The sequence below is a fragment of the Lissotriton vulgaris genome, chromosome 4_1 (assembly GCF_964263255.1).
Source record: "Lissotriton vulgaris chromosome 4_1, aLisVul1.2, whole genome shotgun sequence".
Taxonomy (NCBI): Eukaryota; Metazoa; Chordata; class Amphibia; order Caudata; family Salamandridae; genus Lissotriton; species Lissotriton vulgaris.
The window spans coordinates 2,134,179,276-2,134,251,364 of NC_141691.1; the positions used below are offsets into that span (position 1 = coordinate 2,134,179,276).

The 72,089-nt window shown below is 44.4% G+C and overlaps 1 protein-coding gene across 1 annotated transcript; it reads right to left on the bottom strand.

Annotated features, from left to right (window-relative positions):
- Window positions 1-9,647: 9,647 nt before the first annotated feature.
- Window positions 9,648-59,850, bottom strand: LOC147725221 (vomeronasal type-2 receptor 26-like). Its single transcript, XM_086918210.1, has 3 exons — window positions 59,629-59,850; window positions 56,159-56,282; window positions 9,648-10,549 (listed from the first exon to the last, which is right to left on the bottom strand). Exons 1-3 carry the CDS (start codon window positions 59,848-59,850, stop codon window positions 9,648-9,650), a joined length of 1,248 nt encoding a protein of 415 aa, XP_086774336.1.
- Window positions 59,851-72,089: the final 12,239 nt, after the last annotated feature.

Here is a 72,089-nt window from a genome sequence, read left to right on the forward strand (position 1 = left end):
TGCCCTTAGTAATTTGACTGCTGAGCTTCAATCGGATCGTCTTATGACATTACAAAATCGTATGGCTTTCGATGTCATACTTGCAGATCGAGGTGGAGTATGTAAACTGATCCAATCGAGCTGCTGCGTTTTCATACCAGACAATGCTCCTACAGTATACCAAGCCATTTCTAAGTTACATAATGTTAAAATCTAGTTTGCAGCGTGAACATTATCGGCGCCATCTTGTCCCTTTTCTAGGCCCATACGTGTGCGTAAGCGACAGCCATTTTGCGAACCATGGCCTCTCTACCCATTGCCGATCACCAGCGCATCTCTCTGACTTCGCAAGCATCCCCCGCGCACAGAGCGGTAGCCTAACACTACTAAGGTTATCAGGAGAGAAACTAGATGAAGTTTGTGGTCTTGCCCGTCACCGAGACTCTTGAAGGTGATGAAAGCTCCCAACAAGAAGATGATGGAAGCGCCTGACATGAAGGTGATGGAAGCAACCGGACGTCCGAAGACCCACTACAAAGACCCAAAGACTGACAAAATGCATAGATCAAAGACAATTGCCCTTTTCATCGCTCTTCTCTTTTGCCTCCTCCTCATGGCCACCTTCTAGATCGTGGAAGAAAGTGCACCCACCCATGAGACTTTGATACCCACTGTGCAACCCACCACCAAGAGAGAACACTATCTCATTTCATTTTCACCCCAGCTCTGAGAAAGACGCAAAGGAGTTCTGGAACAATTCATTCATGCAGTTGCTACACCAACACAACCTTGCTACCAATGCCACAAACTGCTAGATCTGTGGGCTGCTACCACATGCAACTGAACACTCTATCCCTTTCATCCCCTCACCTTTTTCCATTCATGGGTCCTGTGTTGCCTGGCAGATACTCTTGCAAGAGAGTTACAAGGACAACGCAACATCTGGCGAAACCATTTCACACTTTGACAATGAGTTCTGGCTGAACAAGACTGGAAAAACTTCTGCTCCCTTTTGCCCTTTGACATCCAACACCACCTTTCAAATTAACATCCCTGCAAAGGAACAAATTGAAATGCAGGTGTCCAACAATCCAGCCAGACCCACCTTCTCTTATCTCTGGAAGCGAACTGCTGCCACACTGACTGTGGCCCTATCTGTGGTGAACGTTTCAGGCCTTGTCTGCATTGAAGGTCATGGAACAAAACCAGTGGGTCACAGATCCGGCCAAATCACAAAGACCTTGCACACGCCTGATCCACCCTCCTTTGTTGCCTCCCCGAATATGTACTTTGTCTGTGGAACCAAAGCCTACACCTGGCTCCCAAACGGCTGGGAAGGCACCTGCTACATCGCTTTTGTCCTTCCTCCGACATATGTGGCACCAGCAAATCATCACTGACAAAAGCAAGCAAAGGACATTGAACAAGCAGACTCAACTGGAGCGCAGTTCCTAGATGCAGTAAAGGGACTCGTTCCATTCTGGGGCCAGATGGCAAACAGCCGTGCCATCCGACATTTGACCCAGGCAGTTGAAACGACTATGAACATCACAGCTGGCATCCTCACGAACAACACAGCTGAGCTTCAGGCGGTCCGCCGGGTGGCTCTTCAGAACCGCCTTGTCCTAGATGTGGTTCTAGCCGATCGTGGAGGAGCATGCCGCATCATCGGATCTAGCTGCTGCACCTACGTGCTAGACAACTCGCCCTCAGTCTATAAGGCAATTGAACATCTCCACAGACTCTCCTCAGAGATTCACCAAGAACAAGAAGGATGGTCGTTTGGGAGCTGGTTCTGGAGTACTGTAAAAGACTGGGGGTGGAGGTTGTTTATGATCATATTGATACCAATTGTAATAATATGTGGATTCTGCCTGGGTATTCAATGCATGCCATCTCTGTGCTCACTTTTTGCGAACTGTATCTGCCCTAAGACTCTGGATTTTGAAGCAGAATGAATGAAAGCTTTATACGAAGTGGAAGTCCGTAACATAATGGGGATAAATACAGACTGACAAGCTGGCTAGATATGATAAAAGGGAGGACTGATAAAATCTAGTTTGCAGTGTGAACATTATCAGCGCCATCTTGTCCCTTTTCTATGCCCATACATGTGCGTAAGCGACAGCCATTTTGCGTACCATGGCCTCTCTACCCATTGCCGATCACCAGCGCGTCTCTCTGACTTTGCAAGCATCCCCCGCGCACTGAAAGCCCCTGCACTCTCATGCCCGGGCCATAAACCACCCCTTCAGCGCAGCCCTACCTCGGAACCACATCCCGTACCAAACCGACACCTCCCTCCATCTCTTTCATGACCACAAATCCTTTGATAACCCCCTTCCCCCGTGCCCGATTGTCCGAACTGGTCATCACCATACTCTGCGGATGTAGTTTATTGCTCCTACTGTAAAACTCACCCCTCTTCAAAGGAGCTAAGATTAATCAATGCTTCCACCCCATGAGATCCGATCGATCGCACACTTTCCGGGAACCGGCGGAATGTCCAGCTGTGCGATAGTCATCACCTACTGAGATTGGGGTGGAGACTTCTACTGTAGATATGTGTGGGAACGGGCCTGAAGCGGGGATTCCGAGGATGTCCCTACCTTACATTAAAGCATTTGCAAGAATGTGCCCTATGTAATAAACTACACTAAAGTCATAAACCTGTGTATATGAGGCCAGGCCTCGGAGATGCAGTTAGAGCACCTCGAGACGATACCCTGTTTGTCTGATCTGACGTGTTCTGTTCCGACGGAATAAACCTTGTTTTCCTGCTTTCCAGTTTCCCGCGCTCGCCTCTTTATTTGGTAATCTTCTAATGGTATGAGAGGCGACTAATGCTAAATCAGTGTCAGAAGGTTGTCTACAGGTTACGCTTTTTCCACAATAAGATCTCCGAGTCTGTACATGTGGACGAAGGAGATTGGTCGTTGACTGGATGGTTTTGGGGATTGTTATCTACTTGGGGATGGAAGATTCTGATGATCATTGGGATGGCTTTAGCTATTCTTTTCTTGTTTTGTCTTTGTGTACAGTGTGCTCCTGCTATATGTAGCCTTTGTGCTACTACGTGTGTAATGAGACCTGTCTCGAGAGAAGTACTGAGTAATAGGATGATGCTCCAGCAACATCTTGATGATCTGATGAAGATTGATATAGACCGAGAATCAGATTGACGTGAGTTTAGGTTATTGCCTATGTAAGGGCAAAAGGAGGGTCTGAGGTTCCTTGAATTCTGAACCCGTTTTATAAATGTCATGTTTTTGTTACGAATTTGATTGTAGCGAACCGTAACTAGCGAGTACGGCAAGTACGGGTGATTTTGTCATGTTTGACCGATGGATTCACTGTGTATTTAGGGATTTTGTTCCGAGCCCTGGGTTCCATTTTGTGTATGGCAGCCATTTTGTGTTTGCCCTCACATAGGCCGATGACTGCGGCCGAACGAGTCCTCAGTACACGTACACGTTAGCTGACTTCTGGATGACCCGAGTGAACTGACCTCGTTGCCTGAAGCTTACCTGATTGAGGATCAAAGCACAGAACATTGTAGAGTTTATTGCACACACACACACACCCCTTATCCTGCTCCTTATCTGTTTCTGTTCCTTCTTTTATGGTCTATTTATGACATGGGTTGTGTTCTTTTATTATAGGTTTGTCATACTATTGACTAGCTTGGGATTCTGCCAATGGAGTTCATATTCAAGACTAGTCTTCTGGGTAGTACAGGTTTATAATCATCAAGCCTTGGGTCTGTGTTGTATGGCGCAGCGCTGTGGGGTCATAATGATATGAAAGCTCCTGAGGTTGCAAAAAATTGGTCCCTAAGACAATTGCTGAGTTTCCCTGTCAGTACCTCACTGCTGCCCCCATGGCTGGATATGGGGCTCTGATCAATCACTGAAGGGGTGGGCATTGGACCGATCTTATACTTAAGAAGGATCTGGGCCATCCCAGAATTGGAGTCCTATTGATTATGGTTGGAGGAAAAACTCAATCAATCCAGGTCAAGAAATCTACCCGGGAAAAAGTTTTTGGGTGAAACCATGAGAGCAATGAGTACTGTCTTTCGGGGGCCCCTTGGGAGGTTTCTGTGCCTATCCCTAAAAAGGTCCTTGAGAGACATTATTAGCAGCTTAAACTGAACTCCTTGTTATCTAGGACAGCCCAGGGATCCCTGACTGACATTTTTTTCCAATTGAAGGATGGGCAAAAAAGCAGAGGCGTGTCTTGAGGGAGTTTCACTCTGCACAGGTGTGGATGCTGTGTAACTTATCTCAGTTTGGGACTTTGCAGCCATATTCATTCACTGCTGGCTGGGCTGGCACCACAAGAGGAACACGGCTGCCTTCCCGTCTTGTGGAAGGTCTTCAGAGGCAGTGGTCCATGTTGCATATAAGTCGGCGAGGGACAAATGGTTGGTTCCTTTATGCCATAATTTAGGAATCCGGAGGCACGTGAAGGCATTAGGATTTTGCAGTCTGTTACAAGCCGAACCCCAGTCTACCTCATGTCAAGATTATTATTTTGGCTGTAGAAAATTAGTAGCAATCATTTAATCCTACTGAGTAGTAACACATGCGTCTCCAGAGGTGTCATCTCCTTTCTCCACTTAGTAAATGTAAATATGTTTGTATTTATATAGCGCACTTCTACCCTGAGGTCTCGTAGCGCTGTATTTATACCGCTGTGGAACCCTTCCTGGCTTTCCTGTGAGATGTCCACTCCTGGGCACCCCTAAGGTGAAGCCAGGCATCCAAGCACTGCTAAGGCCGTTGTGGAGATTTAGCAAGCTATTGCCCAGAGTGGGACCCATGATTAGACTAGGCACCGAGGCGAGAATTATCAGGTCCGGGGAGATTGAGTCCAAGAGCCGTTGAGGTGGGAATTGAACCCAGGTCCCGGGCCAGACCCCTGCATCAGGGTCTGCAGCTCAAACCATTGAGCCACGCTTTTCCACTTAGTCCCTTGACTAAACTTGCGCAGTTTTGTAAATTTACCGGGACTGTCACTTATAGTTGGTACTTTTTAGTCACAGCCTAGCTTCACTTTTTGGCACTGATTTTAGTATCTTATCACTGTTTTATTGATTTGTTTATGTTTTTAATTGTATAACAAAGTTGTATCAAAGTTGAATATTTTAAATTGGTCTTTTATTGATGATATGCTGAAATAAAGATCATCTTGCACACTCAATACACCCAAAGGGTTTTTAAACAAAACTGGAATCCTTGAGCACACGTCATACAGGAAGTCCCTAGAAAGCATAAGTCCAATTACCAGTTGTCACACTTTCATATCTTTATTACTTCTCTACCAGTTAACACAGCGTGTATTCTCCAAACTGCAGACTACACAAAGGTTTTGATATTCTCTTTATTTTTGTGATAATGACGTGTGTGAAGGATTATTACCTAATAGTTTATAGCAAGCACAGACTGATACTAATCCCTGATGAAGTCTTGGGCGATACGCCTTTGTGACGAAACGGTAAATCCAACCACTACCCAACTAGTGCTGTAAACCTGTGTGAACAGTAGGTTTGTAGTTAGGAATACGTTTTCTGTAAAGGAGAGGTGTGACAGGCCCTTTGCTGAAATACTGAAATACTGAAATATGTCTACTCTAGATGAATATTTAAATGCCCTTCATCAGGCAGGAACCCATCCGTTCAGCTTCACCCACCTGTAGCTCTTAAAGGAAAAAATCTGAGAATCTGAAGGCTGATGCCAGGGACACACGTATGTGAATCTCCACTGTCCCTTCACAGCTAACTACAGAATCAGTGTATGATCAAACACACCTGGACACAGGCATTCATTTGTACATTGATAAATAGACATTCAGGCCCACATTTCTAAAATGATCTACTGGGGAACCTTAAACTGATATTTTGGACTTCTGTACATACATGAACAAACATTCCTGTATTTAAAATTCTGCTCTCCAATGCAGCCTGAAGACAGTGTCCCTTAGCCAATGCAATTTAGCAACATAGGAATCAAGAGATGTCCACATGTTAAAAGAAAGAATGTGTGCGTTTTTAGGGCTACAAAGTGAGTATAATTAGTGACTGTTAGGATAAATTACCCTATGAGCAGACAACAATTTGTTTTAATAAAGTAAGTTCTGTTAGAAGCCATTCTGGAGGAGCAGACAGGTTATTCTTGTGAAAGCAAAATGAACTCTGTGCAGCGAGGAAGCAAGAGTGATATTTTTTAAGTTAGGGAGATTATTACCACCATCTGTTTTAGTGAATTCCCAAAAAATCTATAATGAATACAAGGAGCTTTCTTATTCCAAATAAACTAGACAATCAATTTATTCAGATTATTATTCAAGGTAAATGGTAAACTTAAACGTAGTATCAATAATGTTAAAAAAATTATTAGATTGCTAACTGTTGGAAATGGCTCTCTTTGCTGGGTCACCCCCAAACCTTTTGCCTTTTCCCTATGCATTTTGCTAAAGTGCATGTGCTGTCTCTCTAAAACATGGTCTGATTGGTACATACCTAATCGGCATATTTAATATACTTATAAGTGCCTTGTAAAGTACACTACACGTGCCCAGGACCTGTAGATTAAGTGCTACTGGTGGTACTGCAGCATTACTTGTTCCATCCACTTAAGCAGCACTTTAAAACAGGTACCGGACCTGCCTGTGCAGCCTGAAGACAGTGTCCCTTAGGAAAGGGTGCTGTGTAATTAAGAAGTAGGACATGCACACTTACATTTTACATGTTCTGGAACTGAAAATCTCATACATTTTTATTTCAGTTCTGTGAAGTCTACCCCTTCCATAGGATAACGCTGGAGATTCTGCATCACATTTATCATACTGCAATTCCTAAACCAGAGGAGGTAGCTTCATATGGTTTGGTACCTCTAATTTTGTACTTTATTGGTAAAGTCAAATTTATCATTACAAGTATCAAAATGAAGCCAACCTTAGGTCACATGACTGGGTGTACCTGACGGTTGAGACTTTGTGAATTCATCCCAGACATTCACACAGTAGAAGGATTAGAATAGCCTAAACGGCCTTCCTACTGCCAGGATGGGTTGTGGAGCTAAATATAGGCTAGGCTCTGCAACCACATAGGCCTAAGAACCCTGTAATTTCTCTGCAGCCAGCTAGGAAGCAAGGCACTCCTGGAATGCCAAAGAACATTTTGGAAATGTCTCCAACCGTCTAAGAGCAGGTCATCAGGGTCTAAAAAAGGGCTCTCAGGCCAACTCTTCAGTTCACCACTGGACCTGCGGAAGGACTCTGAGAGGACTGCCTGCTGTTGTGATCTGCTGTGCTTTTTGCGAGATTGCCACTGTACCTGGAAGGACTGCTTTGCTGCCTGAAGCCTGCATTGAACCCTCCGAGGCCAGCACTGCTCTTGAGCCTCGCATCTGTACATGCATGCAGGTCTATAAGAAGTGACTCCAAGGGCTAGTTTGGTGGCCTATTGGTCAGACCCACAGAGACATAACAGGCTCTATGATGTGGAGCCTGCATTGAACCCTCCGAGGCCAGCACTGCTCTTGAGCCTCGCATCTGTACATGCATCCAGAACTATAAGAAGTGACTCCAAGGGCTAGTTTCGTGGCCTATTGTTCAGAGCCAGAGAGACATAACAGGCTCCTATGATTTGGAGCCTGCAGCTGGGCCCAGCCTGAGTGAGTCCTGAATGCCCAAGAGGTCTCCGTTCACTCCTGGACCCTTGATTGTGGTGCTAAAGGTGCCCATGTGGCCATTCCCTAACACTGAACCGTAAGCTAGACACACATCATAATTCCTGTTCTACGGATTGGATGTTTGTCATTTTAGTGTTAAATCATGTATTAAAATGGACAATATTTTATAAATTGGTTTGGGATTTTGCTTGCTTTGTATTATCACGTTATTACTGTTTGTGTGTTTTATAAATACTTTACACAGTGCCTCTAAGTTAAGCCTGAAATTTGGTGCCACGGTACCCACGGTTTAGCAGAGGTAATTTAGTGACCTTTTGTGGTTCACCCTGCAAGGGATTGCAGCTGTTGCTTGTGCAGGGCTCACACCACAGTCAACCAACAACCCAATTTCTAACCATTTTGACCACTTCAATTTTACTTCACCAATTTAATGAAGTAGGAACTGCCTGATCAATAGAGGAGCAACAAGCAATATCAAGATATCTGAGTTGAAGCAGGTTCCATATCATTATCCTCCCTTCTAGCATGTCAGGAGTTCAAGAAACATTCAAGGGATACATTCATTTTTTGATCTATCCACTGTGCATCCAAAGGCGAAGCATTTTGTTTGATAATATAAGATAATTGGAATCAAGGTAGAAGACTCGCTAACATAAAAAAATATAATCCACCGACAACTAGAACAATATCCTTTATTAAAAACAAGTATTGTCTATACTATTTCTGATGTAAAATAATAAATGTTATATGGTAATAAGAAATAAAAGGGAGAGAGAAGACATTGTTGACTAGTACGTTTATGTAAAGTAATAAATGCAGAAAAAAGCCCATTAATATAGATTTTTGCTGATCAGCTATTATATAGGGCCATGTTAAACACAATTAGGACCCAAAAGAAAAAACATCCAACATTACAAATTCAAATTGCCATTTCAACTTGTTGAAGGCTAGCTCAGCATTGGAAGCTCATAGGCTGTCAGGAATTAAAATGTTGGCAATAAAGGATAGAACAGGACATAAGTTGTGTGTTATGTGCAGAAAGCTTCCTTTCCATTAAACTTGTTTGGACAGATTGAAATATGGAGGCGAATATTAAGACTAACCTGTTAGCTAATATTTTATCATACATTTTACAGTCTTGATTTTATAAGCCATATTGTTCGATATTTAGCCACTACAGTATGATTGTTATCTTGTTTGGGAATAACAGCAATAATCACTTCTTTGAACAAGCCCTTAATAGCAGTACTAGCTTAAATAAAGAAAGAATGGAAGATAATTGTTTTAAAAAATTTCATGGAAATCAGCAGAAATACCATCTGGACCAGCTTTTTTTATTGAGTTTAGGGATTTAATTGCAAAAGAGATTTACTGCAGGCTAAAAGGGTTTCCTAACTTAAGTCTTTCTTCTGTAGTAATTGGAGTCAATTTACACTATGATAAAAATGTGTTAACAACATCCTCTTGTACTATTGGTCTCTCATGAAGGTTGGACTAAATTGATAAAAATTAATTTGCAATCTATTTGACGGTTAGTAGTAATTTACCATCATGTCTTGTGTGGCATGGTTTTGATTTTGAACTCTTTTGATACCTAAGTAATTGACAAAAATTCCTGATGAATTGGAGTTAAAATAGTATATGGCTTTTCCCTTCCTTTTCTTGTTTACTTACAAGTTGGTTATATTCATACCTAACAATTTGCAGTTGAAATTTGCACATATTACTCCGGGAGGATATGAAGAGTCTTTCATTACTTTAACCTTTGGGCCTGATTTAGGGTTTGACATAGGGGGTTACTCCGACACAAACATGATAGATATCCTGCCCTCCGAATTACGATCCATCATAGCCTGTGGAGATCATGATACAGCGGACCGGATATCAGATACGTTTGTGACAGAGTACCCCGACCCCCAAATTCTATGCACTAGTGGCTAGCAGCACCACTCCACAATGTTTCTTCAGTGACTACAAATTACATTTAATATCTAAATGTTCTATCCTATTTCTATCCATCCTAAAAATAGTAAAACATTTAGGAAAGAATATACAGCCTAACAGTCCAGCGCTGGAAGCCAAGATGGCAAAGATCTCCACGGCCACCATGTTGCGGCCCTTAGTGCTGAGGTAGGCAGGAATGAAGGAGACCCAGACGCTGCAGAACACCAGCATGCTGAATGTGATGAGTTTGGCCTCATTGAATCGGTCAGGGAGGTTCCTGGCGAGAAAAGCCACCATGAAGCTGGCAAAGGCCAAGAGGGCCATGTATCCAATCACACAGTAGAAGGCAGTGACAGAGCCCTGGTCACACTGCAAGATTATCTTCCCAGTATCAGACTGTGTGTCAGTGCCAGGATGAGGTGGGGAGGTGAGCAGCCAAGACAGACAGATTGTCACTTCTCCTAGTGTGGACAAGAGGACAATAGAGCCGGACACCCGTGATCCCAGCCATCTGCTTAATCTGCTCCCAGGCCTGGTGGCATTAAAGGCAATGACAACAGTGATGGTTTTTGCTAAAACGCTAGACACAGCAACAGTAAAAATGATCCCAAATGCAGCTTGTTGGATCAGACAGGTCCATGCCCCAGGTCGTCCAATAAATAGGAGGGAGCAGAGAAAGGCCAGCATTAGGGCGGCGAGGAGTGTGTAGCTGAGCTCTCGGTTATTGGCCCTCACTATCGGTGTGTCTCGGTGTCTAATAAAGATTCCCAGCACTGCAGCTGTGGCTATAGAGAAGGATACAGCCGAGAAGACCAAAGTCTCACCAAGGACATCACTGTATGAGAGGAAAGCAATGGTTTTGGGGATGCAGCCGTCCTTCCTGTCATTGGGCCACTTGTCCTCAGGGCACTTCTGGCAGTTTTCCACATCTAAAATGAAGCAGATATTTTATAGGTAAAAATAGAAGCCATAAATGTTCCATCAATGCTAAATTTAGCAGTATGTTTACAACATTGTTAGTTAAATTTTGATATTTAGAGAATAATTATATTGAAGGGGGTTGTTCTTTTTGTGATTTATTTACATACTAGTATGCTTTTCTGATGTCTCGTAGCTTTTGAGACCCAACTCCAGATACTGAGTGACATAAATCCATTGGCCTTCTCTGTTTCGTATTATTTAAACAGAAATCTATTCATATATGATAAACAGCCTAAAGCATGCTAATTCTACTCCAATCCCACTCAGATATATTGCCAACAAGGAGTTAAAAACCATGAGGACAAAGGTCAGCTGGTTTATAACTGTCATCAAAACAGAGCTGCCTACTCTTTACAACACAAGTTAGGCTGAAAATATTTTTCCAGCGGATTGAAGTTGTCTGGCTGATTGGTGGAAGCTCAGGCAGTGATTGTTGTTGCCTGGTCCTAGGTTGTGAAGGGCCTTGTAGGCGTGGGTTAATTGCGTGAATTGGTATCTCTTCTGTACTGGGAACCAATGGAGTTTGAGGTGGGGGGTGATGTGGTGGCAACAGGGTTGGTGGGGTTCAAGATGAGTCTGGCTGCCGTGTTCTGGAAGGCCTATGGAGGATCATTTACGGATCCCATAGTAGATGCCTTAGTTCAATCTGCTCATGATGAAGGCTTGTGTGCCAGTGCATTTGGTGTTAGTGGGGAGCCACTTGAAGATCTTCCATAGCATGTGTGGAATGAAGTAGCTGGCTGATGAGTCTACGTTGACCTGGGATTTTAATAGACAGCTTGCAATCAAGTATGATGCAGAGGTTCCTGGCGTGAACGGACTGAAAGGGTGCTGGTCCTAATTCGACTGGCCACCACAAAGTCTTCTAGTTGGTGGAGATTTTGCAAAAGGTCAGTACTTTTGTTTTGTTCATGTTGATTTTCATGCAGATGTCTCTCAACCCGTTTGTGATGCTCATCATGCCCCTGTGGAATCTGGCTCTCGTGGTGTTGGGGTTCCCGGAGAGGCAGAGGATAAGCTGAGTATCATCTGCATTTGAGTTGATGTTGACCCTGTGGGATCTGACAATGTTGGCCGATGATGTCATGTAGGTGTTGAAGAAGGTGGGACTCAGGGGTTAACCCATCGGGACACCGCAGATGATTTCCTTGGGCTCTGAGGTAAATGGAGATAGACAGATTTTCTGGGTTCTGACGGTGAAGAACGAGGTGATCCATCTAAGGTTGCTCCTTTGATATCGATTTTGTGTATCCTAAAGCGTATATGTGCTGGAGTCTGTGTGAGAGTGTACAAGCGATATATGGCTGAGTGTATGGTGTCTCCTAGGGTATATGTGTCTGTAAGTATTTGACTTTTTAGATGAGTCTTAGTATGCACAGGTGTTAGACTGGGTGTCAGTGTACATTAATATGTGTTGCTGACTAAGTATTTTTATCAAAGTCTATGTATGTGAGTACAGGCATACATATAGGTGGTTTGGGACTGTTTATATGTCTGGAAGTAGAATGGGAATCTCTCTCTATATATACAGTATGAATGTGTTTTGTTTGTGTTTCCTAATGTGTGTCTCTCCGTTTTTGCCTGGGTAGATCTGAGTGTGTATGCGTCTGTCAGTGCCTCTCTTTTGGAAAAGAGTTAGCGTCATATCATTTACATTTTGTTATAACTTTACATATAACTAAATAAAAAACACACCAATAAATAGTACTCAAAAAGTCACTGTCAAATTATTTTAGAGCCAGGTGTTCTGCTTTTGCAGTGTATTCTTTTTCATCTTATAGACTTTTAAATATTTTTTGATTTGGAAGACATTTTTTCCTCATCTACAAGTGATAATTTAACATGTTTTAAAATGAAAGCCATAAGGTTTCCATCACTGGTTTTAAATATGTCAGTGCAGTAAAGGATCAGGGTGTGCAAAATTCTCAATTTCAGGAAATGACTTCAACACTCTCTTGTTTAGAGCCTAGGGTAAACTAATTCTTAATATTCATTTGCTTTTTCTTTATACACTAGACAATCTCAAATGTCCACAGGATTCACCACCATGGATGCATCGCATTTACAATGCGGCACACCATGGCTCAAGGATTGACAGATGCGTCATGCATCAGATGGCGTAAAGGTAACGCCTTGCTGGAGTCATTTCGCAAGCAAGAAGCAACTCTAGCAATGCTCAGGAATGCCTATTCCTATTGTGCTGCTCACTCCTTATGCCTGCTTCAGTGATGTGGAGGCAAGGATCCTGCAGCGGTGGTACTTTTCCAAATATATTGATGCCTGTGTGTGCATTTTGACTGCATATGTGTCCATGCATGATACATGTTGAAAAATGAGCAACAGCTAGTGGAGATCCACTGGTATACCAAACGCACAGCTATGATTAAAGTATAGTATTGTAGTACATAATAATTGTTCAGCATGTAATACAATTAGGACAACCAATTTATCAAGAGAATGAGGTAAGCAGTCAGTTTGTCATTTCATTGTTGAATAAAACATAATTATAGCATAGTAATGAAAATACAATCAAACCGCAGAAAAATTGTGTATTTTTCACTTTGATAGATCAGGTGAACAAAAGTAAACGCTGTGTATTTCACAAAATATAGTAATAAATCAACATCTTGGTCAAGCCCAATGCATTTCGGGATTGTATCCCTTCTTCAGGGGCACTGGTAATAAAAAGAAAAACAAGCTTTAAGTACTACATCACGAGGAAGCAATAAAGATTTGAATATAGTAGTGATACAGAGCATGTACAATGGCCAAGGATCAGCAGCAGAAAAGGTTTGAATATAAATCCTGATGTTCCTACTGGTAGTCAAACTAAAACAGTGCTCGAAAGAATGCCTTCGCCGTGAATTTACTCAATAAAGTTAGTAGAAAGTGCAAAAAAAATGTGGGTGGTGTTAATGGAAAATGTGAAAGGAGAGTATTACCAGTGATTGCAAGAATAGAGTGGAATGACATCTGAAACGTGCAGTGTATACACAAAGGCAACCTGCAATGCACTTACTGAAGTCCAATATAGAAAGGGCACCCTGCTGATATACGCTCAGCAGATGACAGTACCAAATCTGCATAAATGAGATATAGCCCAACAAAGCCTTTATGGAGAAATGGCAGGCAGTGCTTACTTGAGTTGATTTTACTTCTCATAGGAGAACTGTCCAGAACCATCAAAGAATTGGAGTAGGAAATTGACATCATCAAATCTGATTTGTCCAGTCGATGTATTGTAAGCAAACCTCAGCTATGCCTACTTAGTGCAAAGGTTCGCCCTTCTCTGCACAGAGTCCTCAGACCTTAGGAAGAAGTTGGCAATAAAACTGGAAAATACAAGAGCAAAGTTTATTAAACCTTTAAAGGTGGTACTACAGTCCACACAACACTCTTCAGTATTATATCGAGTAGCACACCGAACCTAAGCACATGGCCCCTTTTATACAAAATGAAGGGGCTCAAGAGAAGGCGGTACAGAAGATAATAGCAGTTTCATGACCATACAAGGACATATTGGAAGGCACAATCGATAGATGGGCGGAGTTAACAGTCTTCGGTAACTGGTAAACACATTCCTATCTGGAACCAATTAGTAACTGCCATTGACCCTACTGCACATGTCTGGACATGCTGGAGGCGGGGAATACTAAAAATAGCCTGTTGCCGGGCAGACTTCAAGCGCAGTTAACAAGAAGATAGGACAAAGCACATGATGAGCACATGGCAATGTATGGCATACAAAATGGCCGTTACAAATACAAAATGGGGTTGGCACATTTGTTACGATAATGGTTAAGACGGAGCATGTCTTCTGCAAATGCTTAACCTAATCGCCGCCGATTTACAACAGACGCCGCTTTCAGCATTAGTTGAACACATTCAACTTTCTGGGAAAAGCTAGATACTCATCCCTTATATCGATGATCATCATGCTAGCTATCTCCCTTTTCAAATCGTTCTGCATTTTGACTTCTGCGATATTGCTTTTGGTCGGTCTGCAAGCAGTAACATACATAGAACATATCATTGGACTGCACTGAATACATATTTCACAAGTGAAAATTATTGCAATTATTATACATAGGGCTGTTAATACTTTCCAGCCCCAGTCAGATATCAGAGTCCAAAACCGTCCTATAAAAGTCCATGTACCATTTTCTGTGTGAAGGTCTGCAGCGATTTTATGAAGTTTATTAATTGCTTTATACACTGATGGGGTGTGGTCAGGTATGAACATGCCGCAGCTACTCCCTATAACACGACATGCACCACTCCTATCTGCTAGCATAACGTCCAACACCATTCTTTTCTGCAAAGCTACAATTCTAGCAATTTTCAATTCTTCAGTGATGTTTCCTAAAGCTACAGCTGTTTGATCTGTTACAGCTTCCACTACTCTAGTCAGTCGTCGCACCTTTCTGCTGTTCAATGCAGCACCCACAAAAAAGAACAATCCTAAATTAAAATCTATATATTGTTGTAGACTAGTGTCGGTTTGATCAATGCTATCAGTAGTCAAAGTTCTTTTGTATCTATTTACAGTAATATTGTTAAACAGTTTAAGATTTTGATGAGACAATGGAGGTGCTAGAAACACCGGGGGCAATAAAAATGATACATAACAAATGCCGGTCCAGCCGGCTGGCAATCGATAATATCCACGATTTCCGCACACAAAATAAGTATTGTGTGAAGCTAGAAAGGTACTATTATTTAAGCCATCTATATTCAATACAGTAATACATTCACTGACCCCCACAGGGATATGTCCAATGCTCTGTACACATAGTTCTGCTTGTGTTTGAGTAACAGAAATAACAAAATGTTCGGCATTGGATGAGTCTCTTGTGTTGGTGAAGATATATGGCGTTGAAATATTGTCCGGTCGATATTCCTCACACTCCCATTTAGTTCCATTCGCTTGGGGATACCCATCTTTGTCTTGATGGCACTATTTATTTAACCCGAAAAGCCGTCTGCCCACTGTAGGCTTCCTAGTCGCAAAGAGCAAAGTATACCAGGCTCGACAAGAGCCATTATGTGAAAAGGGAGAGGTATGAGCGGTGTACCTCCTTTCTTTTGATGTGCAGGCATCATAACACAAATCTAACAGTTTGTAGCATTCGTAGCGATGTGGGTGTGATGCAACATTTGAATGAACGTATTATTGAGATAAGATTGTCGATGTTTCAATTCTTGATATGGGAGCGTAAAGAAATAATGCTTATCTAGTGTAGGTGTAGTAACAACAAACAACTCATGAGCAGGAGTTGTCTCCTCAGCAGACCATGTTATTGTTGCCGCAATCACCAAAGCAACAACAAACCCTACAGCACAAAAAATCTTCTTCTTCTTTTCCATTTTAGTCACAACGCAAAACAAATCTTCCTGAAACTAAAGTAGTTGTCAGAGCTCTTACCCCTGGGTAGCCGTTGATTTCTTCACCACGGGCAAAGACGGGTGTCACTACTCTAATGAAGGGCCGATCCCCCCCCCTTGCCTCATCGGCTCTCCGCTTAACTGACCCAGGGAATGCTCAGACAACTTTTACAAATGCTGCAGATTTCTCTCTCGGTCTCAAATTATATCTTGTTGCTCCATGGACTGTCTGGTCCGGGAAGAACTCCTCAGATCCGTCAGGCGTCACAGCACGGCCTCTCTCTGCAGTCAGAACCTCTCGGTGGTCGGTCAACACAGCAGGCTCCACCAAAGTCGGGAGTACTCGTCGACAATGGGTACCTTGGACCCAATTTTTCTGATTCGTGACTCGAACTGCTGTTCTCGTAGCAAATAGCACCTTGCCTCCAAACTGCTCGACCTCTCAAAGGACTTTAGAAGGACGAAGTTGCCAGGCCGGAGGTTGTGACCCTCACCTGTGGATCTGTCAGGAAGTGCTTCACGAACCAGTTGATGAATAGAAACCAAGTTATCAGTTAATTGTACCAAATAGTCATTCATTAAGACACAAGGGGCATCATACACAGAACTCGGTTTAGGAATTCCCCATATATTCATGGGCCTGCAGTACAGAACCTCATAAGGTGTGAGACCTGTTCGAGAATGAGGCACTGATCTGATTGACAACAATGCCAGTGTCAACGCATCTGGCCAATTCAGAGAAGTAGAGGCCTGTATCTTAGCTAATTTCAATTTCAGAGTAGCATTGTATCTTTCCACCAATCTTGCTGATTGTGGGTGGAACACTGCATGAAACTTCTGTTTGATCCCTAATCCTTTCAGGACATACTTTATAACATCCTCTACAAAATGAGGTCCGTTATCGCTCCACAAAAATCTACAAACACCACAGAGAGGAAAGAATTCCTTCAAAAGCACCTTTGCCGTAGTAATTGCAGTATTGTCCTTTGTAGGGTATGCCTCAATCCATTTACTGAAGGCACATACCACCACCCAGACATACTTCAGATTATTATAGCGTTCAAGCTGAATATAATCGATTTGCAAAACTTCAAAAGGTTCAGTCGGTATTGCAAATCCTCCTGCTGGAGTTCGTCTCCCTTTCCTGGATTAAATTGCAGGCAAATCATACAGGACTGTACTACTCTCTTAGCTGTGCTACCAATTTCTGGATGCTCCCAGACTTGTGTAAGCAATTTCACTATTGCTGAAGCTCCAACATGTGCTAGCCCATGTGCCATCTGAACCATAGGTTGTACAAAAGCAATAGACAACTTTCATTTATCCATCTGCTTGTTTTGCCAACAAACTTCATCATCCAACTCTCCATCCCTGGACCATTGCTCTCGTTCTTTGTAAGAAGTGGTCCTCTGTATCTCTAGTACTTCCTTCCTAGCACCGTGCCACCGCTCAGCTTGTGACTTCACTACATACATAGAGGTAGTGTCAGGCTGCATTGCAGTCTCAAGTGCCACTCGATCTACAAAAGCATTTCCTTGTCCCACCTTATCTGTCACCTTTTTATGCACACTGCATTTCACTATTGCTACTTTATTTTGATATGTTAATGCAGTCAAAAGATTATGCACTAGTTCTCCGTGCATTATGTGCATCCAGTGTGATGTCAGAAAGCCTCTTTCCTTCCAGAGCAGGCCAAAGTCATGGGCCACTCCAAAAGCATAGCGGCTATCTGTATAAATATTCACACACAATCCTGTACTAAGCTCACACACTCGTGTCAAAGCTATTAGTTCTGCTGCTTGAGCTGACTTCTGTGGTATGCAAGCTGTCTCTACTATCGTGTGAAGAATAGTAATTGCATATGTGGCTGAAGCAGTACCATCCGGTAACTTCAGACAAGACCCATCAACCCACAATTCTCCATACACATCTGGAACGGGCGTATCTTGCAAATCAATACGACCCTTTGTCTGTTCCTCAGTCAGGAAAACACAATCATGTCTTTCCTGCGCCTCAGGCTGAGTCGCCGGAAATGGCAACAACGTGGCTGAGTTTAGTGTTGCACATCTCTTCAATGTAATGTGAGGAGCTAACAATGTCAGCTCATATCCTGTCAGACGTGCGCTAGTTAAGTGCTGCGTCTTTGTTTGATTCAAAAGGGCATCAACTGCATGAGGTACCAACACCAACAGTTTATGTGATAAAACTATCCCTTCACTCTGGCGTATTGACACAGCTGTTGCTGCAACGAGCGAAAACAACCAGGCAACGCTCAAACAATAGGATCAAGTACTGCTGAAAAATATGCACAAGGGCGTTGCTTATCACCATGTGTCTGTACTAAAACTGACAATGCACATCCATCCCTCTCGTGTACGTACAATGTAAAGAGCTACGTGTAATCTGGAGTACCTAACACTGGTGCTGAATAAAGAGCTTGTCGTAACTGTCGAAAAGCACTCTCACATTCATCTGTCCAAGGAAGGGGTGTTGGAGTATCTTTTGTCAAAAGCGCTAACAAGGGTTTAGCGATATATGAAAATCCTAATATCCATTGCCTACAAAAAGAAGTAAGACCTAAAAATGCTCGAACCTCTTTCTGTGTGGAAGGTACTGGCGTGTCTAAAATTGCTTGAATGCGATCTGATGTGAGTGCACGCCCCTCCTTAGACAAAAGGTGACCTAAGTAGGTTACCTTTGGTCTACAATACTGCAGTTTCTTTCTCGATACCTTATGGTGATGTAAGGCAAGGAAAGAAAGCAAAGACAGAGTACATTTCTCACATTGTTCAGGGTATCGGCTGCTAACAAAATAACATCAACATACAGAATGAGCGCCACACTTTCGGGTAGGACAAAAGAATCAAGCTGTCTTTTCAATGCTTGGCTGTAAATACTAGGACTCTCAATATAGCCTTAAGGAACTCTACAAAATCTATACAATCGATTATTCAAAGTGAAACCGAACACATATCGGCTATCAGGATGAATAGGGATCGAAAAGAAAGCGTTCTTCAAGTCTATAACAGAATGTAGTTGCAGTAGGTGGAACTAAAGTAAGAAGTGTTGTTATATCAGAGACCACTGGATATTGCGGTACTACTATCTTATTCACCTCCCCCAAATCAATACTAAATCTGTAGATCCTAGTATCAGTGTCTTTCTTCAAAATTGGGAGTATCGGACTGTTACAAATGTTAAATGGAACTGCCTCAACAACTCCAACTTCAATAAAATCTTATACAATTTGTATGGGTGCTTCCTCACCCTCCTGTGAAATTCAATATTGAGGCAAACGTGGCAACACAGCTCCCTCCTTTACACTAATATGCACTGGTGAAATAACCATCTGACCCACATCGGTATCTGAAGTAGCCCACAGAGTGTTAGGTAGGGAGGCTAATGCAGCATCCTCTTGAACAATAAAAAACGTTTGTCTGTCACAGGATAATTGTCATTCAAAATCACTCGCACTCCTTCAGGGGAACATTTTATTATGGCTCTGAAATACTTGAGCATATAAAGACCCACAATATTATCTGGTGTATTTAGGGAAAGCAAAAACGGGCATGGAGCAGCAAACTTATCAACATGAAATGCAAGTGGTTGTGACAATGGGCTAAGGGAAGGTGTTCCATCGAATCCTATCAATGTAATCGTTAAGCCAGGCGGGGGAACCCTTGGAACCAATTGTTTAGACAAAGCGCTACGAGTAGCTTCTGTATCAACCAGAAACTGATCAGTACAACCCAAAACATGTGCTGTAACATAAGGACCCCTCTGATCAACTGGAACTTCAACTGATTCCTTACCCCATCCTATGCAATCCTATGCATAAGCAGAATCATGCAACTCAGGCTGCACATAATCAGACATCTGGTATTGGTTGCGCCTATCAAAAGTATTGAACCCATTTTGTACCCGCACATTAGAATCAAACCTAGCCCGATCATTCATCGCACCTCTGGGTCCTGAGTTCCCCGAGCGATTCCTCATTGATCCTTTGCCACGGACATAGCGCTGTGAACGCAACAATGAACTCTCATCTGCCCAATGACTAAATTTCCTACAATACGTGCATTGATCAATGGCCAAAGAGGGACGAGTATAAGAGGAATTAGAAAATCCTTGTCTGCCTCTATCGTTACCTCGAAGAGGTGGACCATAAACTTGAGATAACGTAACTTTTGTTTTTAATTCTTTAGACTTTTTATCCTCGTTGCCCTTCACTTCTAATTCCTGACGCTCCTAATATTGAACATATTTTTCAGTGGAGGGAGGCACACCTTCTAAAACCCCATTAAATTGCTCTTCATTGTTAACTGTCTTTTGTTCCAATTGCGTGCAGAACGGTTTTTTAGGCATGCCCAACTGCCATAAGTCAAAAATCATATGTGAGGTGGGACTAACAACCTTACCTTGAAGGGGGGGTTGTGGTTGTCTTCTTAACCTAGAAACATGTCTGCTCGTTTGGTGAACTAATAAAGCTGTATCTGTGACAATGGCATTTTGCTCCAACACAGCAAGAGCTGACGAGTGTATGGGCGTCAGGCCGATGCAGTGATTGAAGCGCTGCGTCAGGGAACCTCAGACCTCCAGGTGGAGGTAAACACAGAGAAACCAAGGAGGAACAGCTTCGAGGTGACCCCGGTGAAAGAAGATGGAAGCAGTAAGTAAGACCACGCCTTGGGGCAGAGGCTTTGGGACTGGTGTAACCTATTAAAATAGTCTGGCCTGTTCGAGCAGTAACGGACCCCCCTCCCCTAGCGCCTTGAGACCCTCTGGGTGAGTAGTGCGCTATATAAATGCTGTGATTGATTGATTGATTGATTGACTACATAGCCCCAAAGCCAATCGCACAACATTATGCCGCTATTTTGCGTGCACATTGATTCCATTCCTCAATCCATTTTTTACCATATTCAAATTTATAACCTTACTTTTGACTCATTATACAACTTGTTACACTCATTTTAATCCAAAATCCACCAGCGGGTTATAATTTCAATTTTCAAGTTTCTGGAATTCAAACTGTGCCAATCCTGGCCTTTTGAAGGAATACGAGTAATGCAGGAGTCCTTCGCAAGCAGTCTTTATTACATGTTAGAAACCCAATGCATTTCGGGCAGCTTTGTGCCCTTCTTCGGTGGTCACTACAAATAATCACAACACACATAAATAATTATCAGCACTTGATGTCATGAATAAATGTCTAATATAGCAGTCATTTAGTTACTTAATCACTGTGATATTGAAAACATAATCTCGTAGTATATAGTGTCATCATCATTTCTCCCCAAGTTGTTTTTAATCCTCCATACACCAACCCTACACCAACCCTTCAAACAGGAAAGCAAACCACTTTCTTCCCCTCTTCCCTGTATCCGTTCTGAACCAACTTAATGCTTCCCGTTGTTTCACCTTACTCTTCTACATATTCGTAATATTGAGCCATCATCAGGACGGATGCCGGAGAAGAGGTGGTCCAAGAGCTTTCTCTAGTTTTCAAGCGGCTAGCCACTCCTGGTAATAAATTTGTAACATACTTATCTACAAACAAGTGTCGGCCCGTAACGTCCGTTAGCGACTGGCCACTGAAATCATGAAAAGCTTCCCTCAAAACGTGTGCAGAAATCTGAAACTGATTCATCTTCTTTTTGCTTACAAGATCTTTTTTTTGCTTACAAGATGCTAGGATAGTCTAGCTAATATTGCACCGGGAAGATCTAAAATCAACTGACATGGTTTTTTCGCTGGTTCCCTGTCCTCATCTTCCCACTCTATCTCCTTCCATAATGCCCCATACGCTGTGCTATCATCTATTTTACGGCCAGATCTCCACATATCGGGTGGCAATATGAGCCCGAAAAATAAATCAATATCAGCTAATGTCATGGTACAAGAATTTAAAGCTCCCTCAACTTCCTCATAGAAAGCGGCAGGATTTTTACGCGGATTAGGCAATGCAGCTTTAAGTGCCATAACATCTGCTCTATTCCAGGGAGTATATACCCAATTATAAATAAAATACCCTTTAACATCTACAGAATATTTATCGTCACTTGTACCCGTTCCTTTAGGAGGAACATATATAGGCGCGGCCTCTTGCATAGGCTTTGCATGCACTATCGCGGTCTTATCTGTTTCAAAAATAGATGATTGTTTCCCGTCGACCAATCCCGTTCATTCATCTGTTCTAGCTTTCTGTTTCTCCTCCCATAGCCGAAGCGCCTCATTTTGAAGTTTAACCAGCCGCCTGATCGTATCAGTCACCTGGGAAAGAGTAAAAAGACCTTTATGTGATTGTTTACAATCGATTGCCACATCATCAGGTTCGAGAACATCAGATACTTTTCGAAACATATCAACAACTTCTTCTGCAAAATGTTCAGTAAAATATATCTGCTCTCTATCTTGCCATCCCTTTAAAGTCTCTAAAATATCATAAACAGCAACAATATCCTTTAGTGACTGTCGAGCAATCTTTCTAAGTTCAGCCGCACAATCGACCGGAATCATGGAGCGGGTGTCACGTTTCATTTTATCTGCCCCGGAATCCTCATCTTCGCCAGATAAAGCGGACGGAACGATTTACGAAGGCGGACGATGATCTAACAAAGAAAAATCATCTTGCGATTTATTAAGAGCAGTATAAAGAGGTTGTCGAACAGCATATTGGCCAGATATGTGTAATCTACGCTCCTTCTCCTGTCTCTCTTCTGGAAAGGGGCGACCGCTTGGTCCCCCCGAACGTATGGTTGGGGGCCCCGATCCTCCCGGGAAACCATTTTGGGCGGGGGGCGTTTCACGGCTGGTATGCCCGAAGCGGCGTAGCCGGGGCGCGCCTTTTCCCGCCCAAGAGGGGTTGTCCTAGACACCTACACCGATGGCCACGCCCAGTAGGCGTACCAGCGGAGGGTTCACGCCCTCCCGAAGAGGAATAAAGAGAGCGGGAATCCGAAGAAGCATCCTCTTGTTCCTGTGCTTGGAAGCTGCACCCACTCGTTGCACGAGAGCCCTCGACGGAACAAGGAGCAATTTTGAGAACTTGTAATTCTTGTGTTTCTCTTTCAGCGACTTCGAGGCGAAGGATCCAGGACCATGTTGATCGACTCGGAGCGAATATTGAAAAACGATGTCTGGCAAGAAGGCAGAAAAAAGTTCAGAGACAGACCAGGTGCTTCGCATGTTGGTGAGCAGAATGGCGAAGATAGAACGAAGCGTTGGTCAAGTCCCAGCGCTGGGCCGTGATATGGCGGGCATTATGAAGCAGCTGGCTGCGATGAACAAGCCTGGTAACCCGAAGAAGGTAATAGGCCCGGCATTGCCGGGAGTCGTCCCTGAGGGTAGGGGGAAACGGGTCAGGAGGAGGGCCGCGGCGGGGGAGGTTCCGGTCCCCGAGGTGCCCCCGGGCAGCCCTGCCATACCAGATGAGGCCCCAGTACCAATCCCAGACGCGGGTCAGCCGATTCCGGTTGTGATTACGCCCGCCAACGACGAGGACATGCCTCCTGAATTGGCCACCCAGTTGGCCGCATGGCTCGGCAAAAAGGCAGGGGGTGCTACGGCGCCCGGAGACACGGCCGAAGAGGCCAGGTTACTAATTCAGCAGTTGCGGCAGTCGCGAGATGCCGCAAAGGCGAATCTCCCTCTTGTCTCCCCACAGGTGACCCCGGAAGGAACAGCAGCTGGCATCGAGAAAACGGCGGAAACAACAACCGAACCGGGTAAGCTCGCTTTGCCAGTGGCGGGGGAGGGCTCATTGCCCTCACGACGGGAGAGAGTGGTTCAACATATCCCGTTGGCCACAAAAGAGTTGATATGGGCAGACAAATATGTTAATATGTTTTCTTTGTTGACTGACCATCGCGAGATGGAATATGCAAAAACGCAGAAAGATTTGTGGCATCCGAGTGTCTGGCGAGCAAAATGGCGGGATTCAGGGTGGATGAGACGATAACAAATTGGGCCAAGGCCTTTGCAATGTTTACTGCGATTATTGGGGAGCGTAAGCCCGAGGTTTTACCTGAATTGTCTTGTTATCAGGCACGTATAATGGATTTTTATGAAACATATGAGGGGAATGAATGGATGGGTTATGACATGAAGTTCCGTAAGGCAAAAGAGTATGATTCATCTCTGACGTGGGATTGTCTTGACTCGATTTCTTGGCAGAAGCAGCTCCTGCCTGGCGCGACAAAGACGTCCTCGCCAGGTAGGAACGGGTCGGGGTTTTCCCGCCAACAGCCCGCGGTGCCCTTTCGAGCGGGCGCAGGTGGCTATCACCAACCAAGAAACGGTGGGAATGGGGGAAAACGGGGGGTCTGTTGGAGCTTCAATAGAGGCAACTGCACCAGACCGCAAGGGACATGTAAGTTCAAACATGCGTGTGCGGGTTGTGGGAATTCCTCGCACCCGGAGAGTTCATGCAGGTCGAAAAGTAGCGGGTCGGGAGGTAGAGGAGGGTCCAAACAAGACTGAGGGGGACCTTTGTGTACCGCTACCTACCCCCGTTGATATCATGGTGATGATTCCCTGGCTAAACAAATACCCTGATCATGTCTCCGCTGGGGTGTTGAGGAATGGATTCTTATATGGCTTCCACATCCCGGCGGGGGATTTTCGTGGGGAACCACTTTGTAGAAACCAGCTTTCGGCTCAGCATAACCCAGGTGTGGTGGAGAGAAAGATTGCGAAAGAGGTTACCCTTGGCCGGGTCGCGGGCCCATATCAGCACCCGCCAGTAGCGAATTTCATCTGTTCCCCGTTAGGAGTGGTCCCCAAAAAAGACCCAGGGGAATTTAGGCTGATCCATAATTTGTCAGCTCCAAGGGGTTTCTCGGTGAACGATGCGATTGACCCAGGAGTTTGTTCGGTGCGCTACGCATCCTTCGATGATGCCGTCACCATGTTGAATCACCTGGGGCCCGGAGCGCTGATGGCGAAATCGGATATCGAGTCGGCGTTCCGGTTGCTCCCGGTACACCCACAGGATCAGCGTCTGCTAGGCTTTGTGTTCCAAGGACGTTACTACATTGATAGATGCATGCCAATGGGTTGCTCCATCTCTTGTGCTTATTTTGAAAAATTCAGCTGTTTTTTAGAATGGGCTTTCACCGAGGCCACCGGACATAGCCATGTTATGCATTACCTAGACGACTTTCTGTTCTTGGGGGCAGCCAGCGACACGAAATGTGCGCAGGCGCTACATGACTTTTGCATCCTCATGGGGGAATTTGGAGTGCCATTGGCACCAGGTAAGACGGTTGGACCATCTACTTCGCTCGAGTTTCTGGGAATGGAGCTCGATTCTGTGGAGGGATGTTTCCGTTTGCCAGTAGGAAAGGTAGCAAAATTTGGGGCATCCCTGGAACTGTGCCTTAGTAGGGAGAAAGTGACCCTGCATCAGCTACAACAAGCAGTAGGTCAGCTTAACTTTGCCCTGAGAGTGATACCAATGGCCCGCCCCTTTTCACGCTCTATTGCACAAGCTATGGTTGGTCTCAAGGAAGGACACCACCGCACGAGACTGTCTGCAGAGGTTCCCCAGGATATGCGCATCTGGTTGGCATTCCTGGCGGACTTCAACGGTCGAGTAGTGTGGAACAAGCCGCCAGCGTCTTCGGACGAGCTGGGTTTGTGGACTGACTCGGCGGGGAGCGTGGGATTTGGCGCCATCTTTGGTAATCGATGGTCGGCGCAAACATGGCCGACGTGGTGGCACACCAGCGGTCTCACAGGTAACATAGGGTTCCTTGAGCTTTTCCCTATTTTTGTGGCTCTGATGGCATGGCCGGACGAGTTCAGGGATCGCTCTGTGGTATTTTGGTCTGACAATATGACTGTTGTCGAATGTATTAACAATCAGGCAGCACACTGCAAGTGGATCTTGAGATTGTTGAAAGAAATTGTCCTACTTTGCATGAGACTGAATGTACAGGTCAGGGCGAAACATGTGCCGGGTGTACTGAATCATGCAGCTGATGCACTCTCTCGTTCACATATGCAGGCGTTCAGGGGTTATCTACCTACAGCGGACCTAGCGGCGGCACCGTTCCCCGAAGCACTCTGGCTACTCGGTGCCCCGGATTACAAGACCTCGTGGCAGCAAGCTTAGCCCCCAGGACGAGGAAGGCATACGAAGGAGCGTTTCGTTCCTATTGTGCATTTTTGGGTCCGACTGAGGATCAGAAATGCGGTCAAGTGGATTCCTTCCTAAGGTTCCTGGTAGCACTGCACAGAGAAGGCCGATCAGCGGCAACGGCCAATAGACACAGGGCGGCCATTTCATTCATGGCGCAGGTGCATGGCATCAAGGACCCAACAGCTTCCTTTGTGGCAAGAAAAGCCCTTCGTGGCTGGCAGCGCCTTGAGGGTCATCGGCAAGACGAGAGGCGCCCGATTGGTTTAGAAAGGTTGTCCCTACTTATGGCGAAACTACCCACGACATGCTCCTCCCAATTCGAAGCAGTTCTGTTCCGGGCCGCTTTCGCATTAGCGTTCCATGGGGCTATGCAGGTGAGCGAACTGGTCGCAAAGAATAAGAAAGATGTGGAGGGAGGCTTGTGTCGGGATCACATCCTAATTAGGGGTGATTCAATGGTAGTCACGATAGCTAAATCCAAGACTGACCTGGGAGTTATGGGAGACAGTGTTGGTGTCCAGCGCAGGCGAGGGTCCCCCACGTGCCCGATAAAGTGCATTGAGGAATACTTGGCACTGAGTGCGGATGCATGGGGTGGGAGTTTGCTGAGACACATCGATGCCACCCCACTGACGAGGTTTCAGTTTCAGAGGGTGCTAGCACTGGCAATCGCAGCGTCGGGCATGGACCCGTGCGATTTTGGGACCCACTCCTTTAGGATAGGGGCTGCTACTGAGGCTACAGCCAGGGGTCAGAGTGCTGAAGAGGTGAAACAGTTAGGACGGTGGTCCTCGAATTGTTTTAAAAGGTATGTGCGATTGCACATGTTGTGAAGTCAAGTTACATGCACTCACGCTTCTTGTCTTCTGTTTGTTTTACAGTTTCGCGAGCATGTCATGCGGGGCGGAATTTGCAGTCGACCCAACACCAGGGGACCAGCGGTCAGAGATCACCTGCTGAGGAGAGAGTGGTGTGGGTCGTGGGCCACTCATACGTGAGGCGGGCCGGGGACGTATTCAAAGCAGGTGACGTGACTCACGCAGCTGGGGTATACGGGTACAGAGTGGCCTTCCATGGAAGGGGCGGGCTCTGTATTGACCAGTTTGAATCTTTTGTTGAGGGTCTCTTAGGGCGGCAGAGGTCACCGCCATCTGTAATCATAGTACACCTGGGGGGCAATGACATGGTGACACTCGGTAGGCGAATATTACTCGAGCGAGTTTTGTCTAACGTTAGCTGGCTGGCGAAAAGAATCCCGGGGTGCACGATTGCCTGGTCCCACATGATTCCCAGGAAGGTATGGGGGGGGGGGCCTCTCGGTGTCAGCACTGAACCATTCAGTGAAGAAGGTCAACAACAAAATTGTTAGATTGTTTCGCTTGGCGCAGTTGCATAGTATTCCGCATGGGTGTATTCGGGGTGATCACATGTATCTCGATGATGGGGTTCACTTGTCCCGGGAGGGGAATGTCTTACTCATAGGAGACTTCATGGCATGGCTAAGGGGTTTGAGGAAGCATGACCTTTAGTAGGATTTTTGTGGGGGGGCGGATAGCCGGTCAACTATCCGGCCTGTGGCGGTAAGGTCATGATCGGTGAGCAGTAATTTCAAGGTCCCTAGAGGGGGGCGCCACCCACTATGGATGGGAGCGCCTGGGGGGAGGCGGCCATTGGCCCCTCCCACGGGGAGGCGGCACCCACTAAGTATGGGTCGCCTAGGGGGAGACGGCCATAGGCCCCTTCCAGGGGAGGAGGCGGCTATATGCCCCTCCTACGAATTTCCCGGGGCCCGGATATCCGCGACGGCGGATGTGATAGACAGTGTGGGGTGGGGGGGAGTCCACGCTGCCTTTCTACAGACACCTCACACGGGTCCTCGGACGACCTTTAAGATGGCGTCGAGCTGAAATAGGGGGCCCCCAACAAGACAAGGGAAATTGGAGTTGGCACAGAGGGTACAGTCCTCTGCGCGGCCGTCACTCACACCGTGAGGGCGAGAGTTCTGGTAGTAGGGATCTGACACCGGTTGCGACCTTGCCGTTGGCCCGTAATGCTAGGATGTACAATTTTAATTTAGAATGTATGCATTTGCAGGATGTTAGACTCGGCTAGGAAAACCTTTGTATTAGAGATTTGTTAAGGTTAGCCAATGAACATGTCTTCATCGAAATGTAATAAATGAAAATTGTACATAATATGAAACTTTTATTTTAATGTTTTAATTTTGTTTCATATTTTAATAAATATGGCCGGGAGGGTAACTCCCTCCCGCCTTCCAAAAGTTTAAACTGCGTCCGTCTTCCCATCCTTGGGGATCGATTGTGTTGGGAGAGGGTGACAGGCATCCCGCCCATATGGAAAGGGGCGACCGCTCGGTCCCCCCGAACGTATGGTTGGGGGCCCCGATCCTCCCGGGAAACCATTTTGGGCGGGGGGCGTGTCACGGCTGGTATGCCCGAAGCGGTGTAGCCGGGGCGTGCCTTTTCCCGCCCAAGAGGGGTTGTCCTAGACACCTACACCGATGGCCACGCCCAGTAGGCGTACCATCGGAGGGTTCATGCCCTCCCGAAGAGGAATAAAGAGAGCGGGAATCCGAAGAAGCATCCTCTTGTTCCTGTGCTTGGAAGCTGCACCCACTCGTTGCACGAGAGCCCTCGACGGAACAAGGAGCAATTTTGACCCACCCACCAGCCCCTAATGGCAATGTTAGTTCTGCAATAAAGTCTCTTTCTGTGATAACATCTTCTTCCCTCTGTTTAGTGGTATATGAAGGTATAGTTTAGGGATATGACTTCTGTCTGAAGGTACTGTTTTTCTTGTAGAGTAAACGAATGTTGCAAGTAGACACGATGATGTTTTTCCCCTTAGTAGGTAATCAAATGTCGTATTTATTTTTTGGTCGGGCGGTAAGGTCATGATCAGTGAGCAGTAATTTCAAGGTCCCTAGAGGGGGGCGCCACCCACTATGGATGGGAGCGCCCGGGGGGAGGCGGCCATTGGCCCCTCCCATGGGGAGGCAGCACCCACTAAGTATGGGTCGCCTAGGGGGAGACGGCCATAGGCCCCTTCCAGGGGAGGAGGCGGCTATATGCCCCTCCTACGAATTTCCCGGGGCCCGGATATCCACGACGGCGGATGTGATAGACAGTGTGGGGTGGGGGGGAGTCCACGCTGCCTTTCTACAGACACCTCACACGGGTCCTCGGACGACCTTTAAGATGGCGTCGAGCTGAAATAGGGGGCCCCCAACAAGACAAGGGAAATTGGAGTTGGCACAGAGGGTACAGTCCTCTGCGCGGCCACCACTCACAACATGAGGGCGAGAGTTCTGGTAGTAGGGATCTGACACCGGTTGCGACCTTGCCGTTGGCCCGTAATGCTAGGATGTACAATTTTAATTTAGAATGTATGCATTTGCAGGATGTTAGACTCGGCTAGGAAAACCTTTGTATTAGAGATTTGTTAAGGTTAGCCAATGAACATGTCTTCATCGAAATGTAATAAATGAAAATTGTACATAATATGAAACTTTTATTTTAATGTTTTAATTTTGTTTCATATTTTAATAAATACGGCCGGGAGGGTAACTCCCTCCCGCCTTCCAAAAGTTTAAACTGCGTCCGTCTTCCCATCCTTGGGGATCGATTGTGTTGGGAGGGGGTGACACGCATCCCGGCCATACTGCTCTTTCGCCTCCTTCTTTCTTAGTTCTGGCGCTTTTTCATACACATTCTTCCATTGCTCTTTCTCAATCAGTGCTTGCTCACGTTTCTCATGCTCACGTACTTCTTTCACCCACATTCGCACACTCTCAAACATATCTTGTCTAGATTTTTGCTTAAACATACACTGTTCCACTTGTGGGACACCCCCGCGCCGCACGGCCACCAGCTGCTGCGTGTGCCCCCAGTGCCTGCCTCTGCCTCAGCGCTGGCCTCGCTGCCGCCTTGAGCGATCCCCGTTGGTTTTCACCCGTTTTTGCCCGACATTTGTGCTTGTTTCTTTGTGTGCCGTAAGATTGTCAGCTTAACTGTTTTTCCCCCGTTTTGACCTGAATTGTTCCCTGTATTTTTCTGTGCCATTTCCTCTTAGTGTTTTGACCCCCATTGTGCATTGTGCCTGTCTCCTTCCTGTTTGCCCGCCTACCTCGCTGCCCTCCGCTCTCCCTCCCCGCTCCCGCTTCCCGCCACCGCCATTAGCCGCTCCCCTTTCTCTTCTGTTCCCTCCCCGCTCCCGCCTCCCAGCTGCTCCGCCCACCCGCGCACTTGGCCTTAAATGGCGACCGTGCGACGCAGGTGAGTGTGACCCACTTGTGGGACACCCCCGCGCCGCACGGCCACCAGCTGCTGCGTGTGCCCCCAGTGCCTGCCTCTGCCTCAGCGCCGGCCTCGCTGCCGCCTTGAGCGATCCCCGTTAGTTTTCACCCGTTTTTGCCCGACATTTGTGCTTGTTTCTTTGTGTGCCGTAAGATCGTCAGCTTAACTGTTTTTCCCCCGTTTTGACCTGAATTGTTCCCTGTATTTTTCTGTGCCATTTCCTCTTAGTGTTTTGACCCCCATTGTGCATTGTGCCTGTCTCCTTCCTGTTTGCCCGCCTACCTCGCCGCCCTCCGCTCTCCCTCCCCGCTCCCGCTTCCCGCCACCGCCATTAGCCCCGCCCCTTTCTCTTCTGTTCCCTCTCCGCTCCCGCCTCCCAGCTGCTCCGCCCACCCGCGCACTTCGCCTTAAATGGCGACCGTGCGAACGCGCAGCGGTCACGCGCAGCGGGCGCGCCGATTGTGCGCCGAAGGCGCGCCAAAGGTAAGCCCGTCTACGCCCGTCCGCGCCTGGACCGCGCCCAGTGCCAGGACCCCTGGCCCCCGAAGAGCCCGACCAACCCGCCTGACGTACTCCGCCGCCACCCTCACCGCACTCAACACCGGCCGACTCCCAGAATGCCACCAAGCCACACCACGACGCACCCACGGACCTTTCAGCTGCCACGCCTGCAAGTTCTCCTGCATCCGGACCAGCCTCGCACCAGCACCCGCCAAGTCGAACACCAGCAGCACCCACCTCAAGTGCATCCTGCTCAACACCCGCTCCGTCCACAGACACGCCATCGAACTCTGGAACCTTCTAGACGCCACAGCCCCTGACGTTGCCTTCCTCACGGAGACCTGGATGAACGCCTCTTCAGCTCCCGACATCGCCATCGCTATCCCAGAGGGCTACAAGATCGTCCGGAGGGACCGAAACGCCAACCAGATGGGAGGAGGCATCGCCATCATCCACAGGAACATCATCCGTCTCACGACCAGCACCGACAACACCCTGACCAGCGCCGAACACCTGCATTTCCAGATCCACACCAACCCGAACACCACCCTCAGAGGCACCCTGATCTATCGACCCCCTGGACCACGCACACAATTCAGCGAGGACATCGCCGACTTCGTCAGCCCGCATGCCCTCCCCTCCGCTGACTACATCCTCCTGGGAGACCTCAACTTCCATCTGGAGAACAACAACGACCACAACACCGGCACCCTGCTCGACAACCTCCCCAACCTGGGACTGAAGCAACTGGTGTCCACCCCCACCCACCTCGCCGGACACACACTCGACGCAGTCTTCTCTTCCAGCACAGACATCGACTTCAGCCACGCCACAGAGCTTCAATGGACGGACCACAGCTGCGTCCACTTCACCTTCAAGAGAACGACGACCCACCACCACCAACAACAGGCCGCCCGCAGAAGCTGGAACAAGATCACAGCAGACCAGCTCGCCACCTCCCTGAGCCAGCACCCTCCTGCCAGCTCAGCAGACCCCAGCCAGGCCGCCAACAACCTCACAAAGTGGATCAGCAACTGCGCGGACGAACTCGCCCCACTGAGGACCCCGCCTAGCAGACCCGGCAGCAAGAAGGCTCCATGGTTCACCGACGAACTCAAGAGCTCCAAGAAGAACTGCCGAGCCCTCGAGAAAGTCTGGAGAAGGGAACCGACACCGGACAACAGGACCTCCTTCAAGCTGGCCACCCGGAAACACCACCAGCTGATCCGTGCCGCCAAGAAAACAGCATTCAAGGACAGGTTGGACAACAACGCACACAACTGCAAGGAACTCTTCAACATCGTGAAAGAGCTTTCCAACCCCAGCGCAGGAAACAACGACATCACCCCATCGCAAGACCTCTGCAACTCCCTGGCTTCATACTTCCACAACAAGATCGCGGACATACACAACAGCTTCAACAACCAACCAACGCACACCATGACCGAACAACCACCCCCCACCGCCACCATCCATGCCTGGACCCCGATCAGCACCGAAGACACCATCCGCACGATGAACTCCATCCACTCCGGATCACCGACCGACCCCTGCCCTCACCACGTCTTCAACAAGGCCGACGCTGTCATCGCACCCCACCTGCGAGACATCATCAACACATCCTTCGACACCACCATCTTCCCTGAGAGCTGGAAACACGCCGAACTCAGCGCTCTACTCAAGAAACCAACAGCGGACCCCACCGACCTCAAGAACTACCGCCCCATCTCACTCCTCCCGTTTCCAGCCAAAGTCATCGAGAAGACCGTCAACAAGCAGATGGCCGCCTTCCTCGAGACGAACGGATCCCTCGACCCCTCACAGTCCGGCTTCCGAGCCAATCACAGCACCGAGACCGCCCTCATCGCCGCCACCGATGACATCCGAGCCCTAATGGACAATGGAGAAACAGCGGCCCTCATCCTCCTAGACCTCTCCGCGGCATTCGACACGGTCTGCCACCGCACCCTAGTACGGCGCCTCAGCAACATCGGACTCCAGGACAAGGCGCTGGAATGGATCATCTCCTTCCTCGACAGAAGAACACAGAGAGTCCGCCTACCACCGTACAAGTCAGAGGCCTCCGAAGTCATCTGTGGCGTCCCTCAAGGATCATCTCTGAGCCCCACCCTCTTCAACGTCTACATGAGCCCCCTCGCGGCCATCGTACGCAAACACAACCTCAGCATAATCTCCTACGCCGACGACACCCAGCTGATCCTCTCCCTGACCAACGACCCCACCGCCGCCAGAGCCAACCTGCACGAAGGGATGAAAGAGGTAGCCGAGTGGATGACGACCAGCCGCCTGAAACTGAACTCGGACAAGACGGAGGTCCTCATCCTGGGCCCCTCACCCTCCGCCTGGGACGACTCCTGGTGGCCTCCCGCCCTGGGCACCGCACCCAAACCAACAGACCATGCACGCAACCTGGGCTTCATCCTGGACTCCTCCCTCTCCATGACCAGGCAAGTCAACAACGTCTCCTCGGCGTGCTTCAACATCCTACGCATGCTACGGAAGATCTTCTGGTGGATCCCCACCGAGACCAGGAAGATCGTCACCCAGGCCCTCGTCACCAGCCGACTGGACTACGGCAACGCCCTCTACGCCGGTACCACCGCCAAGCTCCAGAAGAGACTCCAGCGGATCCAGAACGCCTCAGCCAGGCTCATCCTCGACATCCCACGAACCAGTCACATCTCCGGACATCTGAGAGACCTTCACTGGCTCCCCGTCAACAAAAGAATCACCTTCCGCCTCCTCACCCACGCACACAAAGCCCTACACGACCAAGGCCCGAGCTACCTCAACAGCCGAGTCAACTTCTACGCTCCCAAACGCCACCTCCGATCAGCCAACCACGCCCTCGCCGCCGTCCCCCGCATCCGAAGAGCGACTACAGGAGGAAGGTCCTTCTCCTACCTGGCTGCCAAGACCTGGAACTCCCTCCCGACCGACCTGCGCCTGACCCAAGACCACCTCTCCTTCAGGAAGAAGCTGAAGACCTGGCTGTTCGAGCAGTAGCGGCACCCCCTCTCCCCCCCCCAGCGCCTTGAGACCCTACGGGTATGTAGCGCGCTTTACAAGTGTCATTGATTGATTGATTGATTCCACATACTCAATTTTCCGCATATCAAATGACCCATACTTCGGCCAACATAACTCAGGATCCTTTCGCGTGTATTTGCTCCACAATGTGCTGTACATTATAGAAGAAAGACCATATTTTAGATACATGTCTCTATGAAGCATCCCGTTTGGGGGAGCCGGCTGCGATTCCTCAAGACTTAACTGGTTATTTCCACAAAAGCAGCACATCCTACGGAGTGCGTTAAAAGCAGGCATGCCAAAAATAGTGCAAAATATGCAGTATTATAATAAAAGTAACACTTAAGGTATCCGTAATACGTTGTGCCGTTCAGATCAAAATTGCATTGCAGAGAAAAATCTCCTCATTACCTGCCTATATATGTTGCAACACATATATTACACATACACATCATTGACTAGTCATTGCAAAATTGCCACAGCAAGCGTGTCCTAAAACTGCTCTGCCACTTCCAGGCTTCCCCAACCCACCACAAGTACCGTACAACGGTTCTTACAATCACAGGGCATCCAGATTCCAACTGCCAAGTTCTAAATTCGACCAAACGGCCACTGCACGGCAAGCCAACAGAAGAGATCTCAGTCGAGGACCGGCAACACCTGGATGGTCAGATCGGAAAGAAAGGAAAAAAAAATTGGATGCCAAGACTCAGGTCTCTTCTGGCATGCGATCACATCCGTAGTGAGATTCCAATCCTTCGTCATGACCACTCGTTCGAGCATCCGAGTCGCCGATGAGCCCCACGTGTCGGGCGCCAATTTATTGTAAGCAAACCTCAGCTAGACCTACTTAGTGCAAGGGTTCGCCCTTCTCTGCACAGAGTCCTCAGACCTTAGGAAGAAGTTGGCAATGAAACTGGAAAATACAAAAGCAAAGTTTATTAAACCTTTACAGGTGGTACTACAGTCCACACAACACTCTTCAGTATTGTATGGAGTAGCACAAAGAACCTAAGCACATGGCCCCTTTTATACACAATGAAGGGGCTCAAGAGAAGGCGGTACAGAAGACAAGAGCAGTTTCATGACCTTACAAGGACATATTGGAAGGCACAATCGATAGATGGGCGGAGTTAACAGTCTTCAGTAACTGGTAAACACATTCCTATCTGGAACCAATTAGTAACTGTCATTGACCCTACTGCGCATGTCTATACATGCTGGAAGCGGCGAATACTAAAAATAGCCTGTTGCCGGGCAGACTTCAAGCGCAGTTAACAAGAAGATAGGACAAAGCACATGACGAGCACATGGCAATGTATGGCATACAAAATGGCCGTTACAAATACAAAATGGAGTCGGCACATTAGTTACGATAATGGTTAAAACGGAGCATGTCTTCTGCTAATGCTTAACCTAATTGCCGCTGATTTACAACAGATGTGAGGCAGAGTATTGGCGAATCAAATTAGAGGATTTAAACAGTAAACTTGATGCCTATGGTAAAGATATCAAAATAGAAAATCGCGGAAATTCTGCAGAGATACCATAGACTACAAACTGAATGAGGTGTACGCCCGGAGACGCCCATATCAGAAACCAAATACATCTTCTCAAGAGTCTGTTGTATCAGACAATGAGTTAAATCCTTCCAGGCCACCAGCCGCAGTTCAACTTGAGTCAGTGGTGTCTAGCGCTAAGAATGGAGCAGGGGTGACCTCTCATCCAACATCATCTACAGTTCCTACGCTTTCTTTTTTAAAGAAGGGTCCAACCAGTGGCAGACCTCCAGCCACAAAAAAACAAGGAGAAGCAAAAGACAGCAGAGACAAAGACATGAAGGACAAAGAAGCAGAAGCACGGAGCATGAGGAGCAGAGGCAAACCCTTGTCATAAACATTTCCTCAAAACAACTGACAGACGCCCAAGAAGCAGTTCTCAATAAAGGCACATCTTTTGTGCCCATTTACCACACAAATCAATTGGAATTGGAAGTTTCTGCTTTCAGATTCATGTGCAATATAAGATTAAAACACTTTTTAAATAATGTGGTACCTACTCTTGACACAGCTTCTAAACCCTCGCAGCAAGCAACGGATTCTGAACTCAGCCCATTTAAACCTAAGAATACATTCATGCCACCAGTGTCTCATAAATTACTAGACACCTTTGAATCACTTGTACGTCACGATCTAGCGAAACTCAACCTGCAACCACAAGTTAAAGCCAATTTGAAAAAGAATGAAATGAACATGCTTCGACAACTCAGGTCTGATGAAAACATCACCTTTCAAATGGCTGACAAAGGCGAAGCTCTTGTCCTTATGGACACCAGTTTTTATGTAGAGAAGGTGACACAACATCTGTCTTTAATGTGAGTTATTTCATTGACTTTGTTCATTTTGATACTATGACCAGGATATGAGCATCTTGGCATTTAGAAGCAGGGTCTTTTCTCGCACATGCGACCTGTCTTTAAACGTGGAGGTTAAGATACCGATTTCTCTTATAATAGGAAATTCGCATATATTGGAAGGCAATGCCTCACAATCGACCGGAAAGAGACAGAAGTTTTGGACGGAAAAGAACGATGCGTCTGCATTACTAAATAAAAAGGTGGGTTTAATCTATCGTATACAGTCAGAGATGCGAGACACCTTTGGAGATATGGATAGACCTCATCTCCCTATAGTTATTATTATTTTTTACCAGCTGAGGGGAATACCATGATCTGAACCGGCGAGGATATTTGATATGATCCTTTAGTAAAAATCATACCAGCGAAAACAAAATCTTAATTTTTTGGGGGGTAAGAGAAGCCTTAATACCTTGATCATATTTCTGACTGCACAAACAATATGGAGATCATGGTATTTACACTTTGATCTCTTGACTTTTAGGGAGCCACAGTGGAATCCTTCTGATCTAGGATATTCAGAATCATACACGGTCTATTTACTGAAACCCTCCCTAAAGGGCAAAGATTAGTAATCTGTTGTTTTTAACGTAAGTACCCTAGTGCTAATTAACTATGCGGAGCAAGTTCACTATGTGAGATCTTTGGGAATAAATGGCGATATCAGGAAGATGAACTATGAATCCCTATTGCTATGATATTGTCATACCTTCTGTTATTGATCTATTTCTTCCCTCATTCTGGGTGAATGCCTACCTCTTGAGGATCTTATTGTTGGTTTGTCACGTGGGGTTGTGTTGTGTTATTTCCTAGTAATGATATGAATTGGTGCACACATTGTTTCTCTTTTTTTAGGATTATATATGGTGACTGTATTTATTGTATATATATTAGGTCCCCTGGATATATGGGTTTGGTTATCTGGAAGAGGTCCTGAGGAAGGCTGCCTTGCGCCGCCGAATTGCGTCGACCAAGTGCGGGGTCTCATACTGTGACCTGAGGCCTGCAGATTGGCAGGGTGTCTCTGCCAATTGGGATTTAGTTTCCTTTTTTCAGATGTTTTGGCTATGAATGTAGTGATGGTATGATTGTGTGTGAATGTTGTGACAGACTGTTAGCTACCAGGGGCAAAATTATTTGGGTGAGTTGATTTTTTTTTATTTAGCTATGTATTGTGCTTACCTTATTGTGTGTTTTTTTTTCTATTTTTTGTATGAACCATAAAATTGTCTATGAATTTAATACTGATAAAATGTCTTGTCTGAAAAAAGTTTTTCCACTTCTGAATAACTATGAAAAAAGATTAAAATAAAAAAGAAATGATAAATTGGAAATAAAACTTTATACTTTTTGAAGAAAATGAATAAGATTGTTGGGTATCTGTCACCAATATTATCTTAAGAATTGGATACATGTTTGTATTGAAATATTGTGGCTGTGAGGGAAAACTGTTCTCCTTGCTGTGTCACAACATCTGTCTGATACCTCTTCTTACATTAATTCGGATCAGGATCCTACAACTAAGATTATGGATACACTCAACCAGATATTGGACAAAGCGGAACAAATGGCTTGGATAACTACATCCCTACGCAGTTTTCTGACAGTGCAGTATCCTAGAAGACCACAATTGTATATGCTTCCTAAGGTGCACAAAAGATTAACTGATCCTCCATTTCATCCGATAGTCTCTGGCTGCGAATCCATCTTTGCGCCAGCGGCACAACTGGTTGATCACTTTCTGCAAAAATGTGTGCAATCTTGGAGCAGTTATGGGGGAACTTGCTCAACAATCTGTTATTTGAGCTGGATTTGAGCTTCGTAAGTAAGCTCTGTATTCCCCAGGAAAAGTTTCAACCAGCTTTTAATGGTATGGGAATTAAGTCAGTAATTGGCTATACCCTGATCACTACAAGTTATCATTGCAATGTCATTACGATTAAAACTGAGGACATTGCTCTTAGTGACCATTTCCCTATTAGTTCAAAGTTCAGTTGTGGGGAATATTGTGACCAACCACTTAATGTAATAGAAAACCTGTATAGGCATGGTATCTCTTTGAACAGAACTAATGGGTACTCTGTAAAGTGGAGTAAGGTGGATCAAATAGGGTTTGTTCAAAGCCTGGTAGCGGACCGTCTAACAGATTTTATGATTTGTCTTGGGGAGAATATAATTCCCCAAGATGTTAGCGCAGCATTTCAAAACATCACTCTCCAGATCAGTAGTATGTTAACAAGGAACATACGGGGAGGGGGTAATTCTAAGGCTGAGGGGTGGTTTAATTCCTACTGCAGTAAGGCACACTCTCATTTAAAGAACATCTTAAAGAGCGCTCCTAGAAACCCCACAGATATCAAGTGTGCCTGAGCAACTTATAAATCAGCGCAGCAGAAACAAAAAAAGGAATTAAAAGAGACAGCCTGGGGAGCCTTGCTGAAGGCATGCTCCTTAAGGGATAACACTGCCTTTTGGAGCGCGATAAATGTCCCCTTTTTCGCCGAAAGGAAATGTGATACAATGGAGATTGCCATTGAGGAAACTGTCTGGGTCAATCATTTTGCCGAGCTTTACAAGAAAGATGACTTGGCGGGGGAAACATGGCGGCGGCAGGTTGAGCCGCGGCAGCACTCCACCTATGGACTCCTGCAATATCGTAGGAAAGGAGATCTAGACTGTGCCTCGGCAGCACATTGCCCACTACGCTATCTTTGAAAATCAGCCTTGGGGCTTCACTGCTGATTTGCGTTCGGTTCAGTTACCGATTGTTTGAATCCCCGCAGCTTACCTCTAACAAACAGTGGCGTCTCTCCGCCATACCGCTGCCTCCTATGTGTTTGGGGGAGGAGATTATAGCAGCGCCTCTAGCTGCAACGGATTATGCGGATATCACTGAGCACACAGGACCCTCTGCAGTGTTCCTTTTACCAGCGAGTGAGGCTCCCGGAGATAGTGAACAGCCGGTGCCGGTGCAGGTGAAAGAACCCCCACGTTGGCCCGCGGGGGGGTTGATTTGGTCCCGAGCCGCCCTGGAGCTCAGGAGGGGCCGCCGAATCCGCGATGTTATCCCAAGGCAGTTGGGGGTCAATTTAGAGTCTCAAGTGCAGGCTGACTGCTGCGGGGAGGAGATACTGGAGGAAAAGCTGCCCCAAGCCAAACAGCGACGTCAGCATAGACGCCGGCAGAGTAAGAATCGTCCCACCAGTAACAGTGGGGAAGGGAGCAGTGGTGGTGAGTCAGAGGGCTTGTTTTCTGAGGGGGGATTGGCCTGTACTGTGGAACCCACTAAAGGAGGTAAAGCTAAGGTGATAAGGCGCTTAAGAAAGAAATATGATTCTAAAGTAAGAAAAGAACTAAAAACACTAAAAGAATCAAACAAAGTACCTTTTTCTCAAAAGCCGGATTTAAAAAGTAATCCCTCCGCTTTTAAAGCAGACACAGCTGTGGTTATTTTCCTCCTGTGCTATGGTTTCATGACGAGCTCAGCTCGTCATCAGCACAGCTCAACTGTGCCTCATGACGAGCTGAGCTCGTCATGAGCATGGAAGGGGTTAAGTAATGGAGACTGTGATGCAGATGCAGACTTAAAGGGGCTAAAACTTCAAACCAGCGCCATTAATAGCACCTTTGCTGATACTGCTGTCAGAACTGACAATAAAAAACTGTCGTCATACCTAACTGGCCAGGTTAAGGCGAAACGTACTCCCAAGTCAGCAAAAAATAAACCAAAGAATCTGGTCACAACCTCCAAAATAACTCCCTCATTGCGTGCCTACTTTAAAGTGGTCCCTCAAGTGGTATTGCTAGCTAATAGCCCCCCCGTCCCCTGCTGGGGCAGCAAGAAAGTGATACTGTTTCTGAAAAACGGAAAGCTCCTGAAGAGGCTTCTAAAAAGGTGGTAGGATCTTCTACCGATGACATGGAGACTATGGCAGGCGCAAGTGTCCCCACTCCTGATCTCTTTCCAGAACCTAATCTTGAAGGTCCGGAACGGCAAAATGAATTGCAAAATGATACTGATACATCTGCAACTGCAACTGCAACTGCCAACCCCATCGAAGTCAGTAAGCTGACAACACACAACAACAGTGACAAGGGCAAGTGTAACAGAGCTAACGGAGCAAAGATGACAATTTAGACCAACTGTTCTCCTCTGCATCAGGAGAAATTGGTCGAGGAGACATAGCGGTCTGTCAGGTCCCCATTAATTTGGAACAGTCTGCACATTTTGCACATTCTTTGGTTCTGTTTAATCCTTTAGCTCCACCATTACCTCTGACTCCTCCGAGTATAGCGTCAGGGCTAAGTTTACAGTCGGTTTTTCAAGAAGCCTGCTCTACAGCAGCTACTAGGGGTCGGGAAGATTCCAGCTTTACCAATGAAACCAATCAAGTCTTGAATACTGATCTGGTATCCACATTGCAGGCTTCTTTTCAGGCAATGTTTGCAACCTTGGCGTTAGACATCAAAAAGGGCTTTGAGACCTCTGCATCGAATCAAGCTGATATTCGGGGTTTTTGTCAATCTCTCGATAGTAAGTTAGGTGCTCTTACTACTAGGACAGAAACTCTTGAAGATGCCGTCACAGAAGTGAACATTAATTTAAGTGACACAAAAGCTGAAATAATAAACCTTAGACACGAAAACCAGAGCTTGTCCGATAGGATGGAGACTTTGGAAAACCACGCACGGAGGAACAATTTACGGATTTTGAATATACCGGAGGAGAAACAGGGCTCTGACATTAAACAATTTGTTGTCTCTCTCTTAAAAGAAGCGTTAAGACTAGTCATGTCTGAGCAAGAAATAGCTAGGGATATCCAACGCATTCATAGAGAGCCTTTCCGAAAGAACCCTCAGAGAACAAAACCCAGAAAAGTTTTGGTTAATTTTCTTACCTACTCCATTAAAGAAACCATTTTGAACATTGCGCTGAAACAGAAGGTGGTAAATGCTAAGGGGTTCAATTTCCAGATTAGATCAGATCTGTCTAGGATTACGCTTGACAGACAGTGGGAGCTTGGCAAGAGGTTGGAAGCCTTCAGGAGTCAGGGAGCCGATGCTCAGTTGGTCTTCCCTGCGGCACTAAGAGTCATGTATAAGAACACTATGCCTAACATAAGAACAGTGCAGGCTGCAGACGAATTCCTCCTAAGTATGGAAATGAGGTCGGAGTCTCCTAAGTAATGTGACCCTATACTATACTATGTGTTCTTTTTGAGATTATACTAGATTTTACTAGTTATTTTTTTCTCCTTCTTCTGCCCCTGCCTGGTTCCTGGTCAGTCTAATTTAGGCTTGCTAATGCCGATTTTCGTTCTGCTAATATAAATCTTAGGCTTAGACTTATCGTCTCTATTGATATAAAGTGACTAAAAACTCTAAATAGAATATTTACGAGTTACATAGTACATAGTACATAGTTCATAGTATATACTGTATGTACTGCAACGACCTTGGGCGGGTGGAGAAGAAGAAAAAAAAAAAGAAAGAAATAGGAAGACAATAGGGAAAAGAAAAGAAAAAAAAAGAGAAGAAATGGGAAAAAAAGGGGAAAAAAAGAAAAAAAAAAGGAAAAAATATATATATATATATAACACATAGGTGAATCATAAGATATTTAGTCACTAAAGGCCTATTTCTCACTCTATTTCATTTAGGTCTCCTCCTAAATTTGGGTACATGGTTGTGGTGGTAGGGGTCCATAGTGGGGTGCTATCTCTCTGGTGAGACCAGATAGATAGAGAGGGGGTTTCCCGTGGGTGGGGGGTTTGGGGGGGGAGGGGGGTTAGGGGGTGGGGAAAAAGTAAAAACGGTCCTCTAAAACGTCCTTTGAAGCTTTCTTTAGAGGGGAAAGACATGATTTTATACAGCTCTTGTATCATTGTTTTGCACTATCGGCCCTCAGTCCTGGTAAATTTCTTCCAATATAATGCATAACTTACGCATCTTATCCTGGAACACTAATGGTCTTCGGACTACGCCAAGAAGAAACATCATCATGCAATATCTTAGAGATTCTGCTGCGCAAGTACTAGTGCTCCAGGAGACACACTTGGCAGAAAATGAAATGCAAAATCTGTTGCGTAAGAACAAATGGATAGATTTTGGGGTCATTACATCACAAACTTCACATATTAGGGGGGTGGCCATTCTCTTTAAAAAATCTATTAGGGCAAGGCTAATCTCTAAACAGGTAGACTCTTATGGTCGATGGGCAATAGCCTCTGTTATTATCCTGGGTGCATCATTTACAATAGTAGGATATTATGGCCCAAACCAGGACGATCCTTCAGCTTTGACTACACTCTTTTCACAACTATATTTATTTCCAGAGCCGGTTATCTTAGCAGGCGACTATAATAATAGTTCTGGATCCAGTATTGGACAAATCATCTTCCAATAGGGCTAAAACTCTAGCTAAAACCAGGATGTTTTTGTTAAACAATATGAAAGCATTGAATTATGTCGACATCTGGAGGGCACTTCATGGGTCTCTAAGGGGGTACACATTTAAGAACTATAAATATCATCATCAATCTCGGATAGACTTTATTTTGATCAGTCACATTTTGGTTAAACAGGTAAAATCAATCGCCCATTTACCTTTCCACCTCTCTGACCACACAGCTATCATTTTTTAACTTGAGGCTCCTTCTAGGCCCTCTTTGAGAAATTGGTCCTTTGATAGATCAATTCTTGCTTCGCCCAATATCATTGAAGCATTAAATCAGGAAACTACGTTTTTTTGGAGATTAATCAGGGGTCCGCCCTACCTGGGATTACCTGGGACGGCTACAAAGCCACATTAAGGGTTTATTTAACAAATCTAACGTCATATAAAAACAAAACCTATAGGGAAGCAGTAGCCTCTCTTGAACTAGAGATCGCGGGGCTTCAAGAAGAGATTGATTCAAACCCGGTAATACCAGGGACCCCCTTAGTGGAGCTGCAAGACAGATTAACGGTCTTAAAAGAAGATCTCTCCTCAGTTCTGAATGCTCAGGTTTTAGAGAGATGGGAGATTAGTAAGCTGGCTCATTTTGAATATGGGGAAGGAGCCGGAAAGCTCCTAGCCTGGAAGTCTAAAACAGATAGGGCCCGAAACAATGTTAGTTCCATCTGTAAGGATGGCGTTTCATATTCTACAGATGAGGAAATCAGTGGAGCCTTTAGAAGCTTCTTTACTGAAATTTATCAAGAGGATAAGAGGGTAAAACCGAGCCAAGCAAGGGACTGGTTATCTGGTATTTCTCTTCCGACCTTAAATTTAGAACAAAGGGATGCCTTAGATCGCCCTATTACACAGGAGGAAGTAAGCTCCGCCATCTCCAAAAGTAAAAAAGGTAAGGCTGCAGGACCTGATGGGCTACACTCCGAAATTTACAAACTAATTTGCTCAACAACTCTCTCCCACTTAACAGACCTGTTTAACAGTATTCTATTGGATGGCGCCTTACCTCCAGCATCTTGGGATAGGGCCTCCATAACTTTGATTTTAAAACCTTGTAAACCTGCAACTAGCTGTGGTTCATACAGGCCAATCTCTATTCTTAGCACGGATTACAAGATCTTTGCATCTGTGCTTGCAAATAGATTGGGGGGAGTTGCAGATAATATCTTGCATGTGGACCAGAATGGATTCGTAAAGGGAAGGCAACTTTATGAATTGACTTATGATCTTATCGGTGCAATAGACATGGCCACACTAGCATCGCTTCCCCTAGCTGTCTTTACCCTAGATGCTACAAAAGCTTTTGACAGGGTAAACTGGATATATTTAGAGGAAGTCCTGAAAAAGATTAATCTAGGTAACAATTTTAGGAGAGCTGTTAAGCTACTATTCAAAAACCCTTCTGCCTCCCTATTGGTTAACGGTGAACTCACTGAGTCATTTAACATTACTCGAGGAACCCGTCAAGGGTGTCCTCTCTCACCACTTCTGTTTGATTTATATATTGAACATTTTGCTCAATTAATTCGAGATAACATTAATATAAAACCTTTTATTTTCGAAGGATGGGAGAAGAAGGTTGCATTGTATGCGGATGATGTTCTTATTTTTTCATCCGAGTTGGGCTCGTCCTTTCCTACTGTTATATCTATCGCGGAAGAGTTTGGTGCAAAATCAGGATATGAAGTAAACGCATCAAAAACGGACATCATGGTCTGGAATCACCACGTACCGAACACAGGGGTACAGCCTAGTACCACCCTCAGGTATCTTGGGTTAAACATTTATTCTGACATCAATAAGATTGTCCCCTTAAATTTTGCTCAGGTAGCTAAGGAGGCTCGAAAATCGATGAGATTATGGTCTGCCCTACCTATCTCCCTGATAGGTAGGTCTAATTTGGTCAAAATGGCTATTTTACCGAAGATTATGTTTTTGTTTAATACTATCCCTCTTTTTTTTTATCCATTTTTGATTGCCAAACTCCAAACCGAAATAAATAGATTCATTTGGAATAGTCATACGCCCAGATTATCTTGGAAGAAAATAAGACATCGTCGAGAAAAAGGGGGCCTCGCAGCACCAGATCTGCAATTCTATGGATGGGACTTTCAACTTTCCCATATCAGGATGCTCTTAAAGACCCCTAATACTGCTGGGTGCGGGAAATTATTTTCTGCACTCCTTAAGGGGGAAAAAATTGGGCCGACGAACTTCTTGTTAAAGTTTGGCGACCCTAAATTCTTCAAAAAAGTAAAGTGAAAGGTTTTGAGAGATCTTGCCAGAACATGGGCGAACCTAAGACGTACACTCAAATTGGATTACTATCTAGGTAGGGCCCCGTTATGGGACACCCCAGGAGCGCCGTCTTGGCTTTTGGATAGTTTAGCTCTCCCAGTCAGAGAGGCCGGATTCACATCATGGGGGGAATTGTTTGTTGAAGGAGCCTTACTCTCATGGGAGACTCTGAGTTCTATAATAGGAACTCGTTTTTCACGATTTAAGTTCCTCCAAATCCAGAGTTGGTCGCAGGCCTACAGTCAAGGCAGGGGTAGGTTTAAAATAGGCATCGATAGTAATATAGTAACCCACCTGATGGATAAACCACCTTTCAAAAAAGAGATTACTTTCTGGTACAACTTTTTTTTGGATGAGATCGATGGCGATTTTCTGCTACCCTTCTCGCTTTGGGAATCATACATCACTAATACTGATCTGGAGGGTCTGTGGCTAAAATCATTTAAGATCTTGGGAGAGACTGTCAAACCATCTTGGCTCCGCCGTAACCACTTGTTCACATTGCACAGAGTGTATTACTCTCCATTGCGTCTATCAAAGTTCCCCAATAATAATCAGGTGGCATGTCCTAGATGCGGTTTGGTAGCAGCATCAGATATTCATATGTTTTTTGAGTGTCCGTTTATATCATTATTTTGGAATGAAATCTGTTCTCCCTCTCGATAGCAATAGGTGCGCAAGTTAACCCTAGCCCCTTGTTAGTTTTCTTTGGTATTATACCAGAGCTGGACGGGATGTGTAAAAAATTGGTATTCTATAACTGTCTGTTGGCCAGAAGAGAAATTTGCAGACGGTGGAAAGATGAGATACCTCCTCTCTTCACTGATTGGCGTGCAGCAATGCTACAGATGTCCAAACTAGACATGGCTAGAGTTGGTAACCAACACAAGAGAAGATTTTGGCTACTTTTGAATTGGTAATCCTAGACTATCATACTAAGGGTTTTTTTTTTTCCCCATGTCCTATGATTTTGCTACTTGCTGGGTCATTTTTCTCGATCCTCTTTTGTTATACATACCCAACAAGGGAGATGTTGGCTACAATTTGGGTTGTATTGAGCAGTATGCTAGTCCAGTTGGTACCACTTGACGATCATTGGGGTATGGATGCTTAGCACTGTGGGATACTCCGGTAGGAATCATTAAAATCCCCCCCAGTAAAACTGGGTCAGTGTCTCAGTCATCTCCTCTAAATGGTCGTTATTATATGGTCACCAAGGGCGAATATGAGGACAGAAAAAAAAAAAAAAGAAAGATGACTCGGTTGATTTGGGTAACCCCAGTACTGAGAAGCCTGTTACCCTAGAGTCTGTCTCCCAATATTTTTTCCCATTAAATATAGTTTTTTCTTTATCAGAGGTGGAATTGGCCGTTACTGAAAGTTCAAACTGTAAAGCCCCAGGCCCAGATGGCATTCCTATCGATATTTATAAGGCAAATATTGCTCTCTGGGCACCGCTCCTGACCAATGTGTTAAACAGCTACAATATAAGCGGATTCCCTTCCACTTGGCAGGATGCGATTGTAGTGCCCATTTTTAAAAAGGGGGATCGAAACGACCCAAAATGTTATCGCCCTATCTCCTTGCTTGACTCTCTAATGAAAGTAGCAGGTCGAGTCATTTTAAATAGATTACAGATATGGGCAAATGAAGAGAGTATTTTATCTAAATTTCAATATGGTTTTAAGTCTGGTCTGGGTACCATCGAAAAAGGACATAACTTGACGATGTTGATAGAAAAATATAAGACGGCAAAAAAAGTAAACCCATTTATAACATTCGTTGATCTCAGTTCAGCATTTGACTGTCTGAGTCATGATGTTTTATGGGACACTCTGGAAATTTTGGGAGTTGATGTAAATAGTCGAAATTTTCTTAAGGAACTATACAGAGGGGCTGGGGCAAAGGTACGCCACAGTAAGAAAGGTGAATGTACGAAAAAATTCTTAATACAGAAGGGTGTACGCCAGGGCTGCATCCTAGCTCCCTTTCTTTTTAACCTTTATTTCAATAGATTAGCAGACCATTTATCAAAATTGGCTGTGGATTTCCCCCAAATCAATGGCGCCGCAGTTCCCATTCTGCTTTATACAGATGATGCGGCTATTATGGCAAGAACCCAATTGGGCCTCCAGAAGGCTTTAATTGGATTTTCAGAACACATGGGATCTAGGGGCCTAAAAATTAATATTGGGAAAACCCTCACTATGTGCTGCACTTCAAAAAATAAGGTTGTTTGTAATAGCTTTTTAAATCAGTCAAAGATAGAAAGCACTAGCACCTTTTCTTATTTGGGGGTTGTTTTTAATAAAAAAGGGACATGGATCACAGCCAAAGCTACTAGGTGCCTAGCCTTTTCACGTGCCATTGGGGCACTTAAACAGTTTGCCAACAAACTGGGAGGTAGACCGACTTGTATCTTGCTCGATATTTATAGAGCTAAATGTGTGTCGACTGCTACCTATGGAGCTGGTATTTGGGGTATCGTAGATTGCCAGGAAATTCAAATGAAGGAAAATAGTTTCCTGAGATATTTGTTAGCTGTTCCGAGATCTACCTCAACTTACCTCTGTCACATGGAATTGGCTGTGGCTTATATATCCGATATAATTAGGATTAGCCCTGTGTTGCTTTGGCACAAAATTTGGACCTCTGTCGAAACTGATTTAAACAGGGCGATTATCACAGACTGTTTGCGATAGGAAGGGTCCAAAAACATTCAATGGCTCTCTGATGTTAAGGTATTCCTAAAAAATATAGGGCATCAGGAATTTTTTAATATACCCGCATCCCTCCTCTCCATATCAAGAAAAATGTTAAAAGATAAATGCTCTGTCTATTTGGCCGACCAACACTGGTCTACGGAGGGGAAGAAGACCTCAGTCCTCCACCATCATTCACTATTGCAGGATTCTGGTTGGCAGCTTTATCTGTCCCCTGAATTGCCCAGCTACGACAGAATGCTTTTGGCACGGCTAAGAATGGGTGTTTTTTTTAGGATGGTTACCTTCCCATCCGTCAATGATTGGTCCAAAAACCTAATCAATTGCCCATGTGACAATCATTCTGCACAGTCTATAATTCCCTGTGTTCTTTTCTGTAAATTCTTTGTATGGGGAAGAAAAAGATATTTAATTGCACTGTTAAAGTTTTGGGGATCGAGACAGTGTAGACCAGCGCTTTTTAAAATTCTTCTGTTACAGGATGAAATAACTATTAGCGCTGTATCCAAATTCTTAAAATGTATTATAAGATGCAGATCTTCTATGGTCTGATTGATTTCTACACTATACCTCAGCACTTTAACTGTAACCGAATTGTAACTTATGGAAAGAAATGAATTTGGACAGAGTAAGTTTTACCTTTGCACTTGTTTTAAAGTCCCTATATATCTTATGATAGTTGTTTGTATCTTTTTTTCTAAATATAATCAGTTTTGTATTGCAATTGAACTTTAAACTTGTATTTTTTTTATGCCGTGCTTTTATGATCCTTTTATGGTATCGAATAAAGCTATCTTTGACTTTGGTGCAGTTATGTGAAAGACACCACCCATTTTTTTAACCTTTTACGTCAAAACCAAGATATTTTCCAAACATCTTGGTTATTGTGTACAATTGACGTCACGTCACAGGATACTTCTATACCATTGAAAGAAGGAGTTGAGGCCTGCGAGTGTGCTTTGCTACAACTGCCAGATACCAGTGTCAACTAAGTTTTTTTTATGGAATTACTCACCTTTTGTCTACAACACAGTTATTTGAAGTGGCAGGATGATTTTTATTTACAGGTGAGTGGAACCTCTATGGGTTTTTCGGGGGTCCACTCGTATGCTAACATTTTCATGGCGCTGCTTGAAAACGAAAACATCTTCATGCAAGATGACTGGCAGATCAATCTGGCATTTTATGTCAGATTTATTGACAACATATTCCTAATCTGGAAAATCTCATAAGAATCATTGGAACAATTGATTTCTGAATTGAACACCAAGCATGAGAGGATCAAGTTTACTCACTCCATCAGTCACAACAGTATTTCTTACTTGGATGTACTAATCAAGAAACAAAATGATACTTTTGAAACATCAGTTTTCACAAAACCAACAGACAGGACCAATTTGCTGTTATATTCCAGCTTTCATCCACCCTCGCTCATCAAGAATCTTCCATACTCTCAAATGCTGAGAGTAAAACGTATACCTTCTAACGTCAACATATTACAGGATACTCTTCAAACACAACAAGACACATTTCTTGATCGTGGCTACCCCAATGCTATTCTGACTGAAGCAGTAAGTAAGACACAACTTAAAGATTGAGATAGCTTGCTTACTCCTCAGGCTAAAAGTGAATCTAGTCATTTAGTATTTGTGTCCAAGTTTTCGACACAATCAAATTCCACCAAAAAAATCATTAAATCCAGGTGGGATCTCTTAAGACATGAACCCGATTTCAATGGATTATTTGATGAAGAACCTCTGTTTGCCTACACTCGGAGTAAAAGCATCAAAGACATTATCTCCACAAAAATGACAGAAAAGCAGGTATTTTATGGAATGCATAAATGTCATAACTGCGTTCACTGCAAAAACGTCATAACAGGCAACATTATCCATCATCCACATTCAGGCAAATCAATTTCTCGCAAATACAATCGAGATTGCAATTCATCCAATGTCATCTTCACAATCAAATGTCCTTGTGGACTCTTATATTTTGGTAAAACGTCACACAAAATAAAAATCAGAATTACAGAACACAAAAGCACTATACGCACCAAGTCCATCAAGTCATATTTTGCTTCCCATTGGTTAGAACACCATCATACAAGTGCACAACTACAGTTCACGATTCTAGAGTCCTTAGCCTTTCAGTCAGGTCAGAATCCAAACACATTATTAGCTCAAAGGGAAACATGGTGGATGAAGTATCTTCAGGCTCTTGTTCAAGGAGGTCTGAATGACAGGATTGAATTACAATGTTTTCTGTAGTGTGTATTTGACTTTTACTGTTGTGCGTGCCAGCGGCAGTTCTCTGCAGTTTTCTAAATGTGTCTCCTTTTAAGTCAAACCTTGCAGTATTTTCATGCTCTTATGGTTCATGGATGTCACTTTCATATTTGGTTGCCGCTTCTTTATTTCACTTATTTTTTGTTTTCCAATCTTCTTCAGTATCTACACTACATCACTATTTTCTGCTGGTGTTATTGTCTTTACCTTCCCTTCTTGCTTATTATTTGTCTTGTAGTCCACTCTGTTTGGCTCACACTATCTAGTATGTCAGCTGACAGCTCATTCACCTTGTCACGTTCACCTTTACCCCATTAGGGCATGTCCATGCGTTTTTTTCGCATCTTTTTCAGAGGCTCACATAGAATTGTCGCATACATATGGCTTTTTGCATCAAAGGTTTCTCCGCTTTAGGTCCCGCACGCCTTAGTGGGTTTTAATAGGATCCTTTTTTTGTTATGCATCCCATGACATCTGTTATTAACATATGGCACCCAACCCCATGCACTACAGCAGTCTCCTTTGTGGCCTCATGCTAGCCATTTCTAATTGAGCCCGTCTAGAGAATTTTTCAGTACACGTATTTTTACAGTCAGTTTTTCCTGATTTAGAGAGTCTAGATTTTTTCCACACATTTTTTAGTTCATGTTAGTGCACCAATATTTGTCATGAGGTGGTTACTATAGTAGGATACTTGCTACCATCTCTGGTTTTTTGATTTTGTATTTGTATCCGGAATATCCCTTAGCGAGTTCAGAGCGGATATACCATTCAGTAGTCGGCCCCACTGGCACTACACCACTCTAAGATGTCTGTCGTTGTTAGTCTCCTTTCTAGTTTCATTTCTTGAACATAGCGTTCAACACGCTATATCAGCTGCTACACGCTGCAGAGCTCTTTACAACTTCCTTTCCTCATGCTAACGTGCTAGGAAACAGCTCATCAACTCGGTAGGTTTAGTGAGTGACGATGCAGGTTTAGACTGGGGTCAGGCGGCTTTTTAAGACTATGAGTAGCTTATCACTTTTTTGATGGGAATTCGTATGTTTTCTTGTTTTGTAGACCTCTCTGCTTTTCACCCTGAAGGGTTCCCCGACAAAAATGTTTTGCTCACAAGATTGAGTTCTTAGGACCATTGTCCTCAAGGTACTTTGCGTTTGCCGGCTATACTGTTTTAGTTCAGCTTAAATACACATTGTTCATTTAAGTGACTGGTTATTTTTTGGCATTACAGATCATCTTCACTTCTTTTATCCCACTCGTGTGGTAGCATTGAGGTAGTTGCATAAGTAAGTACACTTTTTCAGTAATAGGGTTTAGAAATTGGTTGATTATGTGTTTGGAGACTCACGTTTGGGCTCTATCTCATTTATGCAGATTTGGTACTGTCAACTGCTGAGCGTATATCAGCAGGGTGCGCTTTCTTTATTGGACTTCAGTAAGTGCATTGCAGGTTGCCTTTGTGTATACACTGCACGTTTCAGATGCCATTCCACTCTATTCTTGCAATCACTGGTAATACTCTCCTTTCACATGTTCAATTAACACCACCCAAATTTTTTTTGAACTTTCTACTAACTTTATTGAGTAAATTCACGATTCTTTCAAGCACTGTTTTGGTTTGACTACATCAGGATTTATATTCAAACTTTTTCTACTGCTGATCCTTGGCCATTGTACATGCTCTGTATCAATACTATATTCAAATCTTTATTGCTTCCTCGTGATGTAGTACTTAAAGCTTGTTTTTCTTTTTATTACCAGTGCCCCTGAAGAAGGGATAAAATCCGGAAATGCATTGGGCTTGACCAATATGTTGATTTATTACCATATTTTGTGAAATACACAGCGTTTACTTTTGTTCACCTGATCTGTCAAAGTGAAAAATACACAATTTTTCTGTGGTTTGATTTTAATTTTCATTACTATGCAATAATTATGTTTTATTCAACAATGAAATGACAAACTGACTGCTTACCTCATTTTCTTGATAAATTGGTTGTCCTAATTGTATTACATGCTGAACAATTATTATGTACTACAATACTATACTTTAATCATAGCTGTGCGTTGGGTATACCAGTGGATCTCCACTAGCTGTTGCTCATTTTTCCACCTGTATCATGCATATGTGTGCATTGAACACATATGCAGTCAAAATGCACACACAGGCATCAATATATTTGGAAAAGTACTCTCCACCGCTGCAGGATCCTTGCCTCCACATCACTGAAGCAGGCATGAGGAGTGAGCAGCACAATAGGAACAGGCATTCCTGAGCATTGCTAGAGTTGCTTCTTGCTTGCGAAATGACTCCAGCAAGGCGTTACCTTTACGCCATCTGATGCATGACGCATCTGTCAATCCTTGAGCCATGGTGTGCCGTATTGTAAATGCGATGCATTCATGGTGGTGAAGCCTGTGGACATTTGAGATTGTCTAGTGTATAAAGAAAAAGCAAAGGAATATTAAGAATTAGTTTACCCTAGGCTCTAAACAAGAGAGTGTTGAAGTCATTTCCTGAAATTGAGAATTTTGCACACCCTGATCCTTTACTGCACTGACATATTTAAAACCAGTGATGGAAACCTTATGGCTTTCATTTTTAAACATGTTAAATTATCACTTGTAGATGAGGTAAACTGTCAAAATGTCTTCCAAATCAAAAACATATTTAAAAGTCTATAAGATGAAAAAGAATACACTGAAAAAGCGGAACACCTGGCTCTAAAATAATTTGACAGTGACTTTTTGAGTACTAATTAATGGTGTGTTTTTTATTTAGTTATATGTAAAGTTTATAAAGAAATGTAAATTTTATGATGCTAACTCTTTTCCAAAAGAGAGGAACTGACAGACACATACACACTCAGATCTAACCAGGCAAAAACAGAGAGACACACATTAGGAAACACAAACAAACCACATTCATATTGTATATATATAGAGAGATTCCCAGTCTTCTTCCAGACATATAAACAGTCCCAAACCACCTATATGTATGCCTGTACTCACATACATAGACTTTGATAAAAAATACTTAGTCAGCAACACACATTAATGCACACTGACACCCAGTCTAACACCTGTGCATACTAAGACTCATCTAAAAAAGTAAAATACTTACTGACAGATTCCTTAGGAGACACCATATTCTCAGCCATATATCTCTCGTACACCCACTCACACACACTCCAGCACTCATACCCTTTAGGCTACGCAAAATCAATATCAAAGGAACAACCTTAGATGGATCACCTCGTTCTTCACCGTCAGATCCCAGAAAATCTGTCTATCTTCATTTACCTCAGAGCCCAAGAAAATCATCTGCGGTGTCCCGATGGGTTAACCCCTGAGTCCCACCTTCTTCAACACCTACATGAAATCATCGGCCAACATTGTCAGATCCCACAGGCTCAACATCATCTCAAATGCAGACAACACTCAACTTATTCTATGCCTCTCCGGGAACCACACCACCACCAGAGCCAGATTCCACAGGGGCATGGTGACCATCACATAGTGGTTGAGAGATCAACATGAACAAAACAGACATACTGACCTTTTACATAATCTTCACCAACTGGAACACTTTGTGGTGGCCAGTGGAATTAGGACCAGCATCCTCCCAGTCTGATCACGCCAGGAACCTCGGCATCATAATTGATTGCAAGCTGTCTATTAAAATCCCAAGTCAACGTAGACTCATCAGCCAGCGACTTCAGTCCACACATGCTACGGAAGATCTTCAAGTGGCTCCCCACTAACAACAAATGCACTGGCACACAAGCCTTTATCAAGAGCAGTACTTAAAGCTTGTTTTTCTTTTATTACCAGTACCCCTGAAGAAGGGATACAATCCCGAAATGCATTGGGCTTGACCAAGATGTTGATTTATTACCATACTTTGTGAAATACACAGCGTTTATTTTGTTCACCTGATCTATCAAAGTGAAAAATACACAATTTTTCTGTGGTTTGATTGGATTTTCATTCCTATGCAATAATTATGTTTTATTCAACAATGAAATGATGACAAACTGACAACTTACCTCATTTTCTTGACAAATTGGTTGTCCTAATTTTATTACATGCTGAACATTTATTATGTACTACAGTACTATACTTTAATCATAGATGTGCGTTTGGTATACAAGTGGATCTCCACTAGCTGTTGCTCATTTAGTCGGGCTAGCCGCCCTTCCACCAGGCAGCACGCAAATTTTCCTTAACTTTGATAAACTATTTTGATTCATAGTGAATGAACAGGGAGTGCACTGGCTACATTATGCGCACATGTGGAAAAATACCATATATTCATTACTGGGGATCAGACTATAATTGACTCAACAGTAGATCATCAAAAACAGGATCATGTTCCTTGGGGTGAAGATCCTGCTGTGTGGGGGTAGGCTGGAGAAAGTGATCCAGTTTGAAGTCTGCCTAGAAGAATAAGAAAGGGTTGAGTAGACACCACAAATCCTTTATCATCACCATGTTGTAGCAGGCAGTGGGACTGCCACAGTCCGCTCATGGAACAGGCAACTTGTAATATGCGCATCTGTGCAGCTCCCCAGTACTGCCCTTTGACGGCTGCTTTTCCCCGAACATAAAAACAGCTATCTGCTGACCATCTTGTTGGTCCAGCTCCGGTCTTCACCATGAAGATCTACACAACTTTTAATAATGTGGTCAGCTGACGAGCTCTCCATGCTCGGACTGTCTTCTCGGATGCGCTCGTACACAGGACTGCCAAAACTCATAAAAAAGGCCCTAGGTGTTAGCATTTTCTAGAAAATAGCGTTAAGTGGCTGATTTTGATGACTGAACATGGAAGTGTTTCATTGTCATTGTCATTTTTATGAGGTGTTAACAGATGTCAGTCAGATCATTTTGAGTAATGGTGTAGTCAAATTAGTTCAAAAAATGGGCTAACCTAGAACTAATTGCAATACAATTTCTGTGAGTGAATTTCCCATAGAATGCGATGGTGATACCACTTTATCATTACGCGTTAATCCAATATGGCGGATTTTTCAAAATTATTACCCATTATTTGAGATATAGGGTAGTACTGTTTATATGCCCATGTATGGTATCATTTTATATGTTTTTAGGGACGGGAAAGTAAAAAATAACATAAAAAATTGTTGATGATGACCATAATATCAAATATTTGTGGAATATGTCAGACAGACAAAGTTTGTATAATTTTTTCATGACTCATATGAGCACAAACGAAGATTCAGAATTAATGAAAAGGCCACTGGGTCAAACTTGATGGTTAGTCACAAAGAGTGCAAAGAGTGCATGTTCGTGCAGACTAGGTTGTAGACAGAGAGAAGATGCTTCATCTACAGAGATTAAAGAAGTGAAGGGAACACAATACCGAGAAGCCTCTACACCGATGTAGAGTTTGACTGGTCTCAGTGAGGACACATTCTTCATTACTCTACTGCCACAAAGACAGATAGGCACTAACGCCAGCAATCACATAGATAATGTATCCATGTTAACCACCACAATGCTTGGTCAGTACTCTCCAGTCCCTTCTCTGGATCGCGAGAGAAGATAAATATATCTCAAATCTTAAAATAAGTAAAATACTGTGCTGGTTTGGCACCAGAAGATTGCAGCCCTGATATTGTTCAGAAACATTTTTGAATTCAAGATATCTCTTGCACAGTATTTGTTCCATTGCGGTTAATCACACATAATCTACACCCACAAGAGGGATATGTTTGTACATAATATTCACGCCACAAAATTTATATTAGATGATATTATCTGGCATGAAAATCCCTGTAACAACACCCCACTTAAACTACTACTAAACAATATTAACACAGGAGCAAACACCTTACTCAGTCCATAAGCTGAGAAATGTAACAGCTGCTTTCATACATGCGTGTGTTCCTGCTCATTTGACTACTTTACACATCTGGCCTCTGGTCTGTAAGAACTATAAGGTGTTCACTTACCTGTCCTGTCTGAAAACTCCCCTTCGGCACACGGCACACAGTCAAAGCAGCAGGTGGGCCTCCCTTCTATTGGAACCTTTCGGTACCCAGGGGGGCAGCTCTTACTGCAGACAGAGCCAGGAATCTGTGAAGAAAAAGGGGATAAATGAAGAGATTAGATGTAAATTCTTTACTGAGGAACAAAGGGGACTGCTCTCACTCCAGAAAGAGCAAGGAATCTGTGAAAAAAGAGGGAATAAGGGAGGAAGATTACATGTAAAGTCTGAACTGAGGCCCCAGGAGGCAGCTCTCACTGCAGACAGAGCGAGGAATGGGAGAAGAAAGATGGAAAAGAGGACTCAGATTAGAAGTAAAAACTGAGCCGAGGGCCGAGAGTCTCCAACACTCACGAAGGCAGGATGCACAGAGGTGACACTGCAAATCTAACAGTATGATCAGGGTTTATTGTGCTCCTTTATAAGTTATTACCTGAAGGCACCAAGCATTGAGAAGCAATATTACCATGTACCAAAAATGGAATGTGGAAGATACTACATGCCTGTTTAGCAGTTTCCATTCAGGCAAAAGGTAAACTGAACAAGCATTTATCGGTATGATTCCGAGAACTCTTGAACATGATATACAGGTTATTTAAAGGTTGTATTGACAAGTGAGTATCTCATTTTGTGGAGGCCACATCCTCAGTGCTATATTGTGAATACTGAGGATGTGACCTTATGCCCTGGTATGCATTGCGGAGCTATGCCCAGATACCACGGTCCCTCCACACACATAAATCTTTGACCAGCAGCAAAATATTGTCCTGTGCGGGAAAAGAGTATTGACTTTTTAATGATGTCAGTGTTTCTCCCAAAATCCAATCCACCCGCTCAACATGAGGAGTGATAAGAGAAAATATAGATCCCCAATAAAAAGGTGGGGCTCCCACAGTTAGCACACCAGGGAGACAGCGATGTAGGCTTTAAACCCTACATCTCACTCTGTCACTGAGGATGGTGGGGAAAGCCTGCTTGGTACCAGAGATGCTACTGAAGGAGATGGTGGATCACAGGAATAGAGACTCATGTGTCTCCATGACAACCAACAGCTTCATTCTACCGAGGTCCACTGTTCCCCCATAGTAGCCCTAGACGCACTGGCTGTGGGCACTCTTGCCCTCTGCTACTGTCACATCCCTTACTTGGTAAATATCCAGACAGAGTATGACTTAAGGAGATCAGGAGGGGGAGTGTCTAGGAGAGGTGGGACAGAGACCTCAAAAAGAGCAGGAAGGGTTCATGTAAAACTGCAAAGGAGACCTGTGGGAGTAGCATCACAGGAATGATCATTTGCACAGCTAGTGACCTCTTTATTTGCACCATTGTTGTTTGACTAAACATAACTCATTTGCCTTCATCTTTTCGTTTGTGGTCATACTGTAGAAATTGTTCACAGTTCTTGATGGTAAACTACTCACGTGTATGTGTCCCATGTCACGCTGCCCCCAGCATATCATAAATAAAAGCCTTTGATTTCTAAATATTAAGAATAACCACATTATGTTATTCTGTGTAGCTTTAAATATGTATTTTGTTGTATATATGTTTAAATGAGTATTCACACTTAAGCAAAAGATCAACCATTCACTTGGAGATATTTCAACATTCATTTGAAAAAAACTTATCTTCAAATTAAGACCAAAAGGCAAAAGATCCAGGAAAGGGAATATGTAAGAGCAGAGAATGTAACATGTGTAATGCAGTGTAAACATGTGTGTTTGGAGGAAGAGGCACACCTACATCTACGAACTTTTAAATGGCAGCTTGCATACTTCAGTTGTATGTCAGAGTTTCATACACATTATTTAGGGCATTATATTTATGTCAGATGGTGCTCTAACTTTGGTGCTATGGTATGAGGCTCTTTGCTTGCAGTCCCCTAGGGCCCCTGAGATGTACTGAAGTGAGAGGGACTCTGCGGACTGTGCTCTTGGACATCAAGCTGGGCACCAGACATCGGGCTATCAAGGGCCTCCAGAAGGTTAGTACCAGTGCACGGTTAGAGCTGGTTATCCTGGCCAAGCAGCGGAGACTTCCAGGGACCAGCAGGACCCCATTAAAGGCTTTTTGAGAGAAGGTCAGAGCTTACTAACCAACAAAGGCAGGCGAACCCTCTGTGGGCCTGCAGGATCCTACCCAGGGCACTTTGAGGCAAGGCTGAGCAGAGTATGGCGGGGCATGGCCGGGGGCTTCCACCCATCACAGATTCAGTTTGGACGCTGACTCGAGGCCTGGTCACAGCTTCTTAATAGAGAAAATCAGGGGGCTATCCTCCTGGGCCTGCTGGACTCCATCCCGGGCACTTTGAAACACATCCGGCTGAAGAACAGAGCCCAGGGCTGGAAGCTTTCATCCCTCACCCAGTCAGAACTCGGATCTGGGAACTTGTCAGAGATTCTCAAATCAACCAAGATTGGCATCCACCCTGGGCCTGCTGGACCCCATCCTCAGATTTCTAAAGCACATCTGGTCCAATCATTGAGCTCAGGGCAGAGTCTTCCACCCCCAAGAATTCCAGAGCTGTGACCCAGGGTCAGGGCAGAGCTTCATAACCCGGCCAAGCAGCAGAGCTCTCCCAGTCTCTGTCTCAAGTGCTTTCATACCCAGTAGAATAGCCAATATAGCCCTGATGGGGTATTTACCCACTTCTAACCTGAGAACTGTCCCCCCGGGGTTTGGTCAAAGATTATTCACACATCCAAGAAGGGGAGGCCTCTCCTAGACTGCAGGATCCAGCTCCAAGCACACCTTATGATACTCTTGACCAGCACAAAGTCCCCAAGTAAGAGGGTCCTCACCCAGGGACCACCAAAACACTACTCATTCCCCCCCCATGACAGAAAGGGACATTCAGGAAAAACGATCCAGCATCCTGGAGCCCTCACTGGGATTGAAGCTTCAAATGAGTCCTCAGTGGGACTTCCGGGGAGTTCAGAATTCTGAACAGCGAGTCACATCAAAGAAATTATGTTTGTTGTTCATTTATTTATTTTACGTACAGTGATGTTGGCATGGCACATTTTGCATCACCCATGTAGGTGTGGTAAATGTCACACAGACATCATTTCACACAACCTCCTATTTTAATTTTCCACAATTCCACCAATAACCTCGGGCCATTGGCACCACCAACATCGACACCCCAATCAACCATCCCTCTTATTTTTCACTCACTCAATCGTGGACTCATTATTTCACCCACTCGTTCATTCACACATGCACCTTATGAATGTTGTCTAAATTTTAGTCTGCACAGAACATGTGGGTATATTTACTTACTTATCTATTTCAAATGTAAACAGCATCTTTGCAAAGCTTTGTCATACCTACAGACACAGAGCATGAAGTTATTTAAGCCTAGTGCAGGCATGATACAGGCACCTAAATGGAATATTATGTGAAGATATACTCAGGTGGGAGTCTCACACTCACCAGTTCCACGTTGGGTCCCTCGGAGTGCCATAATATGGAGCTTTGGTTGATTGAAAGTTGGTGTCCTGGTGGGGCTGAGAGGTCAAAATGTCCAACCTTGAGGCCAGATATTGATCCATTGGGAAACTTAACCCAGTTTAAAATGTCATACTTTGCTGGCATGACTCTTGTTTCATCCAAAATAATGTTGTCACCAGTCGTCATCTTAAAGTGTGACTTCATAAGAAACTTGTTCCGCTGTTAAAAGAGGAAAATATGTATTAGTTAGTGTTAGAACTGGCTATTTCTGGTTGGCTAAGGCTGACGCCAAAGCCAGGCAGAAACCACCATTCTAGTCAGGGCAAGGGAGTCACACGCCAAGATACAAATTACACAAACATGCCAACTTCTAGAAGTTGCACTTCCGCACTAGACACATTCATACCGCATACATCATTGCGCAGCATTCAATCCACGAGTTAGCACATACCAAACTTGACTCTGCAATCTCCACACATCAGGAACTACCATGGTCATATATATTCCCCATGCACTCCTATGGGAGGGCAGGTCACTCTCACCACACACACAGAGAGCTCACGCACTTTTCACTGTGGTAAGTGCGCAGAGGCCTAAAATCACTAGCACCAGGTCACAGAAACAGGCTAGGAAAAAGCAAAATGTTCCAGGGTGAACCTGCAAAAAAGGTCCAAGTCCAACACAACCCCCTTCCAGACAAAACGCAGGGTAGACCAATCACTTCACTGATGGGCTTCCCGCTTTGGGCGACAAAACACGGACACGGGCCCGCACAGCAGGGACACCTTCCGGTTCTACGCCACTCTGAACGCACATGGATTTCCCTCAACAATAGCTCTCTGGCCCAACTAGGATACCTCACTGGTACTCTCTAGTCATCCACGGCCAGGACCAGGCCCTAGGCCATCCAAATGTCACAGGTCCTGACCACTTCACAGAGTGGGGGGCAGTAACCCCTGGCACACAATAGCCATTCTCCACTCTCCCTCTCAGTGTAGCTACAACTACCACTGATCCTTCAACCTAGGGACCATACCCTCAGGCTGAGTAGAGGTCACGGGCAAGAATATCCCACCCTACCTCTACTTCTGGGGTTCCGCACCCTCCCAGCGAAACACCCACCAGAACACAACTCTCCCACCAGATCAGGACCTCTCTCCATCACTGGTCTTCCACCTGGGATCTGGAAATTATTTCACTTCGGAGGTACAAAGTGCACAGCACAGTCCCTCTTCAAGCAGGTGGGGGGACACAGCACACAGCAAAGTCCCCTTTCCTCTACCTTAATGGAAACAACAAACTGCAGGTGAGCCCTAGATCACACAACAAGGGCAGCCCCCTCAGTCTCATCAGCTGATTTACTTTGGCAGAGATTCCTTCTGGACCTGGAAGTTTCCTAATCTCCCAGCCTAGGGTCTAAACCCTCAGGCTGCACAGGGGTCAGAGGTAAGGACACCGTCCCTCTGTACCCCCCTCCAGAGTTCTGCACCCTCCCACCTTGGAGCGGTACCCCTGGAAGCCAAAACCGGTCAGGACACTGATTACAGATGCCCTTCCCTCCAGATCAGGCTGAACCTGGCCTCCCCCCTCCTCGGGGAATATCCTCCAGAGGCCCCACAAATGCTCAAGCACTCTAGACGGTCAAATGCCCAGCGAACCAGGACTTCTGCACCCTCCACTTAGGAGCGGTACTGCCCAACACCAGGACCGCCGGAGTTCTGGTTACAGAAACTCCCTGTCCTCTAGACAAGGGAAGATCCTCCTCAAATTACCTGTAAGTACAGCCTAGGCCCCTGACCTGGCACTCCCTTAGGGAACCCTCCAGGCCCTGAGACAGGTTTTAGGGCCAACGTGGGACACACCGTCCCACACTCACTCCGCCTCCACTGAGACAGGACATGAGCCCCTACACTTCTAACCATCCTAATGGGATCTAGCTGGGCTACACATGAACTTCTTCCCCTACACAGGATCATCAGATACACAAGCCACTCCTTTTAGAATCGCTCCCGAATGCCTCTGCAAGACATCTAGCACACCGCCTGACATCCACCTTCTCATCCAGTGCCTCTGCAGGACCTCCTGCACACCACCAGAGGTACACCTCCTGTGCAAGCTTCTTTTATTACAAAAAAACTCACACCAACTCCTCCAGTTCAACACACCACTCATCCACACACTCCCCCTCCAGACTGGTGAGACAGTTCCTCACTGCCTCTGACTCTCAACCTGTACCCCTCTTACTGAGCACCAGGCACCATACTCTGGGAACTGGGAACGGGACTTCACGCACTGGACATATTTTAGCTGCCACCACTGGATCCTACCATACTGGGGAATCCAGACACACACACTACACTCAGGGGATAACCACCCTCCCGAACTAGCCATTTCTCCTCCACACTCTCTCTCTTCCATCTACCCACACAGGGACAGGAACAGGGATTGGGCACTGGGCCCAGCAAGGGATTCCTTATCTATGTGAACCTCCCCCTCTACTGGTGTCCCGCCCTGTCATTTTCTCTCATCTGCCATTAAACATAAAAGCGCAGGAACACCATTTGAAAATGACACTCTTGCGGAAAAACAAAAATCATAAACAATAATCCCAAACATGTGACTATTTAAAATGCAGAGTTTTGTAAGGTAGCCAGCTGTCGCTGAGGTACTGCACAAACACAAGTCCTAATCCCACCGCTGCCACCAATGTTAGAACTGGCCATTTCTGGTTGGCTAAGGCTGACGCCAAAGCCAAGCAGAAATCACCATTCTAGTCAGGGCAAGGGAGTCACATGCCAAGATACAAATTACACAAACATGCCAACTTCTAGAAGTCAACAATAGAAAAGCGCCAATGCTGCCATTAATTGTTTCTCAAAATATCATCATCTCACAATCAATTTAAACATAAAGTGAGGGGATCTAAGTCTCTTGAATAAATCTTCAATTGAATTGACTTTTTACTTCATTTGAGTTTTTTGATTTTTTCTAGATAATTTCTCAGTTTGACAAAACATATAACATACAAAATATGAAACACATTATGTACATTTAAAACACTCCCCTTCCAACACTCACACATACATACACTTGCGAATCGCAATCAAACACTCTCAGGCACACTCTACAATAAATTATACATATTAACAGTTATTCAGAAATCAATATAGATTGTTTATCTATACTGCCATAGATATTCCTTTGAGCCTATTTGTAAATCTTCACAGGAAATTTCTATATTCTTTTTACATTCTTATGGCATGAAAAAACACAAGGTCTACGCGTTTCGAACTCTTCATATTTATCGAGTTCTCATCAGGACCACACACTCTATATAAGTGTAACCAAATCAATTAGTTGAAGTCCTCAGCGCTCCAAAAGAAAGCGGTTCTCCGCCGCCATATATATATATATATATATATATATATATATATATATATAGGCGACGGCCGGAGAACCGCTTTCTTTTGGAGCGCTACTTAATGAGTCCTGGAAGCACGTTCCAGAAAGTTATTTATTGACTCGTGAATTGGACATCACCAAACAGCAGATTCCGGCTCCCAACAAAGGCTCCTCTCCTTGAAGGAGAGAGCATTGAATAAACAAATAAACATACAACCTTCCGCCAACCAAAAAGAAAACTTAGAAAGGTGGTGTACACAACAAGACACACCGGTTGTCCCGCGCTGTGTGCCTGAGGACTTCGGCTAATTGATTTGGTACCAAACTCGAACATGCACTCCAAACACATCAGGAACTACCATGGTCATACATATTCCCCATGCATTGCCATGGGAGGGCAGGTCACTCTCACCACACATACAGAGAGCTCACGCACTTTACACTGTACCACAGTGAAAAAGTGTGCAAAGGCCTGAAATCGCTATCACCAGGTCACAGAAACAGGCTAGGAAAAAGCAAAATGTTTCGGGGTGAACCTGCCAAAAAGGGCCAGGTCCAACAGTTAGCATGGGTGTAGAATTGTTGGGGGAAGACCTTTTAATAACTTGGATGTGTAGGAAGGACATACATGTTTGACGCTCAGATGCAGTTTATGCCAGTGATCACATGTAATAAAAGTAATATCTATCTCATTTTTTTGCAGATATCCCATCACTTTTAACCCTATTTTTGACTGATTCTGGTGTTTTCTGAGTCCGATTGTGTCCTCCTGGGCCCTGCTAAATCGTCCCAGGGTGAGTGGTCTGTTTATTAAGAGATATGGAAATTAGGACTAGTCATACTTGGCTCTGACAAACTACCTACAAGTCCCCGGTATATGATAGGGCTACAGGAAAGAGTTTGTTCTTATTCATTCTATCATAATCTCACAATACTGTGTATAGAATAGGGGGATGTTGTACGACAGTCATCTGTCGATATGATGAAGTGCATTGAAGACCTGTCAGCTTTAAGGTATTCTACCCCAAACATTTTGCCCCACTCCTCCTATTTTTTGCTAATTCCATTTTTTTTAAAACAATTTTTTACTTTTCTATTTGTCAATAGAAAAGAGAAACAGAATAAACTGTATCATCATAATCAAAACATAAACATCTCTAAGAAGAAGTTTCAATATAAAATTAACTAGTTGTGAAGAAATAAGAACATGAGAGAGTCGAATAAATTTCATTAGTTGAAGTGTAAAGCAATGTCCCCCATATTGTATTAAATTTACATATTAAGCGAGCTCCCTTTGATTTAGCTAGCGCATTTGATAAACACCCTAAATAACGATTCCAAAATATAGACTGCCCAAAATATTGAATCAAAAATATAGACAGCCCAGAATATCAAATTTCGGGTATGAAATATCGAATTCCATAATATCTAATTTAAAATACTGATTTCCATAATATCACATTTTTTTAGTATTATGTATGATAGTATATGTATTAAAATTATATATTGATTTTGTAATGTAAGTTTAATTTTTTTAAAGTAATGAATGTTATGTGATTTGATTTTTGCGTAATTTTATTCGGTAGCGGGTTGTGGGTTTATAGGAGAATAGGGTGGGAAGTAATTTATTTATAGTAAATTGAATATACAGTTTTATTCATATGTACTGATAATTAATTGATAATTAATTAATAATTGGTAAATCCTTTTTTTAATTGGTAATTCTTTTTTATTAATTCGTAATTATTTTTTTATATTTGTAAATAATTTTTTATTAATTGGTAATTATTTTTATTAATTGATTAATTGATAATTATGTTAATTGTATTTATTTGGAGCGGTTGTGGGTCTATAGGGGAATAGGGTGGGAAGTAATTTAATTGTAATAAAGTTACTATTTTTTTTATTCATATGTATTGATTATGAATTGTTTAATAATTATTTATTATTTGGCAATACATTTGTATTAATTGGTAATTATTTTTAATTAAGTTTTTTTTTAGTATTGATAATTAAATTAATTTTATTTTATTATTAAATCATTACTTTCCCTACTGCTGCAGTCTCTGGAGTAGGAATAGTAATTTTTAAACGTACGCTATCCAATGCTTTCCCTACTGTTGCGCTTTCTGGAGTGGGAATAGTAATGTTTACCCCTCGCCGTGCAATGCTTTCCCTACTGATGCACTCTCTGGAGTGGGAATAGTAATTTTTACCCCTACGCTATCCAACGCTTTCCCTACTATTGCACTCTCAGGAGTGGGAATAGTAATTTTTACCCCTACGGTATCCAATGCTTTCCCTACTGTTGCACTTTCTGGAGAGGGAATAGTAATGTTTACCCCCCGCTATCCAACGCTTTCCCTACTGTTTCACTCTCTGGAGTGGGAATAGTAATTTTTACTCCTACGCTAGCCAACTCTTTCCCTACTGTTTCACTCTCTGTAGTGGGAATAGTAATTTTTACCCCTACGCTATCCAACACTTTCCCTACTGTTGCACTCACTGGAGTGGGAATAGTAATTTTTAACTTCCCGCTATGCAATGCTTTCCCTACTGTTGTACTCTCTGGAGTGGGATTAGTAAGTTTTTACCCCCCACCCCGCTATCCAACGCTCTCCCTAATGTTGCACTCTTTGGAGTGGGAATAGTAATTTTTACCCCTACGCTATCCATTGCTTTCCCTACTGTTACACTCACTGGAGTGGGAATAGTATTTTTTACCCTCTCACTATCCAACAAATTCTCTGCTTTTTTTACATTACATTTATTATTTTTACATTTTAATGTTTTACATTATTTTAAGTATGTTTTATTTAATTGTTTTTCATATTTGTTTAGGTTTATATCATTTTTAATGGATTTAAAAAAAATATATTTTAGTTAACTATATTTTTAACATTCTATATTCTGGATTCGATATTTTGGTACTTACCTGTTTGTAGATAGGGATTCGATATTCTGTACCTCGATATTTTGGAGTCAATATTTTAGGCATTCTATATTATGTATATAACAGAAGGAGAGAGTCAGGGAAATTACATAATCTATGTGAGGTGGGAACTCCTGGTCCCCGGAATAAATTGTTACAACAATGGAGGAGTGTCCCCCAGCAAAGAAGGCAGAGAAAATTCTCTGTTTCTAGGGCTTAGCGCTCGAGTCAGCACATTATGCCCCAACCCGTTGTCGGACAATGCATATCCTTATAGAAGACCCCTCACTCACCAACCTAGTTGGTGGCATGCTTCATCATTGGGGTCCCACCCCATAGGCCGAATGCCCACAGGGTGTGCTGCGACACCTGACTACAGTGGAGCTGGTTAGTTTTTCTTTTATATGTGCATACCTATAAAAATGACAAGTGTGTTTAAAAGGGCCAAAACTACTCACTTCAAGTATTTATTCTCGAGTGCTTGAACCCCTGTAAAAACAGTGTGGCACCCGTGCCTAGTTAGGTAGGCTTTGGTGTCTCAAGGAGTTTGGTGTGTTAAAAATAGCGAAGTGTGCTATGTGAGATTTAACAAGAAAAAATATTACTAATAAGGTCTACATGTTTCAACCATTGATTTGATTCTTTGGTTTTCGTCAGGACCGTCGTTATTGAACTGGGTGGTCCGCACACGCTAAGGTGCACCCTGCCCTCGTTCAATTAGGAGACTGCAAAATTGCGATCTCATGTAAAAGGGTGTGTCTTTTCCTTATTCGGGAGAAAAACCTGTAAGACAAATGGGGGGACAAGGTTGGGATCTTGTACCAGTGTAGACAAAACAATGAAGTACACTTAACATATATTCTGCTGGTTGAAGTCACAACCGAAGGATCGATAGATGGAATCATGCCAATGTCATGTTAAAATGGTAGGGTCTATCTACTTCGATCAGAATCAGAGTGCTCCAGTGCTAACAACCGGAACGTACTTGAATTAAAAACCAGCGCCCAGATGAGGTGTCGGTCTGGCTTGGCAACTGGGTATCTAGTGAGAAGGGGCCGATGTGAGGGAGAGTGATCTCTATCGTGCTGCGTTGTAGAGCGTTGTGATATCGTTATCAGAGACAACCCGGGTGGGCGGTTACCTATACACAGCGTAGGTGGGTTTTTACGTGTAGAGCTGACGTCGCTATAGTGAATCACAACGGCGACAAAGTAAAGCTTACACTTGAGACGATAACTACCGCTTCATGGGCATCTGCATTTCCAAGACTGCAAGTGTCCGTCACCTGTATCCGTTTGGAAACAGAGGCAGTGAATGAGCAGGGTTCTGCCCGTATCAGATAGAAAAATAATAGATGCAAGGGTATAGTGCGGCGGATTGCTGTCCCGCACGTAGGTCAGCGTGATTACACTTACTTGCGACTTCTGTTCATCTCGCGGTAAACCTACTTGGTTACTGCTAAGGGTGCCCCGTGGAATGACCGGCTGTCTGCGAGATGCCGAGAAAGTAAGCCGTTCCGCATTTCCTGGTTCGCTCGTGACCCTGAGCGAGCTAATCGTAGTGCGTTACGGGGGAGGGAACTGTTTCCTATCCCGATCGCATAATGACTAGAGCGTGACATGGTGCGGTCTCGTTACCATGGCAATCATGCTAGCCAGTTCGTTTATACGGGAGGAAATGATTTCTTTGGAAAATTCAGGCATGTTGGTGCAAGGGCTTTTTCCCTGAAGGTGAATTAATTAAGTCTGTGGGTTTTTTGACAGAATGGTAAAGGAAAGGGGAATGACAGGTAAATCACAAGTGACTTTGATCAGTCTTTCTTGTTATTTCCTTGGAAATTGTGGCGCAGAGTGGCCAACTGGTTCATGAGAGCACGCTCTGCTTGTATGTCAAATCTGTAGGAGAAAATGTTTACCCCATCACTGTGTTCCACGGGATATTATCGTTCAAACCAGTCTTGTGGGTAGAAAGTCTGTACACCCACCTCTGTTCCTTCTCGAACAGGCGTTGACTAAGATTGGCTCCAGGTTTGATCTGCTCGATAATTGTCCACTGCAAATCGTCAGGTGTATGCCCAACCGACAAATAATGTTCAGTGAGCCTTGTGTTGTTTTTTTTGCGCCTAATGGTGCTCCTGTGCTCTCCAATGCGTAATTTGACTTTTCTGCTAGTCATTCCTACATAGTGTAGGTTACAAGGACATGTTAATCTGTAGATGACGTTCTCACTGTTAGTTTGCCCTCTGATTGTCCAGGTCTTGTTGGGTTCCAACTGTAGTGTCTTAGTGTTGTTGGTGAATGGGCAGACGCTACAGCTTACACATTTATAGTGGCCTGTCACTTTCGGTAAACCCCATAAGTTGGTTATTGTTTCTCTCTCTGGCGTCTCTTTCTTTGGTCTGGTGTTGACTATTGTATCTTTGATGCTTCGTGCCTTCCTATACGAGAAAAGGGGTTACTCCCATCTCACGTTACCTGTGTTAAGTATTTTCCAGTGTTTCCCTATTATCCTGGTAACTTCATTGGAAATGGTGTTATACATGGTAACACAGGTCAAGGGGGTTTCATCCATTGATTTTGTTACGTTCTCCAGTAAAGCCGCTTGCGGCTGGTTTCGTGCTCGTTTCTGGCTTTTGTGCAGGATCTTTTCTAGGTACCCCCGGTTCTGCAATTTCTGGGTGAGGTCTTGGGCTTGCTTTTTATAGTCGTCAAGTTCGCTGCAATTTCTGCGGATCCTCAGAAATTGGCCGTAGGGTAGGTTTTCATGCAAAGGTCTCGGGTGAAAACTTTCAAACCGTAGTAGGTTGTTTTTAGCAGTGGGTTTGTAATGAGTGACCGTTGTCAACTTCCCGTTCTCTTTTGTTATCGCCAGATCTAGGAAGACCAATGTATTCATATCCTTCTCATACGTGAACCTTAGGTGGTCGTCACATGTGTTAATCCAGTTGAAGAAGGACACTAAAGTTTCTTCTGTACCCTTCCATATGGTCAGCACATCGTCGATGTACCTTCTCCATAATAAAATGTTGGAACTATAGGGGTTGGTATTGCTGAGGATGTACTTCTCCTCAAAATCATGGACATAGAGACCCGTCACGCTCGGCGCAAATGTACTGCCCATAGAAGTGCCCCCAGTCTGCAAGAATATCTTGTCCTCATACTCAAAATAGTTTCTTTTGAGGGCCAATCTGGCACACTCCAGAATAAATTGTCTTGGGGTTCTCGATGTCCACTCCTCCTTTTCTAGGGCCTTCCTAAGTACCTCCAGTGTGGCATCCTGGGGGATACTGGTGTAAAGGCTCTCAATATCGAAACTCACCAGAATAGTGTCATTATCCACGGTGAGGTGATCCAGAATTTGCAGTAAGCTTTTGGTATCCTGTAGGTACGTGCTAGTTTTCTGTACCAAAGTCTTAAAGAACACATCACAGAATCGTGACAATGGTTCCAAAAGGGAACCCAAACCTGAAACAATAGGTCTACCAGGAGGGGGCTTTTTGTTTTTGTGTGTTTTCAGGAGTGTATAAAAGTATGGTATCCTCCCCTCACTCTTACATAAGAAATCTGCCTCCTGTTTTGATATGTATCCTTCTGCTTCACCGTACTCCACAAGTGATTTTATCTCGCTTTTCAGATCTTCCGTTGGGTCCACCGGTAGTCTCCGGTAGTTGTTGTGGTCTGCCAGTAGTCTGAGACATTCATTTTGATAAGCTTCTCTATCTTGCACGACAATCCCTCCGCCTTTATCTGCGGGTTTGATTATGATGGTATCAGAATTTCGTAAATTGTCCAGTGCGATTCTCTCCTGTTTTGTGAGATTCATGAACGGTTTTTTAGGTGTAGTATTTTCAACATCATTGAAGACGGCTTGCTCGAAAGTAGAGATTTCCACCGGAGTCATATGTGGTGGTGGCATAAAAGTAGATTTATTCTGTAGCCCTGTCTCATTAGAGTCTACGTTCTCCTCGGTGTTGGTTTTCTTCTCAAAGAAAGCTTTCAGTCTCAGTTTCCGGAAGAATGATGAAAGTTCACAGTGAAGTTTAAATTTGTCTAGGTTCGCTGTGGGCACAAAGCCCAGACCCTTATCAAGGACTGATCCCTCATCACTACTTAGAGGTCTGGTAGAAAGATTGGTCACTAAGTTCTCCGATTGCTCGGCCCTGCCTGTTGGGGTTTGTTCCTATTCTGGTTCGCATTCGGTCTTCCGGTGCCCAGTGTACTTGACTGCCCTTATTGGGGTTCTTTCCTCTTCCCCGCCCTCTCCCACCCGGTATAAAAAAGGCGGTCTCTAGGGGTTAGGTGGATGGAATGGTTGCTGAAAGGGTGGTAGCCACCCGTACATCGGGACGTTCTGTGGGTGGTAATAAGGATCAGGGAAACCCTGCATAGGCATTGGGTTAAAGGTTGACCAATTACCTTGCCCCCTGCCACATCCTCTGCCTCTTTGTTTGAAGCTTCCACCGCTTGAGTCACCACTGGAGTTCGATGCATTACTTGATGCGTTGCTTGAGGCATCTGAGTTATCATCTCCTTTAGACGGTGGTACATATTCTGTATCTGAATATGGGTATGCCTTAACCATTGAGAACCTCTTTAAGTCCTTCTGGAATTTTGTCACTTTTTGCTTTGTCAGATTATCCTTATAATCCGTCATCTCATTATACAGCTCATCAAGCTTCTTTTTAAAACCTGTGATGGTGGTTTTTAAAATCAAAACTATCCAATCATGCGTGCAGTGCTACGCTATGGCTGCCCAGTCTTTTCGGAATAATTCATCTTCGAGAAAGATGCGGGGAGCATAGGAGACTAAGAGCCCCTTAGGTGCCATATTGTTGCTCAGGTATTGCTTGAGAATCGTCCCATGTAAAATAGTCCTGATTCTATTCCTCTTGAATTCTGTCAAATGTTCTCAATCCTTGGTTGTAGAAATGCTCTGAGATATATTTGCATCCGCAAAGATAGATAGATCACTCATAACCTCCTCTATCTCGGCTGAGGTATAGGAGAGACCCTGATTTTCGGCCATGTTTGTCATGGGTTGTGCCAGTGTAGTACAACTATTGTGTGTATCTCTCGCAGCTGTACGCTGCCTAAATGTATATAACAGAAGGAGAGAGTCAGGGAAATTACATAAACTATGTGAGGTGGGAACTCCTGGTCCCCGGAATAAATTGTTACAACAATGGAGGAGTATCCCCCAGCAAAGAAGGCAGAGAAAATTCTCTGTTTCTAGGGCTTAGCGCTCGAGTCAGCACATTATGCCCAACCCGTTGTCGGACAATGCATATCCTTATAGAAGACCCCTCACTCGCCAACCTAGTTGGTGACATGCTTCATCATCGGGGTCCCACCCCATAGGCCGAGTGCCCACAGGGTGTGCTGCGACACCTGACTACAGTGGAGCTGGTTAGTTTTTCTTTTATATGTGCATAACTATAAAAATGACAAGTGTGTTAAAAAGGGCCAAAACTACTCACTTCAAGTATTTATTCTTGAGTGCTTGAACCCCTGTAAAAACAGTGTGGCACCCGTGCCTAGTTAGGTAGGCTTTGGTGTCTCAAGAAGTTTGGTGTGTTAATATATGTTAAGTGTACTTCATTGTTTTGTCTACCCTGGTACGTGATCCCAACCTTGTCCCCCCGTTTGTCTTACTGGTTTTTCTCCCGAATAAGGAAAAGACACACCCTTTTACATGAGATCGCAATTTTGCAGTCTCCTAATTGAACGAGGGCAGGGCGCACCTTAGCGTGTGCGGACCACCCAGTTCAATCACCACGGTCCTGACGAAAACCAAAGAATCAAATCAATGGTTGAAACATGTAGACCTTATTAGTAATATTTTTTCTTGTTAAATCTCACATAGCACACTTCGCTATTTTTAACACACCAAACTTCTTGAGACACCAAAGTCTACCTAACTAGGCACGGGTGCCACACTGTAATCTCGTAATATGGTGGTTGGAACAACAATATCTCTATGCTCGAACCATCACCACCGATAAAGCGGTCCACGGGACCCCTAAACTTGTAACAAGGCCCTTCAAGTAGTTGGCAGTTGGTTTTTGTGTCTCCCTCCCAGATATTGACACAAAGGAAAATTGGTGTTGGCA

What these genes read in the sequence shown, in the direction of transcription:
- LOC147725221 (XM_086918210.1), bottom strand. Translation starts at nt 59,850, where the DNA reads ATGAAGTCACACTTTAAGATGACGACTGGTGACAACATTATTTTGGAT. An exon ending in AGGGACCCAACGTGGAACTG is followed by an intron (nt 56,283 to 59,628) that starts GTGAGTGTGAGA and finishes TTTTCTTCACAG; the next exon opens with ATTCCTGGCTCTGTCTGCAG. An exon ending in GGAGTTTTCAGACAGGACAG is followed by an intron (nt 10,550 to 56,158) that starts GTAAGTGAACAC and finishes GCTTCATTTTAG; the next exon opens with ATGTGGAAAACTGCCAGAAG.